At 42.5% G+C, this 72,089-nt stretch overlaps 2 protein-coding genes across 2 annotated transcripts in view; one reads left to right on the forward strand and one right to left on the reverse strand.

Moving 5' to 3' along the window:
• LOC146176737 (epoxide hydrolase 3-like) overlaps window positions 1-7,963 on the forward strand; it is a 14,953-nt gene extending 6,990 nt beyond the window's left edge. Inside the window, exons 4-6 of the mRNA XM_084581035.1 lie at window positions 1,283-1,451; window positions 2,139-2,275; window positions 7,550-7,963. Coding sequence (XP_084437161.1) covers window positions 1,283-1,451; window positions 2,139-2,275; window positions 7,550-7,881 — 638 coding nt within the window. The 3' untranslated portion in view covers window positions 7,882-7,963. The remainder of the gene's footprint in view (window positions 1-1,282; window positions 1,452-2,138; window positions 2,276-7,549) is intronic.
• Window positions 7,964-14,703: 6,740 nt separating this feature from the next.
• Window positions 14,704-44,388, reverse strand: LOC146176738 (epoxide hydrolase 4-like). The gene is made up of 6 exons (XM_084582940.1): window positions 43,804-44,388; window positions 41,474-41,598; window positions 34,429-34,541; window positions 29,183-29,351; window positions 24,911-25,047; window positions 14,704-15,453 (listed from the first exon to the last, which is right to left on the reverse strand). Exons 1-6 carry the CDS (start codon window positions 44,011-44,013, stop codon window positions 15,185-15,187), a joined length of 1,023 nt encoding a protein of 340 aa, XP_084439066.1. The 5' UTR covers window positions 44,014-44,388; the 3' UTR covers window positions 14,704-15,184.
• Window positions 44,389-72,089: the final 27,701 nt, after the last annotated feature.

Below are 72,089 nucleotides of genomic sequence, written 5' to 3' on the forward strand. Positions count from 1 at the left end.
CTAGCCCTCAATGAAGCTCTCACAACTTCGCAGAATTTATAGAAACGCAAAATGATTGACTTATAACTATTTCAAAGCAAACAAAAATATTTCTTTTTCATTCCTTCTCGCTCGTTGATACTGCTCAGGCTATATATTTTCGCACTCTGGTATGAAGCCACAATCGTCAAGCTCACGTGTGTTATTTTGTATTTATGATCACAAAGAAACATGACCTCTGCAACATGTTGCAGTGTTTGTATAGCAATGCGCGCCCATGTTCTCACCTTTGGTTTGTGATGGCAGCGATTTCGATAAAATGGGACACTGAGGAATAATAATTTACACTCATAGTGGCATTTGTTTACGGAAAGTATGGACGGGAAGGGGAAACTTGAGGATTTTGTATGGACATAATACAAGAATACCTCCAAAAAACTTTCCAGGTGATAAATTTATACCTTCACCGGAAGTCATTCAGAGCTGGCCTTAAGTCTCAAATATATCCTCCTGAATTAAACATTGCGCAATCCTAATTTGAATTGTGTTTCTGCTACCAAATAGAGGAATGAGTTGGAGAAATGGTAGCACTTTTGATGCATTGTATACGGTGTGTATATAGTTTTAGCATTTATCTTCAAAAATGTATGCTTTGAACATCCTGGCAGTTCCTACGCTCAAGCTACCACAACTTTATTTATTCACTTAACATCGTATTTTTTGTTTGAAAGTTTGAAAGATATGTCTAACTTTGCTACCAAGGTCCGAAAGCAATAATGGCTCCTTGTTCTTCGTTTATGGGCAATTGTCTCCAGCTTCAAGCAGTTAAAATATATTGCGCCAGGTGTATTGTGTGACACGAATCTGATCAATGTGAAGCACATTCGTGCAAAAAAACAAATATTCAGGCCTTTGACTAGACAAAACGCTAAGGATTATGACACCAACTCCAAAATAAGGAGGCGACATTTGTCTTCAGGGTCTCTTATTTATGAATAAATTCCTCTTTTCAGGAAATAAAAACTTTTAGAAGACTAACTGAACAATTTCATTTTATTGAACTCAAAATTGATGTTCGTTTCGAGTTTAAAGAAAATACAATCATAAAGGCAACCAGCGTCCTAGCACAATAGCACAAAGCACTTTTACCAGCAATCTGAGAAGTTTTCGATTGCTGGTTTGAAGCGGAGATGAAATATAATGCATAGCCAGCATACTCTCAGCTTCCGTAGAACTTTATTAGTTGCTTTAAGAACAAGTCATTTTCCGGGGTCATTTTTTAAATTCCTGACTCTACTTTCAGGAAATAAAAAAGTTAATATCGTGGCCCATGACTGGGGGGCCGTCATCGCGTGGTGGCTCGCCACAAAATACGAAAATTTGGTGGAGAGGATGGTCATCATAAACGGGCCTCATCCTTTGGCCATGAAGTACCAGCTGGAGCACAGCCTTAGCCAGATATGCCAATCGTGGTGAGCCAACCCTTAGACAGTTTTATTTAGATTCTCATTGGTCACAAATAATCATCAAGCGTTTGATTTTGTCTCCGCCATACAATTGCATCGAAATAATCGACCTCTCCTGGTAATCTGCGTGTTAGTTACATTTAGGTACACAGTATACTTGTTTGCTTCATCGTAATCACTTGAACCGGAATGATAAAATTCTGATTGACGTTCATATTTTTGGCCTATTGAGAAACAGCACTGCATGAGAATGAAATGATCACAGAGAGAACGAGCGCTTTTTCTGCAGTTTCTCTTGTCAACTCATTTATGCATGCTACAAAACATTTGACTAAACGTTAACATTACCTTTAATGAGACACCGCTTTTTCGTGTCACTGACGCCGACAAACTTCACCGAACATCTGAGTCACAACCGTTTTGCGGCTTCCTAGATGAAATTAACATAGGGTGAGGCTAAATCAAATGTCGACTTAACCTAACAACAAAGCTTGCGCTGAAACACTCAGACGACGTGACGAAATTTCCCAGGCGCCACTAATTGTCCCTTTTATGGCAAGAAGGAAATGTTACCGAAATACAACGGCCTAGTTTATCCGTATCGGCTTTGAATCCTCGAACTGCAGTTAGTTTTAGACGGGCGTTATAGCACTAATGTACGCTGTCTTGGCATTTAAACGGCTTGTTTTGCAGGTACTTTGTGGCATTCCAGTTGCCTTGGCTTCCTGAGACAGTCTTCAGCATGAACGACATGAAACTGTTCGACAAACTCCACGCTGCCTACAACGACGAGGAAAGGGAGGCCATCAAATACACATTCAGTAAGCCAGGTGAGGTTTAAGAGTCACGGTGGCATCGTGATCTTCTTATGTGACGCTTGAGCACAACAAGCTATCACTTTTGTAGCATCGTTCCTTAAAACAAAAAAGGCTCCTCACTTGTTTCACGGCTAAATCACTGTTGCACCCAGAGGAACCTAATTTACCAATTTTGTCGTGGCTATAAAGCAGGACACGTGTTTAGCTATCATTTATTCTTAATTTTACCCATCGTTAATTCGTTCTGTTTTGCGGAAATGTCTAAATTAGCGGTCAAAATAAATCCTCATGTTAGTCTTCATAATTTAGCCATGACAAACAAGTATTCCAAATTACTCGGCTTTACAAATAATTTAACTTCTCCCAGCAACATTGACCTCAACCACAGCATATTACAAAGTTAATTATATGTCCGTTGACTGATTGCACTTTTCTGCAAAATTATTTCCCGAGACCTATTTTTACTGAACAAAAAGCAATATCTTCATGTCCTTAATCCGATTCTCATAATGAATTAAAGCAAATCACATCTTCTAATATAACTATAATTAAATGCAATAAATCTCCAGTACTTAGTTTTTACGGGAGTCAGAAAAAGATATGAACCTATACCGCATAAATTGAACTTTGCTAGTGTAGCCCCAATTAAGGTTAAAATATCACAAACTTTCTCTCGCCACACGGCATATAGAAGCTGTGTTATTCACCCACAGGGACTGGACAATTATTTTTGTAAATACAGAAAAGCTTATTCCATAAATTCGAACTGTTAGGCTACCACTTCCGCTATAATTGGACCGGACTGCATAACATAGGGTAATTTTATATATCACAAGTGCCTTTCTGGAATACGATCACGTAAACGAAAACACTCATTGAATTTACCGATACAAGGGGATCCCATGACAACACAATACCGATAAACTCCATACAGAAAGTTCATGTCTCTTGAGCACGTGCATACCTTTATTTGCACAGTTATGGTTACTGCCGCGCCCTCAAAACGTATATTGATCATAATTTACGGATAACGAAAAATTTCTTATTTTAGTATGCAAGATATTTGGCTACATTAAAGCGTCAGAGGGAAGCATAGGCAAAAAACCAAAAGCTCGACTGAGGCTGTGGACCTTGCCAGGAAGTCGCAGTAGGAAAAAACTAGAGTGGTTACATTCTAGCCCAGCGTAAATTTTCCGTCGAGGAGCAAGGAGAGCTTTACAATGATCCCGCTTACTTGGAACCACTTGATAATAATTAGCCTAATAAATGATTTAGGAAGGTGTAATTATTGCCAGTCTGCATCCGGCCACGCGCTGCTGCCATGTGATCTCAGGGAACTATTGTCTTGTCTATCAGGCTTACCAAAGAATAAAGCTCAATTTGTTAATGAAGGTGTAATTGGGCACATTTATGTTCACACACGTTTGAACTTCATTTATAAACCTCTACCTCATGCATGTTTATATACTATTAGTAATATCTGAATGGCTTTGACCGTGAGCTAGGTCATCAGCCCTTGGATCGTTGCTCTGGCAGGCGTGTCAGGAAAAAGTTTGAAAAAACTGAAGTGCTCTTGATGAGATGGATCCAAAGGGAGTCGCCAGCTACTAACACAAAGGAAAGCATTGGGGTTTGGTTTTTTGAGATAGTATAATAATTATTAGCATACCCAGGCTTACTTGCTGTAATAAAAAGTGTAGATTAGGCACACGGAACCTGATATCTATCGTGCTTTATTAGCGCGATAGATGTCAGGTTTATCTCGCGTACCTCATAGCGCGAAACACGTTCTTTCGCGCCTTATAACACTGGCAACTCACTGACACTATTATGCATGCAAAATTTCGAGCAATCATTGCACACTGTGAAACAAATTTGCAGTATGTGCTATGACAATGCAGATGCCGGCACTTGTTGAGCCATCCAATAGACACAAGAGCAGGGGCTGTGTAACAAAAAAAAAGGCATTCTAATTATCTTGCAAAGTTATGAACTGCATACAACTCAATACCATTTGCGAGTGCGGCAGTATGCACACCTTTAAATTCACACGCAAATGCAGGTTACTGAACGCAGGAAATAAAAAAAACATGAGCAGAAAAAGTGAATGACAAATGACCGAATATTTATGTCTGTAGGTCATTTCAAATAAAACGCGAGCTGTTTGGGGCGAGGGGGAGGTGAAACACAAATCGAAGCGTCTCAAGTTCATAGCTGATTTTACAGCGTGATATGTTTCAACGTTAGCCGAAATACATTAAATAAGGCTTCGTGCGGTGTTTATAAGCAGGGTACACATTTTATAGAGGCGATTACTGCTTGGCGGTTTGCTTGATGTAGGTTTAATGGGTGTTTCGCCAAATACCAGCTGTTATTAATACACCTAATCAATTGAAAGCAGTTATATGTGACCATGAAACGATGCTTTAGTGATTAGGTGCAGAAAAATTTTTTGAAGCTCTGCAATACTGACATATTTGTAAAAATGATGGTTCTCCTGACTAAATGGCGGTACCTGTGTTGTGACAGAAAAACTGAGTTATGCATTTATCTTTTGATCTTACGTAGCAGAAAGAAACCCACCTTGAGATTTGTTTCAAACATTTAAAAAACGTTTTACTTGACAGTGCTAGGACTATATTCTGTCTTATATTACAACTTCACCTTTAATTAAAGAAATTATAAAGTATCGCGGAGTGCGATAACAAGTAGAAATTTAATGTGCTTGCTTTCAGCACGGGACTAAGCTGCTTTGGTCTTCATGGAGTCTATGTTTTAAGATGTGTTTCTGCTCAATATGTGTATAATTTATTGAATGTTCAGCAGGCTGTGTTTTCTAGCTTTTTTTTTTTTTGTCACACTAGCTGTATATTTAACCCCGCCATATGTGCAGCCAATCACGACTGTGTAGAGATTCTACAACGAGGGTACGAATATACTTGCCTGCGGTTCATCAGTACGGAAGTACTTGAAAAAAAAAAAAGAATTTTGATTTGCACGTCTGTAGCTCTGTTTTCTGAGTACCTATGAGCACGTCTAAGAACCTATCGCTCGAGCCTTCTGTTTGACATTTTCATGCTAAATATGGTGCTTAATGCCCTCAAACAGTTTTGAAAAAGCTATAATGTTCAGTTTGGTTTGGTCGCCTGTGAAGGGCATCGTGGCTGTGGGCGCTGAATCATTTGCCACCTGGGATATTTGGAAAACTCGCAGGTGATGCAGGCATTGCGAAATCAGGGGGTAGACGAGCCGTACGTGAAAGTGCTGGAAGATATATATAGCGGCTGCACAGCAACCATAGTTCTGCCTAAAGAAACAAAATTCCCATAAAGAAAGGTGTTAGGCAAGGAGACACAATCTCCCCAGTACTATTCACAGCTTGTTTAGAGGAAGTATTCAGAGACTTGGAATGGGAGCAGTTATAAGGGTAGATGCAGAATACCTTAGTAATCTGCGATTTGCTGATGACATTGCCTTGTTAAGCAACTCGGGGGATGAACTGCAAATAATGATTGATGACCTAGACAGGAAAAGTAGAAAGGTAGGCTTGAAAATCAATATGCAGAAGACTAAGGTAATGTTCAACAGCCTCGGGAAGGAACAGCAGTTTACATTAGGTAGCGAAATACTGGAAGTAGTAGGCGAATATGTCTACTTAAGACAGGTAGTAACCGCAGATCCGGACCATGAAAAGGAAATAGCAAGAAGAATACGATTGGGATGGAGCGCATTTGGCAAGCACTCGCAGATTATGACTAGCAGCTTACCGGTATCGCTCAAGAGGAAAGTACACAACAGTTGCATCTTGCCTGTACTCACCTATGGGTCTTAAACGTGGAGGCTAATCAAGAGAGTTCTACTTAAGTTGAGGACAACCCAGAGGGCTATGGAACGAAAAATGGTAGGGGTAACATTAAGAGATAGAAACTGTGCAGAGTGGGTCAGAGAAATAACTCAAGTTACCGACATTCTAGTAGAAATTAAGAAGAGGAAATGGACATGGGCAGGACATGTAGTGCGAAGAGCCGATAACCGATGGTCGCTGAGGGTAACAAACTGGATTCCAAGGGAAGGAAAGCGTAGCAGGGGGCGGCAGAAAGTTAGGTGGGCGGATGAGATTAAGAAGTTCGCAGGGGTCAAGTGGATGCAGCTAGCACAGAACAGGGTTAGGTGGAGAAATATGGGAGAGGCCTTCGCCCTGTAGTGGGTATAATCAGGCTGATGATGATGATGATGATATTTTGGTCCCCACGCTAAAAAATCGCCCACTACACGGCATCCTTTCACCTTTGGTATCTAACAAAACGCGGTTGGTGCAGCCTCGTTGAACCCGTGCTTTTCATCTAAGTGGATGAGCCCCTGTCCACTGAGCCACGGTGGGGGGTATTGTTTAATAACGTGCAGGTGATTTTGATACATTAGGTGAGAACTTTCTCTTCAAATTCTTATTAAAAATGCTCTGCGGTCCTTTGTTCTCAATCTTGACATTTACTTCGTAGGAAATCGCATGCCGCAAATGGCTATATGGCTCCAATCAAAATATCCTCATCATTCAGAGAGCTTAATATATTTAAACACAGCAACCAGTCGAACACATGTCAAAACATAAGCGCGTGCTGAACAAACTTAAACGTTCAATACATCACGCTTTACTTGGTTCCTGTCGAATTGCATGGTTAACTGACTTCTGGGGCAAACCATGTGCACTGTCTTTCGTGGTACGTTCTGCCCAATATCGCGCACTCTGTCCTACAGGGTTTGCAGAAAGCTTAATTTGAAGCTCATCCGACAATGCTCGGTAGCAGACAACCATTTCTGGCGATCGGCTTCATTTCAGAAAGCTGTTGTGGTTTATTTTTTTAAATTACTCCACTTGAGTCTTCTATACATTCACTCATTTACAGTGCGACTCGATTAATTTGTTCCCTCAAGGAGTCTCTTGTTAGATGTTCTGTATCACACTCCAATTAGTCCACGCGCAATATGGGGAACGTACAAAGAATTTATTGCATATATAGAACTCTGCTTATATATGTGGTGCAGAAAATTCACGTAGAGTCAATGTGAGGCAATGCCCCTATTAAGTAATAAAAAAAGATATGAAAAGAAATGAAGACCATGAGAAAAGATGTAGAAGTTATACGACGACCGTAAGCGTGCCATTTTCTTCCCAGATCTGGCAGCCTATTGACTCTATTACAAGCTAGTTAGTTGGAGCGTTTTCTAGTCATCGTAGTCATTGAATATGGCTCTCCAAATTTCTGTCGCCCTCTTTTTGCCTCGTAGGTGCTCTTACAGGTCCCATCAACTATTATCGGGCGTCGTTCCGGCTGCAGTCAGATGACCCTCCTCCGTACCGTCCACTAGCCATCCCCACTCTTTTGGTGTGGGGCTGCCACGATGTCGCTCTGACCAAGGACATCGCGGAGCTCTCGCGCCAGTACGCCAGTAGCAGCCGCGTCGAGTATGTCCCCGACGCTGGCCACTGGGTGCACCGTGAGCGTCCCAAGCTCGTCAACGATTACATCAGGAAGTTTCTGCATATAGACGAAGGAACTATTTCTCGCACTGGAACAGCCCTCTTTTCTAGCACATCATCACCGAAAGGCGGAAAGTAGTGGGCCATGCAACAATCATTCGGTCACAGTAGTGCAAATGTTGTGAGGAACGCACGTCAAAATCCAAAATAAAGTTGTCAACCTAACCATATCTAGCACATTAAAAGGCCAAAGAATGTAGCGGGGGGTGGCTAAAATATACTCATACATTAGCAGTGTAAGGGAAACGCAAACTGCACTATCGACATGGAGCAAACGTTTTCTCCGTACACCATGTACAGTCTTTGTCAAAAGTCTGTAGAGCCCGAGGGGTCTGCTTCTGAGCCCTTTCGTTACAGCTTATAACGCATTTCCAGAATTAGTAATCTCTTGATGGTAAGAACATGTTTTATCCTACACTCTTCAATGGGAAGGACCTCCAACTAATAATAAATCAGCGCCGTTGCACGGCTCAGAAGCAGACCCCCTGGACTCTACACTTTTGACAAAGGCTGTACTACCACGACGGAATGCCGACACAGCGTCACCGTGCCTTACCACATGCGGCGAAAAACGGGCGGCTAGTGCCAGGCGCGTCGGCGCCCGTGTAATAACAACGCATGAGCTGGTTCACTTCAACAGCGTACTGTTTACACATATCACACATGAAGAGCAACCCATAAAAGAGGCAATGCCTAAAATGATGTCCGACAGAGCATATATATGGAGGAAGCCATGAAGCCGATGGAAATAATTTAGAAAAGGCACAGAACAAATGCGGGCAGCTTTACGACTGAGATGCAAAAATGTGCAGTTGCCTTTTGAGGACATAGACGAAATTTGCAGTCCTAACGAGATGAAAAACGAACTACAGCCCCGGTGTACCGTAAAATCGCTGGATAGCTGAAATCCACAATGCAACTAAAGGCGGACAAAGCATATTGTATAACAATATATGACGATTAGGTAAAATGAATAAAAGAAGGAGGGAACGGCTTCAAAAAAACCAGGAAAAATGTTTTGAGGGAGACGATGCTGCAAACATTAGTAAAGTACAGCTGAGTCATTAAATGCGGAATCATTACGCTGCGAAAATTGCATAAGTATAGCTGAGCGACGAAGGGTAACCTCCACAAACGAGGGAGCAGCCACATATTGGAACAGGGTAAAACGTAGCACCGACTTGAACTACCAAATCCGAAAAAAAAAAAACATGGAAACAAATGAGCCTGAATGCATATTGGCTGGATGCACGAAATTCTTTTCTAGATGATTAATGAACTTGGATCAAGAAGAAAGCAAACGTTCTTAAAAGGATCGGAAACAGTCCGAGCGACAAGTAAATTTCTCAACAGCTGACAGCCCAGTAAGACGAATGCGATGTATGAAAAGGAAGCAGACAAAATGCACAAAGACTCCTACATGCCAATTTCTATCATATAAGCTGCGCACAAAATTCGGCATTAGATTTCGATAACATCTCCTATATCCAGGTTAGCGAATAAGGCGGAAAAATTAAAAATGCGGTCTTCGGTAAAATTGAGCGGCTGTCAATCAGCCAATTTATTAGGCCTGTGTCCTAAAGATATGACTGAAAATGGTCTTCTTTTGTCAACATGCTTTGTAGTTAGACGCTATCGCAGGAGCGTACAAACAGGCTGCAGCTTTTTTTCTGCGCACCGTGGTGGTAATGTCTATTTTGCTCCAACGCTCCAACGAAAAGATCGGAGTCATTTTTGTAAGCTGGATTATAAATTACTAGTACTGCATCCGGTTTATTGATGGTGTCCTTTCTTTTGTGAAGATGTCGTCCTCCGTAATTTACATTAAACGATGGGACTACGTTAAGACTCACCCGTTTGCCTGAGTTTGCAGGTGTAAATTTTGAAATTATTTTGTTAATAAAAACGGAAATGTTCGCCGCACAACAATAAATTCAAAGTTCAAAGCGTACTTTATTTCACTCAGAGAGAAAAAGGCCCCCGGGCAAAAAGCTACTTACAAAGTAGCTTGACTGGGCCCGGAGCCTTCTTCAGGGCAACATACAGCATACAGCATTCATAGGTGTTGACGGAACATAAAATAAATAAGAGACTTCCCATGGTAAATAAATACAAAAATATAAACATGTGAACAATTTTCACCAACAGAAAGAATTTGAAAATCGGAACAATGGAACAAGTAATAAAAAAAGAAGATACAGATACAGACAGGCAAATATCAAATATAAAAATCCAGAACACACTACCACTCAGCTCTCGCAGAATCCATGAGAACGAAAACAAACTACGCTTGTAGGCATATATTATTTCTGAGATAACACACACAGCAAACGGAGGCACGGCAGAAAAACAAATCACTAGATACTCAAGAGAAAAACCTATTATTATTTATGATATATTTCAGGAACTTCCTCAACAATATGTTCTTCTTGAGACTGGTATTTTCATGCCACTATTCATTTGCATTCAATGTAGCCGGTATTAGAAACTTCATCATTTGTTTCCCATAATTAGTGCGTAGCTGAGGTACTGTCCATTTGAATTTTTGGCGTGTATCTCTAGGTTGGTCTGTTTGTTTTAAGCATGCTAATTTGCGAAGGAAGTTACTCCGGTGCGAAGCCTTAGATTTCATAAGAAGCAAAACGTTATATTGCACTATTTTGTTCACTGTTGGAATATTATGTTGAACAAATAACGGTGGTGTATGTGCTAGGTAATCTGCAGATGAAATATTACGAATCGCTTTTTTTTTTGCATACGAAGAAGTTGGTTTATATGTGTACGGGCAGCGGTTCCCCAGACGAATTGGCAATAGTTGATTTGTGAGTGAAATAATGCATGGTATATCATTTTCTTGGTATTGTATCATAGCTAAATACAATATTTGCATAAAATAAGTATATTTAGGCTGATTTAGTCCATTAATTTGTCTGCAAACCATATTATTACCTTAAAATATATTAGCGCTTTTTTTAACAGAAATGCTGGAATGAAAATACTTGCGTTTGCAAAAATATCCCACATTTCTTCTTTAGCTTTAATTTAAAGATGTAGAAGTACTTCTTCCTTTCCTGACTGCAGGCACGCACTTCCACTCGCTAAAAGTTATTGTCTGCTTCATCTTGGTATGCCGAGCCTTCTGAGCGCGGTTATGAGTTCATATCTCAGCGGCTCTTGCCAACGTGCCCCTTCTATCTTGGCAATCATTTAGATGACATTTGCGACGAGTTTGTTTCTGATTAGCAATTTTATCTGCCTTCGCAGTCTGGCTGAATTAATCAATATGGGATTTATCATGTCTCTTCACAAGCGTTTGCCTGTTTACATTTACTAATGATTAGTTGAATGAATATTTGTCCTAACTGTATTCTTAAGAGCAGCGCAGACGGGAAGAGGACAACTTTGGCCAACTCGAAGAAGGAATGTTGTCGGAAGCATCGCTGTACAGGTTCGCCTCGTATAAGAATTTAGCTGTGATGCCACGACTGTTCCAGCTGACAAGAGTGGGGTGTTTATTTTCAATAGAACAGCAGCGGTGTTTTCTCGGGACAGTCAAGTATTCCACATTGGGCACCGACGATGTTTTCACTATACAAGTAGAGGTTATTTGCCTTTTGAATTTTCAGTATCCCGGGTGGAAACCAAACGTCGTGGAGCCATGCTGTCTTGCATTTCTGAAAATACTTGACAAACTCAAGTCGGCCAGAGAGCATGCTCGGAAAAAGCAGTCTCAAACCTCCTTAACAAAATGGCGCATCAATAAATTCAAAGCGTATTGGACGTTTTCCAATATCCGGCACCTTTACATCTCAGTGATGTCATGCGCTCACAGTTCGATTGCAGAAATTAATATTATTTTAAAGAACTTACATCATCTAAAGAAAACTGAGCTCATCGAAAACCGCCAAATAGAAAGCCAACAAGAAAAAAAACAGTAAAAAATGCAACCTCTCACAATACAGTTATGCACGCTTTACAGTGCATAACCCGTCACAAAGCCCGCTAAATTTAGCGAGAAAACCGTTAACATGGCAACGGTGCTGGGAGTTCCCTAGCAAGCGAGTTTCCTTCTTTAGAGGTCCTAAGTATATTGTGTGATTCTACCGGTTAGAAAATGCTATCAAATGCGCTTATTCAGGGACTGCGTAAAACAAGCTCTGCACAGATTAGAGCCCCTCATTGGCACCGTTATCAGTAGTCTTGACGCGCAGTAGCAATGTTCGTGTTCGTCGTTGCTGTGTGCGAGTTCGCTGTTCTCTGGAAATTGCTCTGGAATCTTTTAGCCACTCCGTCACACATGGCTTGTAGGTCGAACTTGCGCCAGTTTAGAATTTGCCGGAAGACGCAGAGCTTGCGTAGATATGCGAATCCAACACGTGTGCTGAACCATCTTGAACGTCCACGACAGCATGTGGGACAATCGTGTTTTCGTTCAACACATTTGGTGTATCCGAGTGCTAGATCCCAGTAAAATGTTAGAAAATGTCACGAAGGCAAACGCGGCTGTCTGACCGGGCAAGACTACATCTTTCGAAAGATAAGTTGTCACAAGGCTTGGGCGAATCTTCAACTAAGGCTGAGAGCATGTGTCGTCGCAAAGAAATTTTATAGGCTCAAATTTAGAGCTTTGCGCAAACCGGCACAAAAAAGTCAATGACAAAAATGATGTCATGCGTGGTGCGAGGTAACCCTACAAGTTCATTCATGAAGCTTATGCTACACAAATCAACAGTTACCGAGTAAAGGCAAACGCCGAAACAGTGGTGGCTTGGTACCAGGCAAACATGACTTTCTGTCGAAGGCGATTCGGACTCAAATTACAACCAGACACTCGGCACCAGTGTCTTCCAAATCAACTGATCTAACACTGTTCGATACAAAAATACTCTCTTTGAGCATGATGATAAGAAGAGTCACTATTATATGTTTGTGTACGGGCGAAGTTTACCACCCGCCGACCTTACCTGAATCGTTTGCACCGTCTAGTTTCCAACGAGTGGAGGACAGAGGCGGCATTGAGGGGTTGGCGACTGTCCTGGCTGCATTGAGGGTGGAGTGATGGCTCGGAGACGGTAATGAGCTGATAATGAGCTAGGTCGATACGGGAAAAAAAGAATTGGTGAAGAGGCGTAGGCAGCCGCTAATTTTGCCTGATTATGAATTTGAAATGGGGTCGTGCGGAAGAACGCGTACCCAAGACGCTAATATCAAGACATGTATCCGCCACCGCCGCAACTGAACAGACAGGTGCCTCAAGGTTAGCGGAGGAATAGACCGGAGGAGTTTGCGGCGGACATGTGTGAGCGTGGTTTACGCTTCGTAAGAATACTGCTCGAATTGATGTTGAGGTTCGTAAAACACGGAAGAGGGGACCCATCATGACCGCCCTGGCCGTGTGCCGCTTGGTTTTGGTGCGTTGAGTCCGGGGAGTTGGGTGTTAAATACGTGGCTGAAGCAACATGCACCGGTGATGGGTATGAACGGGGATGACCCCTTGAAGCTGGGAGGTCAACTCTCCACCCATTACCCGCTAACCCCTGAAGGTCGACGCAGGCGGCATTTGTGACGTGAGATAGCTAGCCAAACAGGGGGAAGTTCGCCGTAACTTTAGGGCCTAAAACGCGCGGCGTTGGTGCATCATGTCAGCTGAAGAGGCAGTTATGTCTTTCGTGAGGAGAAAGCTGTGGACGTCTTTGGCGATTTCTTTCAAGGTGGGACCTACCTAGTCTCCTTCAGCCATATTTCTATTTGAAAAGCAGGCAATGGCTGAGCACTTTATCAATGCACTTCGGCGACATCCCACCTGGGACCTGATCTCTTGGCGCAGTGGGCTCATCGGCTCTGTTCGTGATTAAATTATCACCGAAGCACTGGATTTCGTCCACAAACCGGATCGAAGTGGTAATCGGGTCCTCGTGATTCTCAAACCGCAGCAGGGAGGTACCGGAAAGAAAGAAAGTAACATTACCGAGTTGAGCAGTCGGGCGCCAACGATTGTACTTGGTGATTCGTTGGTAGTGCGTCGTTATGAAATTCTTGTGGAAAAGTGCATGGTTCCAGCTGGGGTGGCGAAGACCTGTGTTGTTCAGGAGATTAGGTATGATCCTCCTCAGATGTAATGGAGCTGGTTTCCGACGGGAGAGGTGGAAAAGCAGCAAAGCGGCGGCTGCAAATGCGACTGACTGCAAGCTACACAGCACCTCTGGCAATTATAGTTAATAATGGGATATGGTTATTCACATGTGAGTATTGGGAAGAAGCAGAGCAGGCAAAGAGCTGAACGTCATCCGTGTTTCAACAGCTTCCTCCAGATAGTGATTATGTCATCATTCGTAATGACATACCCACGGCAGTGGATGCTCTTCAACCCGGTCGCATCTTCTTCTTTTGTAGCTAAAGCTACACTGCTGAAGCTTTTCAAGCCGTCGTCTCGCGCTGTAGAAAACTTAGAAGAAAAATAGGAAGAAAAAGAAGAAGGAGAGAAAGAGAAAGAAGAGGAAGAAAAAGAAGTATCAGAAAAGGAAGAAAGAGAGGAAGAAGTAAATGAAGAAAACAGAGAGGGAGTAAATGAAGAAGGCTACTGTTACACGCTGCAAAAACGATAGAAGACAGATAAGTCGGTAGTTGCTAGAGGAGAACGACAACAGCGAGTTGTTAGGACAGAAAGTTCGTTCGAACGTTGTGACAACGGCACATTAAATCCAGGTGTCCGAACAAAAATTCGTTGCAACGCTCATAGTTTCGCTCTGTCACTAGGTTCAAGATATGCTTAAACCCCCCAGTTTTATTCCCGGGTTTTGTTTGTAGGGTTTGGTGTCTCAATTGGCTTCTTCTTTGGAGCGAGCCGTTGCGGGCCCAGTACAAACGAAACAAAACATCGTAAAATAGTCCTTGACAGCAGTAGGCCATGACAAGTCGAGTCCTTTATTACCCCGTTGGTAGACGTGAGCAGTAAACCAAATCACACCTGAGATGTTTTACATTCTTAAAGCTAGATTGCCAAAATTGTTTAGCTTGTAATTTCTTCTTTACAATAGCTTCGTGATTGTGTAACAAGAGAAGTTTTAATAACGTGCCGCAGTTTGGTCCGAAATGAACTATGTGCTGCAGACAAAAACGTGGACAGAGCTTCGCCCTCAGGGTTACGTTGTATTACCCAGGGTGTGTTTGAAAAAGAGGCCGTGCTTTAGTGTGTCTAGGGAATTGGGCTTGTTGCGGCGTAGCCTCCAACAAAAATTTATCATCCAAGAAAGCGGCAGAATTCGGGATATGTTAATAAATTATATATTTTCCATTTATTTTGAAAATAATCAAAATTTGCTCGACCAACTCTTAATCAAGCATGCATGACGTTCTGGAATTGGTGAAACAGGTGAATCTAGTTATTGTTGCTCGAGCAAGAAATGCTTAATCTGCTCGTTCACAACCCGAGGCCTTTCACGATGCACCCAGTGTCCAGCGTCAGCCACGTATGCAACGCGTCCGCCTTTGGCGTAATCCAGGCTAAGCGCCGCAAGAGTTTCAGTCAGTGCGAAGTCCCGGCGGCCCCAAACCACCAGGGCAGGTACGTTCAGTCGGCGCAGCTTAGTGCTGCCCCTCGACCTCTTCTGGAAAGAGGCACGGTAGTAGTTGACTGGACCGGTCAGAGCACCTGCGTGAGAATTACAAAGCCGGAACAAGATCAGCTTTGAGCTTCGAAGGTAGAGTTACCTCCCAGTTTTGCTGAGAAACGGACGCAATGGTTCTATCCAGAGCACATATTATATGTCTGCTTCGAAAAAAATAATTAGGGGTCTCATAGTATAACAGTATATTAAGACTTCCCGTTGATAAAACAGGTAATATGCGTGGCCAGTAACCTTAGTAATGAAATAAACATTTCGCTTTGAACCTGGTGCATTGGTACATGAGGAACTGCTAAATTATCGAACACTGAAACAGTCAATCGGTCTGCAAATTATTATCGTTTACCTCTATCAAAGTATCGTACAAAAAGAGTGAAAACGGTACTCTCATTTTACTTTTTGTAACCGGACACTTAGAAGCTTATGCATTTTTTCTGTTTCTCTTGGCATTCACAACTGAAATATCTAAACAATGTATCGCGGCATCTTCCCTACGTTGAAGAGAAGACCTTGCTTTTATTCACCATAGAAAACAGCACACTAGTCGGAGAGTGTGCGCACACAGCTCAGAATGTAAATACGCTCCTTCAACCTTTCGTCAAAAGAAATATATGAACGATCTGTGCGCTCCCTTTATCGCGTGCTGTACTTTTTGTAAACAACGAAAAAATGTCCGACCAAAGAGACACCTAGCCTTTGGTTTCCTTTTGGAATTGGTCATAATTTTTTTTGTGTGTACATGCATGGAGCTCTCTAAAGCGTCAATGGTGGGCGTCTTTGAAGCCCATATAGATGCACTATTAACTAAAACGAAGAGTTGTTAACATTGTTGCCTCCAAAGATGACCAATCCCTACATGTAGACAGCCTCAACTTAAGCACATTGCACAGCTGTCGTTCCGACCGGGCAGAGATCCTTTCTTGAAAACTGAGTTCTTAGCCGTCGTTTGAATTTCGCTGACATGCTACTTTGTGTAGGAAGGGGAATTGGGGAGGAAAAGGTTGAAAAGCTTCGTGAGGAGATTAAAATAAATTCAGAAGGAGATGAAATGCGGCCATTAAGTGCGTTCTAAAATGCATCGTCTGATCAAGTGCATTTTTCACGAAACTTCAGTGAACAATCTTCTGTGCTTCGGAATATCTTCAGTCTGTGTTTCGGGAATTTACGACTGTCCCCGTCCTCTCCACCCAAATAGAGAAACAGACAGAACAATGAACGCCCACCCCACTGAAATGACGTTTACTCTGTGCAGTCTAAATCCTCTATTTTGATTGCTTTCCGCCACGGCCAAGCCGCGAGTTTGAAGTCATTTCCTCAGAGGCGGAGAGGACACTACCGATGCCGTGGCCTGTTTTGATGCGTACCACATCACCTCCGAAGAAAGGTCACCTCCACGTCTTTAACAAAAAAAAGCATACAAATCGCCAACGTCCTCTTTTCATCCTGGGTGTCCTCCTAACTCTCTTTTTCTGCCACGTCATGTGACATTCGTGCATAGTACACTGCATCGGCACGTGGGCAACCATTTCTATACTTTTTCCTCTGTTTACACAGTGCTTTACTTGTATACGAGACCTCTTTCTCTCTCTCATCCTCTTGTAAGCACGAAAAATATGAACCTTCCGCGCATAAAGATCTTTCTTTTCTTACAACTACTAATTTCCTCTTCTATCACCACCACCCACGGAAGAAGCCGAGGGGAGACTGTGCACATGAGAAGATCCTTGTGCACGGCCGCCCACCGTCTGAAGAACGAAGCGACCGGTAATACCGCAGGATCTTGCCGCCTTCCGCGGAAGACGCCGTGGAATGCCATTACCCGAAGTATGCGGCGCGCATGGAAGTTTTGGGCGGGCATTCTCGGAGCGCGCAAATATTTAATGCCGAAGCCGTACTGCACTTCACCAGTCGGTGAGTCAGATGCCCTTCTTCGTAGCCTTCTCCTTCAACGGGAAACTTTGCTCATTATTTGTAGCTAGCCGGACATTTGCAAGGCAATAACTAGCATTCCAGTGTACACTCTGTTGCTGTCGTCTCTTTTTCTCTCAGCTTATCGCGAGTGAAGAAGCTGCATCCGCAGAGTAGAAGCGGGACGGAAGGCCGCTCGCTTCTACCTCCACAAACTCTCGCTTCTTCGGGCATGACACTACGCTGGGGGAACCGATGTCATCGCTAAAACCAATCGCAACACTGTGAAGTCTTAGACTGTACAAATAAACGCAACGAAACACGTCCTTATTTTTACTCTTCGTGTGCTTGACAAGAAAGGCGTAAATATCAAGGTAGAAATCTATTAGAGCGCGTGCCTTCATTTTGGTAGCGTGTCAACATTGTTAACTTTGAAGTTTGACTTATTTAGGTCTAGGCTGGTTTTAAAATTCCGTCTTCCAAGACAGGAATTACTAGATGTTTTCAGCTTTTATGAAGCCAGCGAGACATGCTTTCTTAACATTTATCTTCCGATGGGGACTGAGGAGAGCGGCTTTATCATCATCAGGATCATCAGGAAGGGTTAGCTGTACAGAAATGAAAAGTATTTTTACTAAATTAAGTTCATTAACTAGCTTATGTTCATAGCCATGCTTACTAGCCTTGATCTCGCGTTTAATTTAGTTACTCCAGTCTTTCGTGAGTGACACTGCTCGCTGCCTTTCTGTAGACGTACTTTTCACTTCCGTTTAGTAGGTCGCAGTGTCATCCTCAGTCTGCATGTTTCAGAAGATGTGTGGCACCCTCTAGGGACTAACTCAAAATTTCTCTGCTACTGGTTGAAAACTTCGTCTTGAGACATGGCTGCCTGCGAAGCGGCAATGTGTGTGCTAGACAGCAACAGCCTTCTGTCGCGTCCGCCCGTCTCGGATATGAATTGCGTATGGCCTCCGCGACTGGCTCCGGCTGCGCAGATCATGGAGACCAAGAATTACTCGTGCGCAGGCCATGGAGAAAGGAAAAACTAGGAGGGAGCGCGCGGCAATATCCGTGAAGCCTAGCCGTAAAACATAAAAGGGAGCGAGTAGGCTCCTATGTATTAGACCACGTGATAGCGTGCGGTGATACCTACTACCGCACGCATGCGCGAATCGGCGCCGCGCGGGTAGCGCGGGGTCCACCGCGCGCACAGCACCCAGCAGCCCACACAGCAAACAGCCGCGCGCCCGCGCAATGGCAGGCACGCGCACTAAAACGCACCGACATCAAAGCATAGGGTATAACAAGGAGAGCGAAAAAACGGGGGAGGAAGCGGCTTCATCTGCACTTGGCTTGCGAAGGTTGGCGGCATGACGTCGTGCTCCCTCTTAGTTTTTCTTTCCTTCATGCGCGCAGCTGAGCCTTCGATCAGGGGGAGGTCGCGCATGTGCAGATCAGCCTTGTGAAGAAAGTGGTTTCCTCAGCCTGCATATTTTTGCCTCATATCCGAGTGACAGTAAGACACAGCAGTTGCACCCTCATTAGGGATAATGGTAAGCTTCCAATCATCATCTGATTAGTTTGGTTTGGTTTGTGAGGTTTATCGTCCCAAAGCAACTCAGTCTGTGACAGACGCCGTAGTGGAGGACTCTGAAAATTTTGACCAACTTGGATTCTTTAACATGCGCTGACATCGCACTGCCTTCTCGTGGCGGAGGGGCTTACGAAACTAGATGAAGTCGTGAGCTCTGCTGTGTAGGGCCACCCAAGATAGACAGGTCACGGCAGAGAGTTCTGACAAAATGTGATTCACTGAAGAAGGTAATGGCAACCCACTCCAGTATTTCCTGCCACGAAAACCCTAAGGCCAGTCACAATACCATTAATAATATGGCGCGGGAAGAAGAGCCCCCCAGGTTGGAAGGCGTCCCACATGTTACTGGGGATGAACAAAGGGCGATTCCTAGTAGCTCCAGGACGAATGAAGCGGCTGGGCTAAAGCCAAAAGGACGCTCAGTTGTGAATGTGTCGGGAAGCAACCGGAAAGTCCGATGTTACAAGGAGGTACATCACATAGCAACATGGAATGTAAGATCTATGATGCAAGGTAAACTGGATGTCGTCAAGCGAGAAATGGACAGATTGAACACGCATATCTTGAATATCAGCGAGCTCAAGTGGACCAGAATGGGAGAATTTAACTCCGGCGACCATTATGTATTTTACTGTGGGCACGAATCCAAGAGAAGGAATGGGGTCGCTCTCATAGTAAACAGAAGAATGGGCAAAGCAGTGCTAGGGTACAACCCCAAAAACGACCGAATGATTTCACTTCGGATCCAAGGTCACCCTTTCAACATAGCAGTTATCCAAGTCTATGCACCGACCACTACTGCCGAAGAAGCGGATGTTGGCAGATTTTATGCGGACCTACAATGCCTTTTAGACCGCACCCCATCATCAGACGTCGTGTTTCTCATAGGGGACTGGAATGCTAAGGTCGGGAGTGAAGAAATGTCCAGAATTATAGGCAAGTTCTGTCTTGGTGAGCCAAATGAAGCTGGGCAGAGGCTAGTAGAGTTTTGTCAAGAAAACAACCTGACCATAGCGAATAATCATTTTCAACAGCAAAAGAGGCGCCTGTACACGAGGACTTCACCGGCCTGTCTGTACAGGAATCAGATCGATTATATTCTTTGCCGGCAGAGATGGAGAAGCGCTATACAAACAGTAAAAACAAGGCCTGGGGCCGATTGTGGCACTGATCATCAGCTTCTTGTTGCCAAAATTAGGCTTCGATTGAGGAAAACGCAGAAAACTAGAAGGCCTTTCAGGTATGATCTGGATCAAATTCCATTAGAATATGCTGTGGAAGTGAGGAATCGATTTCAAGAATTAGATCTAGAAGACAGAGAGCCCGAAGAGATGTGGACTGATGTTCGTGATATAATACAAGAAGTTGCTACTAAGGTAGTTCCAAAGCAAAAGAAATGCAAGAAAGCAAACTGGTTATCTGAAGAGGCTTTGCAAATAGCTGAGGAAAGGAGGATGGCAAAAGTTATGGGGGAAAGAGAAAGATACAAGATGCTCAATGCGGATTTTCAGAAAATAGCAAGTGTAGATAAGAATGCCTTTCTGAACATACAGTGCCAAGCAGTTGAGGACAACAGCCAATTAAGGAACACAAGAGCTCTGTATAAGACAATCAAAGATATCAAAGGAAGCTTCTGTGCTAAGCTGGGCGTGATAAAGGACAAACAAGGCAAGGACCTCACTGAAGCCTCAGAGATAAAGAAGAGGAGGCAGGAATACACAGAAGAAATGCACAAGAAGGACCCGAATGTGCAAACTCAATATAAGTCGGTTGTGATTACTGATCTCGAGCCGGGCATCCTGAAGAGTGAAGTTGATTGGGCCTTAGCCAGCCTTGCTAAGACCAAAGCTAGCGGAATTGATGGCATTCCAGCTGAGTTGCTTCAAAACCTCAACCATGACGCTGTTAACATTCTGCATACATTATGTCAGAAGATTTGGACAACCCTGCAGTGGCCACAGGATTGGAAGAGGTCAGTTTACATCCCCATTCCAAAGAAAGGCAGTGCCAAAGATTGTTCCAACTACCACACGATCGCGCTTATTTCGCATGCTAGCAAGGTGATGTTGAAAATCCTCCAAGGTAGGCTGCATCAGTGTGTGGATCGGGAGCTTCCGGACGTGCAAGCTGGGTTTCGCAAGGGCAGAGGAACTAGAGACCAAATCGCCAACCTTCGCTGGATCATGGAAAAAGCAAGAGAGTTCCAGAAACCCATCTACTTCTGCTTTATTGATTATGCGAAAGCGTTTGACTGCGTAGATCACAGCGGATTGTGGCAGGCTCTCCAAGAGATGGGAGCTCCAATTCACCTCATCTGTCTCCTCAGGAACCTGTATGAAGGGCAAGAGGCCACAGTCAGAACAGGGCACGGTCTTACTGATTGGTTTCCGATTGAGAAAGGAATGAGGCAAGGCTGCATACTGTCGCCCTGCCTATTTAACCTATATGCAGAGTGCATCATGAGGAAGGCCGGTCTGGACGAGTCTTCAGCTGGAGTGAAGATTGCTGGAAAACGTATCAACAACCTTAGATATGCGGATGATACCACTTTAATGGCAGAAAGTGAAGTGGAACTCAAGAGACTTCTGATGCGCGTACAAGAAGAGCGTGAGAAGTTTGGGCTTAAACTGAACATTAAAAAGACAAAGATCATGGTGTCTTGCCCTATCAAGTCCTGGAGCATCAAGGGACAAGAAGTGGAAGCTATGACAGATTTTCTCTTCTTGGGCTCCAAGATTACCTCGGAAGGAAACTGCAGCCATGAAATTAGGAGACGCCTGCTTCTGGGAAAGAGAGCAATGGTTAGCCTTGACCGCCTAGTAAAGAGCAGAGACATTAGTCGGCCAACCAAGATCCGTATAACTCGTGCTATGGTCTTTCCAGTTGTGATGTATGGATGCGATAGTTGGACTGTGAAAAAGGCTGACCGCCGAAGAATAGACGCGTTTGAATTGTGGTGCTGGCGAAGACTCTTGAGAGTTCCTTGGACTGCCAGAAGATCAAATCAGTCGATATTGTCGACCAGAAACCCTGACTGATCATTGGAGGGCCAAATTCTAAAGTTAAAGCTCACCTACTTTGGTCATCTGATGAGAAGAGAGGAGTTGCTGGAGAAAGATTTGATGTTGGGAAAGGTTGAGGGTTGCCGGAGAAGGGGTAGACAGCGAACTCGATGGTTAGATGGCATCCTCGAGGCACTGCAGATGAAGTTATCGGATGTTAGGAAGATCGTGAGAGACCGGAAAGCGTGGCGTGACATGGTCCATAGGGTCATGAAGAGTCGGACACGACTGAGCGACTGAACTGAACTGACATCGCACCGCACACGGCCGCCTTGCTTTTCGCCTCCATCGAAAAGCGGCTGCCGCGGCCGGGATTTGATCCCGCGTCCTTGGGAACAGTAGCCGAGCGCCGTAACCTCTGCGTCACCTCGGCGGGGTGATCATATGAGAGTACTTGCCAAATGTGCTCCCTCCGCATCTGATTATTAAAATTATTTCCATTTAGTTATCGGTATTTGCGGGTGCTATACTTTCAAAGTAGACGTATTCGCTTGTCAATTCTGGCGCCTCGCTACTTAACCTAAACTGTTGCTTCTTTCCGAAGTTGTCAATAGTTCCTTTATTATTCTGCTTATGGTGTTTTAGAACTGCCCGGTCAAAAAAAAAAGAGACAGAACCCTGTTAGGTGTGCCGGAAAATATTTTGTAGTTTTGGAGTACGGAATCCCTGTATTTTTTATTTCATTTTGTTATGTTGTTCCGTTATCATTGTGCACTTTTTTCGCCAGTTGCTTCATCATTAGTTTCCTGTAGTTACTATTGGAGAGTGCCAGATGTTACTATACACTTTCGTTTAGCCATTGTAGCTGCACGACCAGAAATTGCAGAAATATGTTGCTTAGAGAGAATTTTTCTCTAACCTGGATACCTTTCTGATTTGCCTGTCTTGATTATTAATCTCCTTTGCAAATTGTCTTTCAAGTTTTTTGTCAGAGTGTCACACAAACGGCAGATTACTGAGGTATTCTCGATTTTACCCTTATCCTTAACTCTTCCGAATCAAGTAAACTGGATATTTCATCTAAGCGTAGGCTAGAGCTGCATAACAATGTAAAGATCGCGACTCCTGGCCGAAGAGCCCTTTTCAAGTATCAGAAGTGAGCCAACTGCCACTCACATAAAGGAATGCATAGATATTTTTATAAATATGAATTATTATTTAAACGTGTAAATAATTCCCCAGAAAGGAAACGAAAAGCAACCGCATGCCGCCGGTGTGATTCGCACTCACGACTTCCAAATGCCACATCCGGTGCTCTACCACTAAGCTATGACAACGGCTGTTTCATCTCCCACTTTCATGGATATATACGTTGCATGTAGCCTATCCTTAAGAGTGTTCGCCAGCACCACCCTCCACCGTAGGGTGGCCGTGCAATGTCATGTTTTACCACAGGTGATACGTAGAATATGATCTAATGGAGATCATGGTAGCTTTCTGATAACCGTCCCACTGTTCTTACGGCATAAAGGCCACCATTTCAAAAGTGCTCGTTAGGCTAATTATCAAATTCATGTAAAATGGAGAGACGTTTGTATGTGATACATGAGAAAGGATTTAACAGCCACTGACACAAAGGAAAGCGTAGCAGATACTATGTTTTGCGGTAGAATCTCGTTGACACGATTGCTTACGATTCTTACCCGAATTTAAACATATTGTCCGAAGTCCTTATTATCCAAAGCAGATTCTAAAAGGTCGTAAAAGAAACATAATTTGCATAATGCTACTTTTATTACCACGCTTTGAAAACCGGTAATTTTGCGCTTGGAGCTTTGTTTCTGAGTGTCCAGAAGCGAGCTTTTCTGCAAGTTGCAATAATCAGCCGCAGTTTCCTCGCTTAGCTCCGCATCCGTGATAAACCAGCTAAAAGAGGATTATTTTCTATTTTTTTAAGTTTGCTAAGAGCATCACCCAGTAAGAGATCACATCTAAAGGTAAACACGCTGCGATGGTTTCGGCGCCTCGCATTTAAGCGGGCTACCAAGGTCAGCATTGAAGATGGCGAAAGCGTGCGTTCTTCGCCAAGGAACTTGCTATGAATATTAAAAAGATGAAATTCTCATCGACCATTCACCTGTCTCCTAGATAATACAGCTGGTCTCCGTGCTCATCTCAAATGCAGAACCATGCAGTGCAGCTTGTTTAAAGAAAATGATGCATGCGGCTTGCATTCTACGCTCTCCAGGACGCCTTAATCCTTTTTTTTTTTTTTGCGGGCCTAAACTATTCCTGCTGTTTGATGTACCAGATAAAAGCTCTTGCTAATGAAATGGTACATCCATGGTTGCATTTCTGTACTTATGAATTGCATTCTCGTTGACTAAATGTCGAAAATAATTTCATGACAACGTTGTGTTTTGTTATGTTACATAGGTACGGATGGTGGCCAGCTTTAATACCTGCCGAGGCGCCTTTGGGGAAAATACGCGAAGAGGAGGTAACCAAAAAACGAACGGGCTCAACGTCTACAATATGACGAATTCTCGCTCACGTGACTCTATTATATAAAAGGAATAGCACATAATAATGAAAACTACGCTGAATTGACTCAAGAAACATTGCAGTGATTTACAAACAGCATTATTAAAAGCTGTTTTAAAAAGGTTTCGTATCCGTAAGAGAAGTCGTTTACGTCATGGAGCGCCACTTGTGGTTCACTGTGTAGGGATGGTAAACAGAAGCTTTACTCTAAGAAATTCGATGGGGAATTTTCCAAAGGATCATTGAATGCAGGAAGCTTCTGATCGGGTGCTGAAACTAAACGCAAGTCGTGTGTCGGCTGTGGCCCCTTAAAGAGTACTCACCTGCGTATGCTGACAACGCTGTTCACATTATGTAAATCAAAAGTTATGGCGCAACGCAAATTCCCTTAGCGAATTGAAGAAAGCATACATGCAGCTTAGGCTTACTGCGTACCTGGCTTCCCGAAGACGTATTTCAAGGCCTCTCGTTCCTCCTCGTCATAGGATGCGTGCACCCTGTCGAAGGCCTGCAGATCGTTGGCTCTAAAGAAGGCCTCCGGCAGCCAAGGTAACTGAAAGGCTACGAAGTACCTGCGCATGGGTGAGAAGATTCGAAAAAAATTGCAGCGACGGCTCTTGAGCGCTAGATCTCACATACCGAGTAGGGTTGGGGAGTAGAGCAGATCGGGAGGAAGGAGCAGCATTAGCAATTTCAGTGGCAGTAGCAGTAAAGTCAATATCACAGACAGTTTTCTTAGTAACTGCACTATTATTTGGAGCAGAACAGCAGCACTATTAGTACCAGTAGGGCGGATAGTAATAGTAAAAGGGGCAGTAGTAGTGGAAGTTTAACTACCAGCAGTGGTAGTGGTAGTGGTGACAATAGTATTAGTACTGTAGTAGTAGACGGGCGTATTTTGGAATGCAAACCACTGGGCGGGTAGAATCTTGTGAAGAAAATGCTTGAACACCAAAAAAACACGTAAGCGAAGTCTGGTTATTGTCGCTATCACCAAGAGTATGGTTTACATGCAAAAGATATGACAACAGGATTTATTCGTGATTGAATGATGACCTGCCATCCAATCAGAGGTTAGCGAACGAGTGGATGTAGCATGGTTAGGCGAAAGCGTTTGGTGCGTGGCAAGAATGTGGTTACCACTGGAACCCCACGAACGCAACACCACTTGGATTGTATAGCAGCTAAAATGAGATAATGGCCGACTTGTGAAACACCAGTTTACTACAGTCATTTTCATCATCATCATGCTAACGATACCCAGTTACAAAACAAAAGGCCAATGTCGTATCTTTCCAATTACCACGGTCTTATACTAGGTTCCGCCTCCTCGTACCAAGATTTCTAATCCCGTTCACCCACCTGTCATTTCAGCCATCTCTTGCTAAGCTTGCATAGTCTCAGCATCCATTGTATCATCTCTAGTGGACATCCTCTATATAGGGCCGTTTTTGAAGTTCCTATTGTGAGATCAAACAAATAAACTTGGCCAGGAGATTATACTTTGTCTGTTTATTCTGCACTTAAGACCATGCACTTCTGCACTGATGGACGAACTGGCGCAGACCAGGGCTTTATATAGACCTCTGCATTGTTTGTGTTCTGTAAGCGCGTTCACATAAAAAAACGACGTCCTGTTCGTCCTGGAAGTGTTCTCGCGTTGTGCGTTCTTCGTGGGACGAAAGAGGCAGAAGTTAGTTTATGCTTGGTCGAGGAATATGTAGCAAGATGCAAATACATACATGCAAATACAGAAAGATAATCACTGTTAATGCTTGCAATTTACCATTAGAAGCTGCCTTGATTCTGTTGATGCCCTAAAGGCGTTCTGCAGTGCTACGTAGAACACATTTTTTGTATTCAGCTAAAGGTAGGTAGAGATACGTTCATTCTGATGCCTTTAGTCTGCACCTTTTTTATAGGTATACGGTATAGATAATACGAAGTTTTTGAACGCTCCTCATATTGCCTTCGAATTACGTGCAATGACCGTTCCAATTTCTTTCCAATTTTAAAAGACAGTCTTATTTGAACGCCTTCTCACCCCGACTCTCATCGCGCAATGTCGCTTCACGTTAAATGTCGCTTAATGTCACTTCACTATCACCGTCTTTTTACAACTTGTTGCATTGTACTAAATTTATGCCGAAATGTTTTTTTTTTTTTAGTTTTCTTGTTTCTGTGCCACAGGTATGTACTGTTAACATGCGGATTTATGCATGTTTTGTCTTGAGTGAGGCAGGAACACTGCCATTCACAATCTAATAATATTTTTTTTAATACTCCCTAAATCATTCTTATAACTATTTCACCTTCGGTGTCGTGATCTCGGTCACCGTGTGCCTTGAGATACCCTTATGATTTGCAGCGCCTCGCCACTGATCGTAAACTACCATAACTGCTGCACCGTAAGACAGTATTCATTTTAGTTGGATTCATTTGCTATTCTTACTGTAGGACTGTTGAGTGCGAAAACTAGTTATGAGTCCCCCCGCCCCCCCTCCCTTTGAGAAGTTTGGACAGAATATCATCGACGGATTTAAAAAACTCCAGTGCATACGTACACAACTACACCTCGCGAAGCCCGTAAGGCATAGAGTCCAGCTTCCGGCAAACTTTATTCCTCTGGTTTTATAATTTTCATTTACTATATAATGTAATCAGCATGCACATGCAGGGGTACTGATTGGAGCTCTCACTTTGGGGCACTACTTGATGATAGACGGCTCCCCATATCCATGCTTATCTGAAACCCTTGATACTTTATTTCCATACCGTTATTTTATAGGATACTTTAGGGAGAAACTCCTTCTGGGCACATTGAAAACAAATTTGTAGAGTGCATTGTTCAGGCACATGAAGTGATATGACATCCGTTATTATCATGTTATTAGCCTACGCGTTTAGTCTCTGGTACATTATTACTAAGTTACAAAACTAGCGCTCAGTCCTATCATCTTAGTTTTCAGACCATAGGTTACCGAAGAAAGCGAGCCGATTTCATACTTCTCTTTCTTTATAGATGGAAAAGCTTATTTTCCAAGTCACACTGGCAATGTAGGTTTTAAATCGGCCAGAAAGGTAAAGGTGCACTTTACCTCTTCAAGATGCTGAGATTTGTTTTTCTGAAAAGCTCAAACGCCCACAACTCGTCAACTGCGGCGACTAATGCACGTCACCTCTTTATTCCCCTTAGCGTGGTATCTCGGAGGGTAGAGTGCTCGACTACTGTGCCCAAGGACGCGGGATCAAATCACTGCAACAGGGGCCGCTTTCGATGGAGGCGAAAAGCAAGGTGCCCGTTTGCTGTGCGATGTCAGTACACATTTAGAAACCCCAGGTGATCTAAATTTTCGGAACGCTCTCCTACGGCATCTTTCATCCCCTTAGTCGCCTTTCGGGGTCAAGCCCAGTAAATAAGCCTAGACGAAGCTTCTTTTGCTAATTAAGCACCAATTACTGCGAGATGAACAATTGCAAAACATTTTTTCATTTTTTGTTTCATTGATTATTTTCATTCGGCCATTAACGTCTTGTTACGATTACGAACTGAATCTCGCAACTTGCATTTATCATGTTCTAAAAACTATCCTGCGTGTTCACTGTACCTATGAAGGAAACGGGGAAAAGTAGAAGGATGTCTGCATACATTTGACTAAAATGCGCAAAGAACAAACTTTACTTAATATATTCTAAATATTCATTTCCTTCTCGAGCAAAATGTTTCGCTGCAGTCAGCCATTGTCACTTTCTTGGTTATGTTGTGTTGTCCAATGGGACTTCAGAAAGCGTTCTCCCCCGACCCCAAGCTTCATCTTCGCCGCCGAGAGGCTTGTGGTCGTTTCTGGGGTAGAGGGAGTGTTTCAGCAGCTATTTTTGATTAACACGTTGAGAAAATATTTGCAGTGCAGTTCATGAAATAGTGCCACTTTTAAAATTTATTATTATGACCTCCCTGTTACTCGGGGAAAGATAGAAAACCTCAACTCGTAATCAACTTTCTACACTGTTTCGTCGCGAAACGTTGTTTTTTTTCTGCATAAATAGATTTAAAACATGGCCATCGCTTTATTTATTATACTAAAAGCCCCATCATTTGAAAAAAAGGGAGTTATGAATTGCTCAAAATCGTTGCTGATGTGTCGAGTGTGTGCATCCATACGAAAGCCATTGCTTTCTAGTAGCACATTTTTATTGAAATGACTTTCGGAATACCATTTAGTATCTGATGCAGTGTCTATGGTTGCGTATTTAGTTAAATTCGCTGTATTAGTCCACACTTCAGCAATTTTTTATGGATAAATATTTTTAATGCCTCATAAATATTGTGACAATCGCTTCAGAACACACAAATATGATAGAATGAGTAACGTTTTCACCAAATTAGCTATTAAACCGAGGGATAAGGATCTTGAGGTGTAAATATAATCAGCAGCTTGGATTCAGGAAAGAAATGCTCTTTGTTCTCGATTTTATGGTGCTTTTCATGTTTTCTAATCAGAGAGATAGCGGTATTAAACGCGTGTTTATAAGGCCGGCGTTTGTAAACATGCGTAGAATACACGCACACTTGTTCTTGTATCATTCCGCTCAGTGCTGTCTTTCCTCTAATTGTGGCCGTGCAACAAGCATGCAGGAAATTTACCGTAATATCCAAGTCAATTGCAGGGACTTATTGCCAGCTCCTAAGATCGTAAGCTTACTCACCATGACTTCATGATCTGGTCAAGGCTGTACTGAAGCTGATGCTGCATGGCTAATGGGTGGGGTCCGTTGATCACCACAAGCTTGTCCACCATTTCCTCATGCTTACTAGCGAAAGTCCAGGCCACCACAGCGCCCCAGTCGTGGCCGATAACCGTGATCTTATCCCGCCCTGCGAAGGATTAAAACTGCATTTATGAGATAGGCCAATACCACGTTGTTTCCAACAGAACCGGTGCGGGCTCATTATAGGAGTGCTAAATTTACCAAGGACACACAATGGGTGAATTTAGCCGTATTGTCAACTTTTGGAAAGATTAATTTCTAAGCGAGCATTCTTTCGCCCCGGTCTGGGGAAATTAAGCTAATAATGCACACTATTGTCAATAAAATTACATATATAAAAGATATACCAGTTTATGACGCCCCTTCACTGATGCGATGTGCGATCTCCTTCAGTTCATATTCCCCGAAGCAAGAGATATGTATACAGGGTCTCCTATCTTTACTTGTTGGGATCGACAAAGAGTCTGCCCACCAATAAGCCATTAAGCGATGTTTGAAGAAATTGTTGTATCTATATGATATCAGGTAACATATATTTTCTAGTTGATATCGGTTCCAAGCTCTTTGTTTAACTGATATTTTAATGTAATCTATTACTTCAAGTGGCCATTATCGGACAACGTGCCAATATTTTCCGCCATTTGATAGCGCATTCTAAAATAATATTCAAGTAACTTTTTGTCTGAAGGCGGTGGCGTCAGATTTGGCGCACCCAATGGCCGAGTGACAACGACGTGAAGAATTGTGAGGTAGAGGAACCTGGTGTGTAGGTACGTACTGTTTCTTTTCCTTATTGGGTTCTCTGTTTGCATTTTTTTCATATACAGCTTATGTAACGTTGTGGCAAAATCGAGTTTACTTTCACGTTATTTATTATACGACAACTGCAAAGAGTTGACACAGACCGCCCTTTTTGCCCCACAAGTATTGTCTACGAACGAAAGAGAGAAGGGAAAGGAACACACCAAAACTGAAAATGAGGCCAATGATCCTCGGAACAGTTAAGCGATTTTCGCGATGGTCGCAGTTGTGTGGAAACGTAAGCGCCATAGCACAAATGGAATGTAACGTCCTTCTAAGTGTTATTATGATGCCAGCTTGGGAACTCAATATATAATTTCTCCCTCGGACTTGTCAATGTAATCGTCGGGTTTTTCCTAAGAGTCCACAAGTTATTCGACAGAATTTGTTGAGGACAGAGAATTACGTGTTGAAAGCATGAAACCTTATAACCCTATTGGTGGAGTGTAAATGGAATTATCTGCAATTTGTCAGGTTGCATAAGATTTTAAGAGAAAGCTTAGGCTACGGTTTAGGAACAGACGTGGTAGCGCATTTAATCCCGCCTCTTCATTTCACAAATTATTGGTATTGAGAGAAAGGCGTTCATTTTACCACAGTGTTAAACGTCTTTAACGAGTTTCGGAACGGAAGGCCCAGCGTCTGTCTCACTACTCGGTGGATATCTACATTTACAATGAAAGGCATAGAACTGAAGATGCATTGGTCCGCTGTTCAAGTTTCTCTCTAAAACTAGCCTCCATATTGCCTACCAGATGGATGCCAAATGAGAAGCGATATGATATGACAGTATACCCTCAACGCTTCGAAAAGAACGCTTGTGTCAGAACTTTGATGTGAAATCACGCGTATACTTTGTCAGGCCTATTTTTCTGGCTTCTGGGTTACGACGGCGGTAACGGCAACGCCTTTTCTATCGAACGATCGAGCTTCATACGCTTAGTGTCTATGTACACTGCATTGGAGTGCCCATTGAATATTAAAACTTACAGCAGGTGGTCCTTCCCACTCGTGACAGGCTGAAGTAAATACACTATAATATGGTTAGTGGTAGTCTTCAATATGGCTCAATTTTCTTAAAGTTTCCGATCGTCCCATCATGGATACCAATCTCTACACGGTAAGCCTTTACTTTAAATTTTTTCGATTGTTTTCATAAAACCGCGTGATTTTCGTGCTTGTGAATATTGCAAAACATACGCCAGCCCAAGCATTAATGCAGAAAATTGGACTTATGTGGCACCTGGACTTCCCAGAAAGCGCTTTAATACTTGTACTGCGCGCCTGAACAATGGTACCTTCAAAAGATTGAGTTCCAGGCCCACGTTTGGTTAATAATACTCGTCGGCTATACTTCGCATCATACGTGATGTGCAATATAATGTCATGTGAGGCAATAAGAATAGCCCACACGGCACCAATGTTGTCTGCAGAACACATCCTGCCGTTATAGGACCACTTAGACGAAAAACGGCTGAATTCTATAGCTGCCGCAGGCATAGACTTCCTGTATACTATTGTAATTGCAAGAACATCTATTCTACCGGCGCAGCCGGTCACAGCTGAGCTGTGTTCACGAGCAGTTTTCTGCAAATTCAGCAAGCGAAGGATATGCTCGCTCTGCATTAAAAGCGGCAGAACTACCCTTTTAACTGGTAAGAAAATGTTTTGAAATAGTTTGAAAATGGAATTCGCTGCGCTGCTGCAGTCCGGATTGTATATAAACATTGACGTTCCCCACAGCGGCAGACATTTAGTGAGGTAGATTACAGGTGCACTCGACTTAGCCCATTAGCGAACGGACGCACATCTGGCTTTGGCAGAGCACACGCTTCTAAGGGCATTCAAGTGGCGTCGGAAGAAACTACGGAAGGGTGCATAAAAATATCTCTGTAGGCTGTTTTTGACAGTGACAACCGACACGGCAAATTTCAACTCAAGGGCTGGCTAGGACATTCGATTGTTCCCGAAACAATTTCTATTAAACGGCTAGAGCTATACAGGAGCGCGATCAGCGAAATGCACCGTTACCCTGAAATTTAGGTTGCGTGTCGAGTCGCGTACTTTTTGAGAAACGCTGCGGTGCCCAGTCTAGGGGATTCATTGATGAATCGATGCCAATACAATCTCTGTCAACATTTCCAGTGCGCCTAAGTGCGGAATAGAAGCCTCAGCAAAACTGTCACAGTAAAGTTGAGCACTTTATCGCTCCACCGGAATGTGTGCGCGTTTTTCGATTGCGCATCATCTCATCAATTGCTCATTTTTCATCATAAGAAATGTCATTCGCTTTTGTTTCAGCACGACAAGCCGTTCTAATTTCTACCATCCCCTGATTGAACCTGCATCATTCGATACTTTATGTGAATTTCCTGTCTTACGTATGCTATGAACTCTACTATCATCTCTATTATTTATCGCTCTCATTCAGCTAGAAGATAGTCGTGTGTGTTGCACAATGGTTGCTGACGTATACATGTGCGTTATGAAAACCACTCCACATCATGTGAACAGCAGCGCGTTTTTCATTCCAATGCAGTTTAATGAACCTTCATTTACGCTTGCGGTAAATTCAACCTATTAGGCAGTAAACGCTAGATATGTTCTCCCTCCTTTAGCATTTTATATAACAGCAACTGGTTATACGGAAACCCTGCACTGCTCTATACAAATACGCTTTTTGTAAAAGCAAGGCTAGAACAGGTAGAGCTACAGTAGTGTTGCGCACAATTGTTAAATAATAGCGAACTTGAAATGCAAAAGAACAGGCGGTTTAAAAAAATAAAACAAAAATTATAGTATTTATAGACCAGCGCTATGGTACTGAAAACCAATGCACTACGAATTTTCTTGAATTTGTATTTTTCATACGCATTCCAATTGAAATAAAAACAATTTTCTTTATGCATGCTTGCTCGTTTTTTCTCCTAAACCGTTTCATAATCGCCGACACGGGCTAGGCAGGTTGAATACTTCTCTGCTACTGTATGTAATTGGCATAAAAATACTCTTCTTACAACCTGGAGGGCAGTGCGTTTTATTCTTTTGTCGTCAAAGAGTAAGCGCTACAGGCTCTAAGGCAAGAACCTGGGCAGCACCGCGGTGGCCTCTAGGTAGGGTTCTTGTGTTGAAGCCCACAAGAGGGAAGATGAAGTGCTTCGTTCGTCTCTTTATTGTTCCTTGTAACATATCGCATATCACAAGTGAAAGGACGCTTGGAACGATGTACCAGGAAGAGACGGAAAACAGAAGGTTCAGATTTTACTACTCAACACGCTCTCAAAGCGTAACCTCTCTAATGTTTCATGGATACGTGGAAATATGAGCTGAATGTGCGGGTATATAAATGCTTGACTCCGTAACCTGGTAGTTTTGAACCGCGAGATCTGCCAACACACTCTTTCTGTACAGCGGACATTAATGCTGTCGCCGGTGGTGGAATAGCACTTTTTCATTCATGTTGTCGGTGCCGCACTATTGCACAGCTTCTTTCGAAATTCTGGACCACACGAGCCTTTCCTCTTTGAGTCTTTGTGTTCCTGTCCTTTTAAGTTTCTCAATTACATACTTCGTTTACAAAGCTGTGGAACTTCGCCTCGACTGAAAATTAGGACGTTCGATAAAATGATATTAAACATTGACAGTATCTTACACCTGGCTCTGCTCACGCCAATGACGGAGCTTTTAACGGCGTGGCAATAGAGTGGCCCGAGTTCAGGTTGTTTATTAGGCTAACCTCTGCCCGCAATTAAACTGCATTGAAATGCGATGATTATAACCATTGTCAGAGAAAGAGCGCTATAGAAGACGACAGACCAGGAAGAGGAAGACACACACAAAAGTGAGGATTATAACCATTGTCAGAGAAAGAGCGCTATAGCAGACGACAGACCAGGAAGATGAGGACACGCACAAAAGCGAGGATTATAACCATTGTCAGAGAAAGAGCGCTATAGCAGAGGACAGACCAGGAAGAGGAGGACACACACAACAGCCGGCTAGGAACTCGAAAAGATGACTATCGCCACTGCGCCCGACCGCAAGTTTTCGGGGATAAGACATGGGAGGCATCCACTGCAATATCTAACTTTGAAGCAGACATATAACAAGCTACAATAGTGCAGATGAATCTGGTCACCTGTCACGTCATAACAAGGTAAAAAAACCGTATGCCGATAGCTTCGAGCATGCACATAATTGATTTCCTTACGCAGCCCAGTACAAGAGCGATTCCCTCTTTGAAATGCTACACACCAGCAGTTATCTGCACTGAACATAGCGCGCTCTGGAATCGCCATAATATCGTTCGAAATAGAGCCATGATCCGCCATTTAAGTTCATTTGAACTAGCAGCATTGGTCTTGTAAATGTTCATATCTCACCAAGGGACTTGATTAGTCCATGAATGTCCTCGACGAGTTTTGCGACACGGTAGTCCTCGACGCGACTGGGCTTCGAGGACTGCCCATATCCTCGTAGGTCGGGAACCACAAGCCTGCAAGTTGGGAGAAGTCCCTTAGGTAACTCGAGGCGAAACATAAAGAAGTAAACTGAGCTCTGCTTGAATACCGAAAGCTGCATATTGTTTTGAACTTCTCCATGTCTGCACTTCCATCACATTGACATTTTCACTTTGGTACTTGTCCTCAGGAGTCGCTGGGGAAATATTTGATGTTGGGAAAGGTTGAGGGTCACCGGAGAAGGGGTAGGCAGCGAACGCGATGGTTAGATGGTATCCTCGAGGCGCTGCAGATGAAGTTATGGGATGTTAGGAAGATAGTGAGAGACCGGAAAGCGTGGCGTGACATGGTCCATAGGGTCACGAAGAGTCGGACACGACTGAACGACTGAACTGAACTGAACTGTCCTCAGTCTAGTTACATTCCTCTTCCAAACTAGAGAATGCTTGTCTTCGTTCAGGCGTTGAAGATCAAGAGAGCGAGTCAAGTGCTCATTAATTTTTGCCGGGTTTGTTTTTCAATTTAAATAGATTTTTCTCCTCCTCCACTTTAAAGCTGTGAAATGAATATAATTATGTTGACCCTGACCTACAACGACTTGCCTTACTGAAATCAATGCATCTTCACTCTGACTGGCAGCTGTAAGTTTAGCACACAATTTCCATAAAAAGATTTACCCTGGTAATTCGTGCTGTTCCCTTTCGGCAACACAGTGCGATTGCATTGCACGTATCAACCGGCCCACTTTCTACGTAATGAAATGCCTACTCACATGATTATCCACTCTTTTTAGTCGTATTATATAATACTGAATGCTGTACAGTCTTAGTTAAAACTTTATAGCCCAGGGCATCTGCTTCCAAGGCGTGTAGGGAGGTTCCTTAATAATTCATGGAAGTGCTTCCCGTTTGAGAGGGTAGAACATAAAGCCTTCTTACCTTTAGGACATTGTAAACACTGGAAACGCATAGCGATATATGTGATGCAGTTGGCAAGTAAGCATTCATCCCCCCCTTCCCTGTCCAGCTATAAAATGTGTGACAAATACGGCATATTTTTCAAACTATATAAAGGCCTTTATCCCCGAATTTCAGTGTATAATGCGCACAAAAAATAATTAGGACCAGTTCGAATAGCAAAAAAGGACTCTTAAGATGTAAAGCAAATCCGAGGAACTGAAATGTTCAGTTTGCAAATATAAGTACTAGGTAAATATTTATTACATCCGTCTTTTTGCACGTGTTCACAGTTTTCCGCCACCAAAACGACTCAATTACTCTTGGCGAGATTTGCTTTAATATTTCATCGTAATTCAATACAGAGTTATGGTTTACCAAGATACTTTGTTGGGCGAGTTGGTACTTATTCATTATTGATATAAACAGCGCGAACACGAAAACAAGGGACAAGAAACACGAAAGCCACAGTACATGCGCTGACTCACAACTAAGCCTAAGCCGTTTACTGCAAGGCCCAGAAAAACAAACATGAAGAAAACGAAACAGTCACGTGAAAAACCCCTGGGTTCACCTGCTGCATAAAAATTACTTTAAAAAATCACTTAAAAAAGACACTTCTTTCCTTGAAAGAGCAAGAGACGTCTTGCTGATACACTTATTGTCCGTTGAAATAAAATACGCTTCCACTATCTCTCTCGTTATCTTCTCTTTGTGGCGATATAAAATCTTAACACTGTCAAACTTAGGAGTGCATTTCTTCTTCTCCTTCTTCATTATTTCGCATGACTGGCAATGGGATACTAGAAACGTTTTGTCCTTTCCAATTTCCAAGTTGTTACAGTGTTCCTGTAGTCTCTTATTTATACACCGTCCGGTTTGTCCTATATAACTGGCTCCACAAGAGAGTGGAAGCCTATACACAACACCTGTCTTGCATCCAACATAGGGGTTTCTATGTTTCACCCCACATTCTTGCTTCTTCTCTTCTCTTTCCCTTTGAACAGCCGGGCAGATCCTCTTCATCTTGAGCGGGGCGGTCAGTGCGACGTCCACATTATACCTCTTGCCTACATTTTTGAGGCCATGCGAAATCCTGTGCACATACGGTACCACGGCAACCTTCCTCTTCCTCTCACCCATGCTAGGCAGGGATTTCAGTCTGTGCGTTCTTTTAAGGTTCTTCAGTACCCGGCAACTGGCCTCAATAATAACTGACTCGCGATAACCGGCCTTTGCAATTCTCTTCACTTGTCTTTCAAAACTCTTGGCCATGCCGTGGTAACAAGATTTCGTCAACGCACTTAACAAGCAAGTGTTTATCATCCCATTCTTCACTAACTTGGAATGTCCTGAATTGGAGCCTAGCAACGGCTTCATCGATCTCGGGTTGTATTCCCAACAAACATGATCATCACCGAATTGAATCAAAATATCTAAATACTGTAACTGATCGTCCACTGGTTTCTCAACAGTAAATTCCAGGCCGGATCCACACTCAGTAAAAATATCCATAATGTCCTTCATTCTTTGATTGAATCCCTCACGGCCGATTAATACTAAAAAGTCGTCCACATACCTGAAGGTGGAATAATGCAAGCCCTCCAAGTTATCGTTCAGGTGTCTGTCCACGTACATTAAAAAGATGTCACTCAAGACCGGTGCAACACTCGATCCAATGCACACTCCAGCCTTCTGTGTATATAGCTTGTTCTTCCATCCTATGAAGGTGGATTCCAGGTAGAACCTCAAAAGTTCAAGGAAACTTTCAACACAAACACCTGAGGCGTCAATGAAGTCACATTCATTATTGTCTTCTGTAATGCACATTTGTACTCGCTTAAGGAGGCAGTCATGGGGAAGGCTATAATATAAATCCTTGACATCCATGCTGAAGCCGACACAATTTCTTGGGTTGTGTTCTTTGAGGAACACGACAAGGGCTTTCGTGTTTCTTGTCCCTTGTTTTCGTGTTCGCGCTGTTTATATCAATAATGAATAAGTACCAACTCGCCCAACAAAGTATCTTGGTAAGCCATATTTCTTGTGCAACGGGCTCTTCGTGTGTCCTACAGAACCTTTCGTTTAATGACCCTGAGGTGTTAGCGCCTGCCATCGCAGTTTGTATCTGCCAAGCAAGAAAGGCCTCTTGGTACCTCAAGCTCGGCACAGTGCCTCCGGAGTTCCTGAAGACCTTTGGGTTCCTGAGGCCGTCTACTGGTCATTGCAGGAGACTCTGCCGTATAATGGTGTCTGAGATGTGGAGGCAAGCCCGCCATTTCAAGGATTGTCTACGACTCGTGTGTGAGTGCATGTATAGCAAGCAGCGTGCGTTTCGCAAGTACACAGAGTGGTGTGCCCTGAGTGAAAGATTGACGGAATTCCTTTGGAAGGTGGTTCTACCTCTGCTTCCACGGAAGAAGAAGATGAACAAAGATCAGCAAGGCAAGGTATTGAATTTCGCTGATGAAGATATACCTCTAGGTATTGATAAGATGTTGAGGCTGGGTCCTAAACATGCTTTTGAACCTAGAGTTGATGAGGCTGAACAGGTGACCATGTCACGCTGTATTGCAAATAGAGTTGAAGATTCTGAAAGGTCGCGGTGCATCCATGAGTGCATGGAAGTGCTAGAGCACACAAAAGAAGGATTAAAGGGGAAACGGTGCCCTATTAACTATATTGCTAAATGGATGGCCTCAAGAGACCTCAGAGTTATACTATCAGATAAAGAAGGGTATTTTACTATTTTTTCTGAGAATCAGTTTCAAGAAAAAGCCGAGGCTGCTGTTGAGAAGAATTTCAAAAGGTTTCCTATGGAAGCGACCAAGATAAAAGAGAGGGCTATGGCTCTTCTAGATGATCTGGGGCTTGAACGAATACGTGAACAGGTGAAGAAATGCAAGCAACTACTTTTGGAAGTATTCTTTTCGGCAAAAACCCACAAACCAGATGTTCCATTCAGAGCCATCGTATCTGAGAAGAGCACGTGGCAGCACCAGGTGTCCAAATATTTGCAGAAGCACCTTTCCTCGTTGACTTTATCAGACCCTCTAAGGCTACCTAACTCTGAAGCCCTTGTCGTGTTCCTCAAAGAACACAACCCAAGAAATTGTGTCGGCTTCAGCATGGATGTCAAGGATTTATATTATAGCCTTCCCCATGACTGCCTCCTTAAGCGAGTACAAATGTGCATTACAGAAGACAATAATGAATGTGACTTCATTGACGCCTCAGGTGTTAGTGTTGAAAGTTTCCTTGAACTTTTGAGGTTCTACCTGGAATCCACCTTCATAGGATGGAAGAACAAGCTATATACACAGAAGGCTGGAGTGTGCATTGGATCGAGTGTTGCACCGGTCTTGAGTGACATCTTTTTAATGTACGTGGACAGACACCTGAAGGATAACTTGGAGGGCTTGCATTATTCCACCTTCAGGTATGTGGACGACTTTTTAGTATTAACAGGCCGTGAGGGATTCAATCAAAGAATGAAGGACATTATGGATATTTTTACTGAGTGTGGATCCGGCCTGGAATTTACTGTTGAGAAACCAGTGGACGATCAGTTACAGTATTTAGATATTTTGATTCAATTCGGTGATGATCATGTTTGTTGGGAATACAACCCGAGATCGATGAAGCCGTTGCTAGGCTCCAATTCAGGACATTCCAAGTTAGTGAAGAATTGGATGATAAACACTTGCTTGTTAAGTGCGTTGACGAAATCTTGTTACCACGGCATGGCCAAGAGTTTTGAAAGACAAGTGAAGAGAATTGCAAAGGCCGGTTATCGCGAGTCAGTTATTATTGAGGCCAGTTGCCGGGTACTGAAGAACCTTAAAAGAACGCACAGACTGAAATCCCTGCCTAGCATGGGTGAGAGGAAGAGGAAGGTTGCCGTGGTACCGTATGTGCACAGGATTTCGCATGGCCTCAAAAATGTAGGCAAGAGGTATAATGTGGACGTCGCACTGACCGCCCCGCTCAAGATGAAGAGGATCTGCCCGGCTGTTCAAAGGGAAAGAGAAGAGAAGAAGCAAGAATGTGGGGTGAAACATAGAAACCCCTATGTTGGATGCAAGACAGGTGTTGTGTATAGGCTTCCACTCTCTTGTGGAGCCAGTTATATAGGACAAACCGGACGGTGTATAAATAAGAGACTACAGGAACACTGTAACAACTTGGAAATTGGAAAGGACAAAACGTTTCTAGTATCCCATTGCCAGTCATGCGAAATAATGAAGAAGGAGAAGAAGAAATGCACTCCTAAGTTTGACAGTGTTAAGATTTTATATCGCCACAAAGAGAAGATAACGAGAGAGATAGTGGAAGCGTATTTTATTTCAACGGACAATAAGTGTATCAGCAAGACGTCTCTTGCTCTTTCAAGGAAAGAAGTGTCTTTTTTAAGTGATTTTTTAAAGTAATTTTTATGCAGCAGGTGAACCCAGGGGTTTTTCACGTGACTGTTTCGTTTTCTTCATGTTTGTTTTTCTGGGCCTTGCAGTAAACGGCTTAGGCTTAGTTGTGAGTCAGCGCATGTACTGTGGCTTTCGTGTTTCTTGTCCCTTGTTTTCGTGTTCGCGCTGTTTATATCAATAATGAAGAGTTATGGTTGCAGTGAAAAGAATGCCGTAATTATCTCTTTCCATAAATACGACGTTCCTTTTTCAACATTCACCTGAAACCTTTATCCCGCATACAACGTATTCGCGCAATCGGCCAAATTTAGAGGGCAGAAATAACTTGTTTGTCGTGTGAATGACCTGGGTATATAAATAGAGGTCACTTCAAATTTAGTTTGCAGTATTCGTTTAGAAAGGTAAATCAATAAATATAGGCCACTACTTAGCAGTCGGTGGATTCGAAACTTTATGCTATCGCTCTATGTCTATGCCGCGGCATTTTTGTAGAATTTTGTTTTCATGTTTTAGGCATTCATTTCTTTCCTAATTTACTTTGTCAGCGCCACGGCGAAATTGTATCTTTTTCATCCAAATCTTACTGCAGAAAAAATTCTAACCCAGCCCCTCTGTTACGGACTTTATGGGAGACATTATCTCAAAAGATCTTATCGGCGCTCTGGGAGTGTCTTCTGTTTTCTATACTGAACCAAAAATTTTAAATTACAACCACTGCGCAGGCAATTCAAAAAACAACCATAATACCCCCTCGCCATATTAGAGAGTCCTTATCTAGTGCGTTCCGAAGCAGCAGCTCCCTTGACGAGGCAGCGCAAAACGAGGTGTAATTTTAGTCACGGTACTCCTCGCATAAAAGTTCCAGGCGGTTCAAGCATTTGCGTCGTAGAGCTACCACCCTTAAAATTTTCTTTTCACCGCTTATTCCAGCTTGCATATACATACGCACCTAGGCTTCTTTTTTTTTTTTTTTTTTTGTATTGAGCTCTACTTTAGCCATGCCGACCTGAAAAAGCTTGACAGCTTGAACAATAGACGAAATGTTTCTGGAAGCCATTTATTTTTACCTTATGACTTTCTGCAGCTCTAACCTGCCCTTTAATACGAACGAAGGTGTCAGATTGGGTTTGTTTTCACGCTGGCCGAGAATAATATGTAAGCGGTGCGCAGCTAATTTCTTGAATATAGCCGGCCCCCACTGTGCAGTACTCAATGCTGCTTTTGTGCTGAGAACATTTTCTTTACTTGTGCTGACCAAATGTACTATATTTATTTCACCCAGTACATTGAGTCCTGTTATGCATTGTGCTACATTGTGCGTAATTTATTCAAAAAATAATCTATATGTCGACATATGAAGAGTCCAGAAAACTATTTTTAAAATTTCACTCATTTGCACTGCGTGGGCGCAACACCGGAATTCCCAGTAGCACAGGAAGCATAACAGGTAGTAATCAGTGCCTACTGCTTTTCTATTTAACAGTAAAGTAACCCCTGCTCGCAGCCGCAACTTAGGAAAGCAGTAGTTCTCAAAAGGAAAAAGGATCATTACATAGACCTCGGAACTCGAATAACAGTAGGTGTTACCAGAAGTCATTCTTGAGTCCGAGTATCTGATGCTTCCATGAGAACCAGCAGTCCGGAAAACCATGCAACAGAAGGACAAGGGGCTTGTCTCGCTTGCCCACAGACACGTAGTGCAACGTCACGTCCTGGCGATGTTAAAAAAATGAAATTTTTGCACTCCTGTGAAAAATATGGCGTATACATTTGTGCAACAACATTTTAAAAATACACACGTTATTACAAGTTTTTTGCGTTACAATTTTAACTCATTTCACCTTATTTTTACCATTTCATTGTTCAATCTTCCATTCTTGCTCTCTCAGGAATTCGTACTGTTCCAGTTCCTACGGCACACTCTTACGATAAAATTCTTGCGAAAAAGAAAGATAATTTGTGCAACAAACTTCGACACATGTAATATTTGTGTAACAAATAGAAAAGGAGCTCTCTTCATCCAGCACTTTCTTACAAGCAGACTGGTGGCTGCAAACGTTACGCGCGTCGTCTCACAAATGAAAACATCAATGAAGGTTATTAGCGCGGAGAATAAAAACAAACAGATATCCGCTGCCGCACCGCTATACTTCCAAACAAAAGCAAACGAAGAGTTAGAACGTGCAAAACTCGAAAGCAGCGAAAGCACTCAGTAGTATCTAGCTTTTTGTTTTGTCCACAATGCTTCTTCGCTAAAAGAAAGAATATGAAGACCTCTGCCAGCGATATCATTTTATTTTAGTGTCCAATATATTGTGAGACACACCGTGCGAAACAATTCCAGGATTTCCACCCAGTTAAACCGAGGGCAATATTGGCAAACAGAATGGAAACAGAATGACAAACTTGGTGTTTTCTACAAATTTTATTCACCGTCCCTTTTTACTAGAAGTTGTAGAAAAAGTTTATGCTTCGGCGCGGTTTCTGACAGTTCATTTTGATTCAGTACTGTATTCTCTGAAGCAAGCCATTATAGAGGGAGTTGAGGATGACTCTCTTTTGTATTTTCGTAACTAGGTCATGATGTGCTGAAGCAATTGAGCAAAATGCAGATTTCTTCTTCTTCAAAAAAAAATGTTTACTTTAAATTACGCGCTGAAGCTCTCCCTGTGATCAAAGTTAAGGTAGAAGAATATTTTTGTATCTTCTGTCAACTGCCGTCTCTGTGATGCGCCTGAAACATTTCAATAATATTTGCTTACTTGCAAAGACGCAGTCCTCTTTTGGGACGTTCTACATAGAGCTCTAAAAAACATTTTGAACTAAATTTTTATAGTCCGTGATATCTTGTATTTAGTCAACCTGATTACGAAGCATATGGTATACGATTCTCTGCAACGATCTCCATAGATTTACGGAGACGCGCATATTGGGTCGCAACGCTAAACTTGTATCATCAAGAGTTTAACTTAGCCGAGTGATTCTCCAATTTAAGGACATTTGTGAAAAGAAGGACTTTCAATAAGACTGGATTCCGCTGTTGACACGGTGTATCCTGTATTCTGTAAAGATAGTGTTAGAACGAGAGGAAGAAGTCGGTTTACACGGTATGAAGGTGCACTGAGCAAGGGTAAAGAGGCTTCGCCTCAGTTCGTAGGTCGAGCCCACCTTTCTACAAGTGTACTTGTCTTCGTCTGGGCGTAAACATTTATACCCTTATACCAAGACGAAGACAAATCCACTTGTCGAAACGTTGTCTCAACCTGCGAACTGAAGCGTACCCCCTTTACCCTTGTTCAGTGCTGCTTCATACTGTGAAGATAGAGCAACTCTGCAAATGTTGAGAGCTTTAGAGTTCTTATCTATACCCGTTTTGTACACAACCACATGTATTAAACGCAATTCATAAAACACAAGTATGTCGATACGTACGACGTTTTGTACACGCGTCGCAAACGAAATTCATGGGTTAGAACCTCTTTTGCTGCGGTGGCGCTTTTTTTTTTTTCACCACAGCTCGCTAGGTATAAGGCGGACACGCCAGAAAACACCATTACTTATGAAATTAGGCAGTCACAAGACCGTTGACGAATAATGTCTTGCTAGGGGCCATGACGGCTGGATGAAAGCTTTTTATAAACTAATATTAAATGCACTCTCGAATAGGTCACCTATATAACCGAGAAAAAAACGTGTCATGGAAATAAAGAGGTTATTAGAGAGAGAGCTATTAACAATATTTTATTCTACTTTTTTGCAGTGAATGGCCACTCATTAAAATCAAAGAACAGATGGATGGAGATGGTGCTTTTTACACATACAAGAACTTTGAGGATGCCAGGTAAGTGACGGATCCTTTGTAAGTGGCGCACAACGTTCGCAAAATAATTTCAAAAACGCCCTGAAAGCGGACTCACCTCAAGGGTAACAAACTCGTGACTGCCCAGAGCAGGATCCCGTAGACACTCAGGTTCTTCATTGCGCTCCTTTGGTGTCAGGACGTCACTTCCGTTCATTATAATTTGAAAGCCGAGGCTCAGGAAAAGAAGCACGGAGCGAATGGCTCCAATGGAGAGAAAAAGGAAGGCGCTGATGATGCGACGCAAGGTTCCACCCGAAGCCATCATTGTCCACGGTCTGTCACGAGCACTGCAGGTTCTCGTGCGGCCTCCAGTAGAAGCTGCGAACCAAAGTGATGCAACAGTGCAGCAACTACGCAGTTAGCATATTCAGAGAGAAGCACGGTATTGACTTTGCGCTCTGCAACCTATTAATGATTTCGCGCATATGCTTTCAATATTGTCTTGCTTAAGCACAAGACAACTTCGGCGGCGTTCTTTCTTCTTCGGATGCGACAAGCAGGCTACGGCCTTCCTCGCACAAGCTTATCTTCTCCACCAAACATGGGGCAACCAAATTCACTTGTAAGCTTCGAAGTACACCGCATTAAAGTCAGCAGAAGCACTGACCCGCACAAACAGGTAATATGGCCTAATTTCCGCTACCTTATGAGCCGGAGCCACTGGACTGAAGGGCGCCGTAACATTGATGCCTTGATTACGCAGCGCAACTAGGATATAAAGAAGATAAGATTAGAAGACAGCCTAGGGCGTAGGGTGCCCGTGTACTATACAGGCAGTCACACAGCGTGCAACGGCGGCGTTTCAGAGACGGGCGTTGCTGAGTCCTCCTCGACATGTTGAAGTGCACAGATTGGTTTGCTTTCTAGATAAATGGAGATAAGCGAACGTTTTTGCGTTTACGGCCCTTCCCAAAAGAGGCGACTCATATATATATATATATATATCGAAATTCGCCTGTAAGCTCCTGCACACCTTTTCTATCTAATATATCTGGCAGATGGACGTAGGCGATAAACTGTGGCCTTTATGTGTACTTATCAGCTGTCCATCTTCGGCAGACTGTCTGGGATCTTTCCAGAAGAGCTCTGCAAAAGAGCTCGGAGGTTAGACCGAGTGTATCGCCGGCATTGAGATGTGAAAAATAAGCGTTAAGTGCATGAAAAAAATACCCTCTTGTATGCATACGGCATTCAACCTCCGTTAGCTTGGGTAACTATGTGGTACATTACATGTAGTTTTCTTATCTATAACAGAACATGCATATCCTAAAGTTAAAGTAAGAAAATGTCTCATTTCTCTGCTTCATGACATTGCCTTTCGATTTTATGCCAATTTAAATGCGGCCGCGTGTAAAACTACCTAAGTAAAAAATAAAGGAAGCATCAAATGAACACCGCCCATTACGGTAATAATTTCTCTGTATTGACAAACTCATTTTATGCCTGCTGCATGGTACTATCTTTTTTTTTTTCGAGGAAGAGATATGTATTGCCATGAAACTCCCCGAATTTCCCTGCCAAAAAAAAAAAAAAAAAAAAAAAAAAGGAGCGACGATGCCCTGCAGCAGCCATAAAATGAGTTGTCTCTAAAAGAGAAGAGATAGTGGTATCCTCCGTGCGAAGCTATCAAGCTATTTCTAGGTTTTGCGCAGCCATTTTTTACGCATTCTGTGCTGAAATAATCACATAAATAAAAATTCCAACCCTTCACTGAAAAGGATATGATCACTATTTGGAAGTATGTGAATCCATGTCCTTAGCTTTAGAATCGAAGCCAAAAAACAGAAACAAATTACCGACAAATCTAATTTACACGCAAAATTGGCCATCATTGTCGCGAAAACAAGGTTTCGCTTTATCGCTTTCCCCGAACACAAAAGCTCAGTTTTACTGAAGTTATCATCCTTATCAATAAACGCGCCAGCAAAAACACGCCACTAATTGCGCTACCAAACATCATTAAACGCACTAACAAAAAGAAACTTATAAATATCCTGGGATCAGTTTTGTTTATGTATAAAATTTGAATGTAAAGGGCACAGATGTCTTTTCTAAACGTATCAGTGTTCCTAAAGGGGCACTAATCAGTAATCACTAACCTATTTCTCAGAAAAGAATTCCTGGGTACCCTGATTTGCGCACGTCAACCTGAACAAAACTTTTTAAGCGCTTTTCTAATAGTCGATTAAACCTTTCACACTAACCAGCACCCCAGTGGATTAAGGCAGCTGTCGCTACTCATACGTAGCGTCGCTCCAGAGCTATAGCACATACAAACAGCATGAAAATTAAGTAACAGGCGAAAACGTACAGAAAAGCCTTTCCCCTCGCATATAGCTGTCCCTGTCAAAGAAGTGGAGGCAGGCTCGCCAACTGCTTTCGAAGAATCCATCAAGAATATATTTCTTAGAATATCACAAAACACTAAAGAAAACAGTGATTCAAAATTTAGGTCCCTATTCACGTCAACACAAGAAATCATAGATGTGAAAAGGACGAAGACCTCAATCTAGTACAGAACATTCGCACACATCTCAAAATCTAATATCTCTGCACCCCAATTCTTGGCCGATCCCCCTGTGTGGGTATGTGTATCACATTAGAGGAGAACAACAACAACAAAAATTCGCACACACTCTGCTCGCACTCTGCCGCGGATGCATAGGGCAGCCAAGTAATGTGTGCAAAGGGTTCCTCATTCGGTATGTGCTCACGACTTTTAAACGTGAGTATTGTTTACGTCCCTAAAGAGACCTGGAGCGTCACACTTTTCACTGCAGAACATTTCTTGCTGTGTCGGGAATCACCCATATATAAAGGAGGCTTTCCTGTGTGATTGTAAAATGCTAACAAGACTCTGGTGTATAATCAGAATAGTGAACTATCAGTGGCCTGTTATGAACGACTGTGTAAATGGCATGGCAATTTTCCATGCCACGAATGTGTACCTTAACTGCGGATCATATTTAAAAATGACTTTTTGCAGATCGGAGACGTACTCACGAAGGCACGGGAGCACACGATAAGTACATGGACCTAGAGAGGGAACAAGCCAGGAACCTTTTCTGCGCTCCTTTTTCTTCTTGAATATTCGCCAAGACTACCCAGCAAGCACGTATTAGCCTAGACGTATAGACCCTTTAGAGCGAGACATGGGTTCTGCCATATTTGATCATGCGATCGCAAGGTCTTCGGGCCTTCTAGTTTGACGGCTTCCGGCGCGCTGGTCCTCGGCTGCATTGTGCGGCACACCCCCTATCGTTGGGAACAACTAGCATTTAGACAGCCAAAAAACTTCATTTGAATGACCATAGTATGTGTAGGCGCTAAAGAATGTTTAATTTAACCACGCAGTTCCTTTATTGCGTCCTCCTAACTGTCTGCATTGGCTAGAACGTTTCGACGAACCCGTCAGCCATCGACTCGCTTTCTTTTATCAATTCCCTCTCCAGCGCTCTTTGTAGAAAACAGGATTTTATGTAAAGCTGAATAGATTACAAAGTGATTATCCCATCAAACATTTTTTTTTTTTTTCATTTTCTTGCGCAAAGGGCGAACGCATGCTCAGACCGTGCTGGCTGAGACGATTATGAATATTCCCCACTTAACATTGAGCACAATATTTACTGCTCAATATGGGCGCCCGCGTAATCCTCGATAATTGATAAGGTATAATATTACCTCCCGTAAATGTCCTGGATTTAAAGGGCTATTACGCTGCTTGAAGGCCGCATCAGGCACTCACCGGCCGGCGCTCACCTGCACTCTGTCGAAAGGGACAGGAAACTGCACCGGAATTCAGAACCCACCGTAGGCAGCCCAAGCAAGCGGGGATATAAAAAATGCTATCATAGTAAATCTAATCATTAGCCGGGGCATTATTTTCATAAAAGCAGCAGTTATTACACATATCGCTGCAGTGCTTGTCTAATTAAAGCTTGGTTTGTGGGGTTTAACGGCCCAAAGCGGCTCAGACTATTAGCCGAGGATTGCGGAAATTCCAACTTCCTGGGGTCTTTTTTGATATCGCACAGCACGGGGGCGCCTCGGTTTTCGGCTCCATCATACATCAGCCGCCGAGGCCGGGTTATAATCCCGCATATCCCTGGGAACAGTACCTAATTAAAGTAAGCAGATCCACTGACATGCCCACACTGACTTTCTTTCTCTGCACAATCTATTTTTATAAATGCGTAGGCATTAATAGCCACATCAAGGTATTTCTTAACGCCCTGCGAAAATAAGGCGGGAGCAGTGCAAAGACGCAATATACAACTCCTCAGAAAACTTCAGGGTCGTTCTCGCATTCCCAAGGCTACTGCCGGGGCTAAAATGAGCTGGTACATGAGGTATAGCCTTTTTGTACAATTCACAGGCGCTTTCTTCTCCTAGAAAGGAACATGAACTCGTGATACACATCCTAGAAAAACGGTGGCCTAGGCCATGATGTGCACCTTATGTAGAAAGCATCATCTGTTCTTCCGCCAATAAATAAGAGGGTCATTGGCTCTACTTTCTCGCAGAATGCTTCGATAATACAGATGACACTTGCATCAAAGCAGCGGTGTTTAAATGCCAGCCGGCATTCTTACACAAGATGCACAGCAGCAGTCCGCACTGCGCACCGATGCGTTTCGAAGGCCAGCATTTACGGCCGTCCTAATGGCGCCACCTGTTAGGGAGAGTGCAACTACTCTTTTTGAACGGCCTGTACGGGTTTAAAGGGTTCGACCTCTCATGCGCACTGGGGGCTCCTGTATTAGTGTGCTTCAACAGGAGGTCTCTGAGAAAGCTGTGCCCGTCTAAGCTATGCTAAATATCTATTATTTCAGCGTCGCTACGATTCAGCAGAATAGCAGTTGACTGCGCAAGGCTAATCCTACGAGTATCTTACAACAACCTTAACAACAGCTTGGTAAAATAAACAGATATCTTGGAGTTTGGCATGCAACAAATGGCAAGGCATAGTGTAAAACAACGCCTAGAATCGATGCATTGGTTGCGTCGCGAGCAGTGAGTATCCGTCTGTTGCAAAAAAAGAAAAAAGAGCGCACCTGCGTTGCTCTGTGACAGCAATAAAGCAATTGCAATCCCTGCTCATTTCAGGAACACCTGTTATAAATGCGAGCTCTGATAGACCATTTTTTATTGATGTGTATATTTCCGTCACTGCTGCCCCACTTCAGTCTTCGCAAAACAAGCGTACTACAATGCATCTGCGTTTTTGTTATTACTTTTTGTCTTATTTGTCAATAAAAAAGACGAATCTTGTTTCATTATACTACAGTGATTGTGTTCCGGCCTAGTGCTGCATTGAAAGGCCAGGTAGAGCTTTTTAAGGTGCATATGGTTCATGAAGTTGAAAAAAGCCGAAAAAGGTACCGAAAAGTGGCATGCATGTGGCTGAGCCACCACGTCAATCCCCTGAATCTTCCTAAATTCTACTAGACAAAACTCATAAAGACATCAGAGCTTAAAAGCACATTATATAGCGTGAGCGTTGTCCGGGGCCAGGGTTATAATCTTTGGCATCATTATTAGAATGTGTGATAGCGCCGTGCACTGATGGTATGACGTGACGAGCAAGCATGACATAGCCGAATTGGCAGGCGCTGAACTCAGGCATTGCCTTTGAGATGGGTGTGTAAGATTGCAATCCAGCCTTACAGGGCCTTTCGACCGTGAGTTAAGAACATTGCGTCGAGGCCACGCAAGACCTTTTGTACGGCTGGCTTAAGGAGGGCACAGATACCTATGCCGGGTTGTATTTCGCATAGGGTATCTTATCGTACTGATAAGTACGTTAAAGATAACAGGGGCACAAATGCAAGACTGCTGACTGATCCAGTTGCAAAGTGAATGGACACGAACGAGAATTCGCGGGAAGCAGGACCAAATAACAACGCCAAGCAATATTCTTAAAAACGCCGTGCATGTCTTCCCCTAAATTTAGCATTTGCCGTTAATTGTCAAAAATTTTCATTTCGTGCATGTATTTTGCAGCTGGACGAAACGGCGTTAATAAATCGACTGGGAGGCCCTTATATTTACTGGATGTCTTTCTGGAACACGTCTTATTTGATTGGGAAGTGTGGGGTTTGTACAGTAAGATACCATCAAGTTTCTGATTCTGAAATCCAACTCCGGCTATGCAAGATGCCGTGGAAAAGGGGTCCAGAAATTTCGACAGCCTGGGGTTATTTACCTTGCACTGAAGTCGCACGATGCGGAGGAAAAGTTTTTTTAGCCCTTACGAAAATACGGCCACCGCGGCGAAGATGAGCCCGCAACGTGGTAGTCAGCATTTACGCACCGTAGCCCCTGAGCCAGCTCTTCATGACGATGCTATTTTTGGCTATTTTAGGATAAATATGCTGTTTTTGCAGAGAGATGGCGAGGACCAGCTGTTAAGGCGGGAATTGGGTTTCACATACCGCCTCGCATACAAAAGCTTCTTTGCTAAACCCTTTGTGCTGCCGGGTAAGATATAATTTTTCAAACAGTGCAACAGTTACCTATGGTCTGCTGTTTCCCTGTTGAAATGCTCAAAAACATTTAACCACAACCCTTGTACTGACCGCTATTAAATCGAATCACTAAATCTGTCTTGTGCTTTAATGCCTACCTCTGCAGGAAAAGCGTAACTAAACTCAGTAATATTTAACTGCGCAAAACAAAAATGCCTAGAGTAGTTCTCAGTCTGCCTTTATACCCACCGTCTAAGCTTCTTCGAAACGAATCTTCTGTGCTGTGTGCCAGGGAAACCGAACTTACGCATAGGGCCATCGTATGCTAAAGCTAACTTAGAGCAAAACTAAAAATTATTTGCGAATTGCCAGCTAGGGCGGAACATTTTGAGATAGTTTATTTTCTGTGGTTTACTTTGGTGAATGGCATGGTAGGCATTTTTACTTACACAGCACAAACTTCGAGAGGTAAAATTACGCTCCAATAAATCTGGCGCATCTGAGAACGCAAAATTGTTACTTTTTGTCCCGCGTACCTAGGAGACTGCTAATTCTGCTTGGGAACTTCCGTTGTTTATTTAGGCGGAGAAAATCCAGGGCAGCTTTTCTGAGGCCTTCGCGGCTTGCAGAATCAGAAACGTCGCTCGCGAGAGTCGTTCCTTCTGTCTCGCCTTTTCTTCTTCTTCGATCGGACGATCAACCGAGAACAGGAAGCCTTACATCCGGTGTACCTGGCCGTGTGCATGTTCCGGCATAAAGCAATCGGATGGCAACGTTCGTATGGTAGACGCTCAAAGGAAAATTAAGAACCGTGTCGCTGAGCTACACTCGGTATGTCATGTTTCAAACGACTTCTTTCAGTTTGCCTTATTTAAACAACACTATAAAGGAGCATTTATTACAAACTTTCCTAACAACTGTATTTTCTTGGCTTAAAATAGCGGGTGCTGAAAGCACCCCTTTTAATAGGAGTTCTGGAATAATAAAGATACTATCATTTCTGAGACTTAACAAACAGCAACAAATACTTAACAATAAAGATACTATCAATTCTGAGACTTAACAAACAGCAACAAACACTTAACAACTTAATAAACAGCACTATAAGGGAACATTTATTACAAACTTTCCTTACAACTGCATTTTCGTGGCCTGAAATACCGGATGCTGAAAGCACCCCTTTTAATAGGAGTTGTGGAATAATAAAGATATCATTTCTGGGACTTTAAAAATAAGCAACAAATAAATAATATAAAAAAACTAGCGGCATATGCTTTCGTTCGATTTTCGTGGGTATATCGAAAACTATCACATTCTAGAAGAAAAAAACATAAAAACAAAATATGCAGCATTAGTTATTGTGCTGGAATGGCCTACTGCAATTCTAATCATGTTTTTGTAACGCCTCGCAAAGCTGAGTAATAACTGCGTCACGAACATCGATTACGCGCTCTTCCGCAGCGTAGGCCTTTAAACCAAGCACATTTACATTTCGCTAACTAAAAAATATCAGCCTAGTTACGGAGTGCTCTTGCCATTCCTAATTTGAATATAAAAGGTCGTGCCTCTGTGGGAGTAAAATTGTTAACCGTCTGCTCTCGATCGCAGCGGTTCATTAGCAATTAGATTCCTAACTTGTCATGTATTGTGTAGACACCTGGGATTATCCCTATTTTCAACACATTGAATAAAAAAAAGTTCTTTTCTCTAAATTTACTCTAGTTCACTGAGTTGCTCAGCAGTGAGTCCAGCGAAACTTCACACAGCCTACAGACCTATTTGGCATTCTGCTGTCGAAAAAGAAAAATGAACATAAAATATTAAAGGCTTTATTTAAAGCTACCGCATTTTCGACTTTAATAAGAAGTACAAAAGATTTTCCACATTATTTTTATATTAATCCTGCGACTTTCATTTATTTATACAACTATAAGGGAGTGGAGTGAATTTCCTTCGCCTTGTTACACAGTAAGCGTTTGCATTCAAGTGTGTATCTTCGACCTAAACCTTTTCCCGACTTTCGAAGCTCTGGCTCTACTTATGAGTATTTTTTTTTCATATCTCACTACATTTTTCTACAGAGCCAAAGCATATATAACAGTAGTTTACCCATAATCATCATTATCATCAGCCGAACTATATCTACTGCAGAGCGAAGGCCTCTCCCATATTCCTCCAATTCAACCAGTCCTTAATATGATTTATTATTAATATGCATAATATGTGACCTAACAATAAAACCTAGCGGTGAAACCGAAGAATAAATTCTTCATTGCACAATTTACTATGAACGGCTCTTGCATTGGTAAGCAGGTAATCACAAGTGATATATATTGTCTTTCAGAAATTAAAACCGTTCCCAAGAATTACTAGAATAACTCTACCTCTATGAGTGGCCCCCCGTGGTTTGAATAAACACCACCGAATCCAAAATCATCTATCTCCCTCTAGGTCTGATGTGCGGCTGAACACACGAGTAGCCACCGCGATGCTGCAGCAGGTGTTCTTCATCCCTAAAAATAAACCTGGGGCTGCCGTAAGCTTTATTGCAAACACAAAAAAAAAAAAGAAAGCATTAACGTGGATCGGCTTAAAAACGTAACTTAAAACGCAACATATACTCACTGTGCGGTGACTCCGCTCTGCTCCGACCAAGCCAAGAGAGACAACCGGGTCGGCCGTCGATGTGTCCGCGTTTCTGAACGCAGCGCTCGCACGTGGGTCAAAAATTACCCCAGTGTCGGGTTTGTTTTTGTTTCGCGCCCCCTGACGCAGTTGACGGGATGGAGACAACTGAGGGCTGTCGGGTGCGCATTCTGGCGCAGAGTCAAGTAAGGCGCACACGAGCGGATAGGCTTCGGGCAGCAACTTGAATCGGCGCACGCATCGGTGGCCATTCATCGCCTATCATCACAATACACGGCGGAACCGGTTCCCGGCGGTGTATCCGAGTCCGTTTTCTCGCTCACGCTCAAGTCGAGGGCCCACGCTGTTATCGGTAGCAGGAAATGGAAACGGAGAGGGACCAAAACACGATCATTAGCAGGAAGGCTTTTTCGCTGAATTCAATAAGCTCACCGCTGACGGGGAAGAGTATGACTGTCGCCCGGTGAGGTTTGGGCAACTAAGTGCTCATTGGCGCTTTGTGATCTTCCCTAGGCAATGAGCAGTTGTGGTCAACGAACCAACCAATAGCCAGTTATTTGAACGTAATGTTCCTTGGTAGTTTTATAGATCCGATATTCACACGCCTTTAAGAACTCTATCGTATTTTAGCTTTCTCGAATTCTCCCCTTGTTCATTCTCTACATTTCTTCTGTTTCTTCTACTCACCTAATATTATTACACGGCGCTCTGATGTTCACCTCCATTCCTCTTTCCAATAAAGTATGCAAGTTTAGGTAAACTTTAAGCTTTATTAAATTTAATGAATTGGTTTGTTTAAACTCCGTAAACAGAGAATTGCTCTTTCACATACACGACGGTACATACTTCAGTGTGATAAAAAAAAAGTTATCAAAAATGAACAACGCACCAGCGAAACAAAGAAAATGCTTTGAAGTTCTTTTTATTTTAAAATTTTACCACTAAAAAATATTTCTAAAATATTGTTCATATTCTAACCAAATGATTTTTACATTCTTGAATTTTTGTAGTCTGTGCAGATCCCTAACAGAATTTTGCTGTCGAAATATGTCTAATGACGAACAAAACTATCAGTCTATACAATTTTTTGTGTTTATTTCTTTTTTGTTCACTGATATTCCACGAAACTGCCTATAGGCTGCTGTCGAAAACTACGGTGTCACAAGCGATCAGTGTTAGAACAGAAAGAGAACGTTGGAAAAAAAAAAAGAAGATAGCAGACTAGAAATGAGATTTTCGCAAACTTATCTAGACGCTGACGACTGATTAAAAAATTAGGTTTTGTCTTCAAGTACCAGTAAGCTATATTAGCCATACTTAAAAAATGCGCTCAAATTGACTGGTCTCGTTATTTTATTTATAATATACTACAGTCATCTCCAGTCATCTACTGCAGTCATTTCAGTCATCTGCCCGCGTGCTAAAATGGGAACCTGTTTCCGCGCAGCTGATCATCTTTTCAGCAGCCTTAAAACACACAGCGCCGGAAAAGATCCGGCCCAGTATCCTTCCAATTAATCAGGCTATGCGCCAGCTGCATACATTTCATCCCGGCAATATTCCTGATCTCATCCCCCTAAACTAAATTTCTGCCACCCCCTGCTACACTTGCCCTGTCTTGGAAGCAAGTTCGTTACCTCTGGCGGCCATCGGCAACTTCGTATTCGCGTTATCGTTTTGCTATTTGCACGTTTTTTTTAACCATAGAAGTAACCTTGGTACCCTCTCTGCAGTCGGATTGTAGAGCATGGCGGATATGCGTATATTCCAGATCTTAATTTTTTTCTGTTCTAAGAGATAATATAATGTATCGAGATTAAAGGGCGTCAGAACCAATGGTGAGTCCTGTCTTTAGCTAAAAATATAAAAACTCAAAAATACTCATTTGCTATGCTGTTAATTTGCTTTCGTGCACTTTAATGTTATATAATGGATCCGTCTGATTTTTTTCATCTTCCAGAACAAGCGCCGTTAAAGCATTTCATGACGTAGAGAAGTTAATGCGATTTGGGCGATACCACACGTCCTGCACCAATCTTCATCCTCATCAGTCGGACTATACCCACTGCGGGGCGAAGGCCTCTCCCACTTTCCTCCAATTAACCCGGTCCTGGGCCAGCTGCATCCACTTGACCCCTGCGAACTTCTGAACCTCCTCCGCCCACCTAACGTTCTGCCGTCCCAGCTACGCTTTCCTTCCCTTGGAATCCAATTTGTCACCCTGAGCGACCATCAGTTGTCCTCTCTTCACACTACATGCCCTACATATTCCCATTTATTATTCTTTATTTCCACTAGAATTCCATTAACTCGAGTTATTTCTCTTGCCCACTCTGCGCTTTCTATCTCTCAATGCTACACCAACCATATTTCATTCCGTAGCACCAATCGCACATTTTGTAATTGCGCTATATCAGAGAGCGAAATCATCCAGCTTTCACATGTCTACGATGTGCTCGATATTTGGAGCAGCAAGGCCAACTGAATTTTAAAAAATAGGACTCGCTTTGAGGCTTTGAGCATGCTCTCAAAAATGTTGCACCTTCGCTTTTTACACAATTGCAAACACAGGGGGTAAATGGTTTGCCCAGTCGTCAACAGAATAATCTTGAAGCCGCTAATTGAGTAGCCGCGAAAGTCATCAATTGCCTGACTACTATACCAACAGCTTTTCTTTCGAAGGCTACGCCAAGGTGAACACGATATACCAACTTGTAATAACGTCAAACGAGGCCGGTAATCGAAAGAGCAGCCTTTACTGCTCAACACAAGAACAAGCTGCTTCCCCTTTAGCATACCTCATGCTGCCACAACCACCGTCGGTATTCAGTCCGCACAATATTTTACTGAGCGACCGCGAAACAATCGCTATTCGTTGCCTAACGTTACATCATACTTAGTTCTGCTTCCGCAACCGAACTTTGAGACAGTTCTCACACTGCTTTATAATTGAGTGACGGGACGCCAGGAACCATGGCTGCGCAATAGCAAGAACAATTGACTGCCCTTGCAAGCCTGCCCATAATATTTATTATAGAAACAAAGTTAACTAATTGAAACACAAGAGGGTAAATTTGGCAGTATCGATTAAGCGTAACGTCCTGTCGGATCGCACGCGACATTTGAGAGCAGACATTCACTGCCTTACGGGATGAGAGGAGAAATATTGTAGGAAATCTGAATGAAATATTCCGCGATAAAATTTTCCCATTTACCCTCACTGAACTTCTTGCAGTCATGGAATCTCAACTTACACTATGGAAACAAGATAACAGTTTTATGCAGTGAAACCGAAATAGCGGAAAAATAATGATTTACTATAAAATGAAAAGTATAAAACTTCGTAGTAAACGCCTTCTAACAAAATGATACTTGCATGACCTAAAAAATTGTTCAACGCTGAATAAATCTCTAAGCTATTCTTGATTTGGTTTTGTTTAAATGGTTCGTGCCGCTGAAGTGTTTGAGAAGCCCCCTTGAGAAGTGGTTACTAAAACAAAAGTGTAAACCAAATATCAAAAAAATGGCTAAGCAACTTCGGGGCAGCTTAAAACCTGATCGATGCTGAGGCACTAACTGTAGTCATTACTTGTGAACTAAGCCAGTCCTCCACCTCACCTCGCACCTTTGTCAATGGGCTTCATTTTGAGATGAAATTTGACGCATTCTAATCGCAATTTCTCTCTTCAAACAAGGGAGGAGTATAGTCCTACTTAAAGTTACAAAAAACTGAATGTTATCTATGTTTTCACTGCAGCCTCTAGTTGCAATAGGTTGTTCGCCTTCACATTTGGAGCTTGTGGGGTTATATGTAATCCTTAGATTTTATAGCCGCAATAAATACTGCCTGCCTAAGTTAGATTTTATTGCTGCTTAGTTTTGCTTCTACTGCCGCAATAAAAACTATCTGTCAAAGGGACGCTGTTCTTCTTCAAAAAGGCATACCAACTCGCCAAGCATGAGTTCTAACAAAAAACTTGAAATAATTTTTAAGAATGCCGTAAATTGGTCCTGCTTTATCACGTTTGATGCTGAGGGCGAAGGATTTATTCACACATCTACGGAGCTTCGGGGGCAAATTATATCAGCGGGCGCTTTTCTGTTATAAAGAAAGTAGAATGAGCAGGGACACCGTTGCCGCGCGGAATTTTGTTCGTTGTTACTCTTAAACAAGCCAAGGGTATCCGGATACAGATGTAATCTTAGGCCACTGAAATTCATGCGCACGATTTGAATTGAGAAACCCAGGCACTCTCACAAGCTTTCAGCACGCAGAAGTGTGGATAAAGAGCACGATAAAAATTAAAAAGAAGGCGAAGCACGTCTTAAAATTGTATGAATAAATTTTGTCGTGAAACTGTGTGTACGGTTGCCAGACGGGTGTTGTACCACGGAAGGTCCTTTGCTTCATTTCACCATGATTTGCAGCATATGGAAGGCAAGGGGGCACAAGTTTTTTTACCGCATTAATACAACGGGGTCGATGAGATAATAGAAATGCATCCAATTGTACATGCCGTTTTCATTTCGCCTAGTTTTTTTTTTTCCTTTCGCAGCGCTGCAGTCATGTTGAGAAATGTAGTGCAGCTTTTGTAGTTCATGGAGCGTAAATTTGAAATCAGTTTCATGTCCACCATGGCGTTACGTTTTCGTCAATAGTTCCCTACTTGAATGCTGTACTACTACCATGAATTTCATAGCAGTGAAATCTACGCAACGACGTTAGTAGTTGTGATAGTGGGCCAGTACAAGCACCATGCCAGATCACAATTGGCAGTAAATATAGTTGATTGCCGAGGTATCTGCATCTACTTTATTATCACGTTAATTCTTTTCAATACTAGAACACGTGCGCCTAGCTCTTGCTTGCAGACCACAGCAAGTGTTTGGATAATTTCAGCCTATATTAAGTTCGACCGCTTCTCAATTCAACAGCATTAGAGGCCCTGTTTTTTACAAAAAGCACCTTTGGGTTCAATGTTCTGTCCGAAAAATCGCAGTAGTGATAAGTGGTATGGTAGGATATTGATATGTAAACGGGTTCTGTTCGCTCACGAGAGACCATGACATGATCATGTTGTCAACACTGGCCAACGCAGGTTTGTCTCTCAGATTACAAGCTTAGAGAGGACTTGAACAGTATAATTGAAGCTCGGATCCCGAGTCAGCCACGGTTTTATTAGAAGACACATGCATGTGTACACGGCATGGTTAAAGTGTGGCTTACATATACGCCTGACGAACACCCATACAATGTAGTAAGTCAATTGCAGCGTATACTAATGAATGAGAGCGAGGTAACCGAGGCTTAAATTACACGATTATTAAGCAAGCGAGTAGAAAAATGCTTGCAAGCGAACAATGTTATGAAATGGAGCAGCAGACTGATACCATAACGCTGTCGTGTCACATTAATAATGGTGGAGCTTAAATGTCAGCCAATTTATGGGAAATCATCAATAAAGTGGCGTAATGAAAAATCAACCGTCATTGGAAATGAAGCAAGCACTAAAGAACACAAAGTTTTCTTCAGCGTCATTACCCAAGGTAGGGCAAAACTAGACTTTTCGATAAAAGTTGATTAAGAATTCAAGCAACCTGCCCTAAGAAAATTTATTTAAATTGAAGGAAATGAATTCAATGGGGACTTCGTGTCGTGAGAAATGCTTTTAGTTATGAACTGTGTTCATGTCGTTCCAAAAGGTATATGTGTTAGTAGTTTTCAATGCCATTTTCTCAAAACAAACGTTTTGGATGTTTATGTACATTTTTTGTCCCGCAGGCGGGCAGTGTAAGCGGCAAAACTTTTTTCTATTGGCCCGATCGATGAATTTTACACTAACATGATTATCATAGATACCGTGAGTAAGTTTTTACTTTTCTGATGAAAATCCTGCATGTGTGCCACAACTTTGCACTGCCTAGAAAGGGGAAAACGTGGCAAATGTATTTTAGCTGAAACGAAATATTTTTTTTTTCTCAATAAAATAGCCACATCTACTCTACACGATATTTCTGGATTCTGCATACAGTACATATTCAATAAGAGGTGCATAAGAGTACAGCAATATTCTTACGTGGCGACAAGCGAGAAGACGGCATAGCATGGCGAAAGAGTGAACGATGACTCAAAATGCCTGCCCTAGCACGAGGGCTTCTCTTGTGCCACTGCCGTTCTTATCCTTCGCAACAATATGTCTATACTTGGGGCGAAAGCAAAATTTGGAAGAGGGTTCGAACATTGAAACAAATTGCGTTAACTGGGTTAGCTTTGAAAGAAGCCACGGTATTGTTTTTATTACGAATATTCTAAAAACAATTTCTGAAAGTCATTATCAATCTCAGCCACAGACTTAAAGCAGAGTAAGCCCCTTGTAAGAAATACCTACTTGGCCCGCCTTTTCATGCCATAGATACCCCAGTGATACCATAATGTGCTCATCTATTGAGTGGAGGACTGCAGGACCTGCGCTGAAGAAATGGAAAAGCATGAGCGTTGCGGTTGTGTTGCTGCGACATTATACGCACCATTGTTCTCATTTTTTATTTATTATTTGTTATTGTTTTTCAGTTTTGTACTTGTACTTCTACTTACTTTCTTGTCTTTGCTTTGTTGATGTTGTTATTTTTTTAGGAACTCCAGCGTAGATTATGCTTGACAAAGTGAATTCTGGCGCCATTTGCTGATGTCGGCGTAGAGTGATGGTTAGTGCGCTCGGCAGAGACGAGGAATGATTCAGCGTAAGTCCTAGCATCAACATCATTTTTTTCTTCTTAAGTGTCAGTTCATAATGACACCCTGTGACGACACCATCTGTTGATGCCAACCATGAGACATGAAATGCTTTCGCATTTAAAGCATGTGCTCGAAGTATCCGGGGTGTTAAATATTTTAACTGTTGTTACCTTACTTAACACAGTTTGCTTTTCACTGGGGTGAATTATGGAATGTGAATTATTGTGTATTTCTTTTGAAGTTCTATTTTAGCTACGTTCTCACTATTTTCAGGAATGACTTGTGTGGGTAGGTGCATTTTATTGCCTCAACAAAATATCAAATGTACCTGCAGGAGGCATGATTTTTACGTTATAATATAAATCTGTGTGACAGCTCAAATCGTGCGATAACAACATACCTAAGCATGCATAGCATAGATATTTTTCGATGACGTCATTTCCTACTTGTGGAAAAAAGGCCGCCGACGCACTCCGGCTATAAATGTAAGAAAGAAGTTTGGCTCCGCTGTATTGCTTCTCGCAAAACCTAAGTTACACAAAGCTGTAAAATGTGCGCGGTTATTTCACGTGCCCATACTTAATAACGTTCACTGCACATCCAGAACCGTTGATAAAAGACTGCACGTTATATGGCAAATACCTGTGCACAGAGCAAAATACTTTGTTTATTTGCTTAAACAGTAACTCAGTTTTTATGTGCAGCTGAAACCCAGTGTGCACTGTAGTTAACCATATTAGATTAAAATTTTTCGACGTGTAACTACTTCCGTTGAATATTCTAGTCTCGCCAAAAGAGTGAATATTAGGGAGAGATAGGAGGCAGGTTAGTTTATTTATGAAGTGCTAGTGTTTCGTTAGACAAACATATGCTACTTGAATGCGATTTGTTTTTAATACTGCAAGATTTCTTGGGGGGGTTAGAAAGTTAAGTTTGCCAATGTCTGTGTCATGGAACTGTAAACTACGAATTCAGTCCTAATATTTGACGACACTCCCTCATTGAAGAGCACGCTCTTTATTTTATAAAAACGATATATATTTCCACGCTTACATGCTATCGAAGTAGCTTAGCAGGTATCAATCGATAACTTCAAAATTCGGTTACAACAATCGCCATAGCTCAAAGTCAAGACGCCTTCCTGTGCGCAGTAGCCACTGCAACAATTTTTACTGTTACGATACTTCTATCGTCTTTCGCTTTTTGAAGAGGCTGGGAAACACACACTTTTAAATAAATAAGAAAAGAGAGAAAGAAAGAAGCAAAGGAAGAAAGCATAAAGGCAGCAAATAAGCAAAAAACAAAGAGGGAAAGAAAGAAAGGAGTAAATAGAGAAAGCAAGGAAGATAAAGAAAGAAAGAAAAAGAAATAAAAAGAAGAGGAGGCAGCAACCCGTATAATAAAAAATTGCGGTGGTTCCAGTAATTTGCTCATATAAAGTTCAATGACATGTACTATACCATGTTCCTGGCAACAAATTGCTGCCAGGAGATTTCATTAACGATGACAATACACAGTAGGTTCGCTCGCAGTTCCGCAGGCAAAGACCTTTTTTCTGACTGCTCAGCATCAATTATCTTACAGAGTCGACGAGTCCTTTGACTGTGTTGGCCGGGTCACCACCCGCGTTAAGCCAGTGACACAATCGGACTCTAGCCAGACGCGCCATTAGGGAGGCGCTTCGGGCCTCCTGCTTAATGATCAAACTTCGCGAAATCCCGGCGACTGGCTTATTTCTCAGGATCGATGGTGTCAGCAACGGTTCAGACTGTACTATAGTACACTCCTCACCGCACTCCTCGTCGAGAAACAGGCTCCTTATCCCCTTCCAATTTACGGCCTGTCTTCAAGGCACGTGTAGCTGTTGTTGCAGTACAGAGCTTGTCTCCAGGTTGGACATGGGAGTTGTGCCGTTCCGTGAACCTCAAAGTAGATGCGGAGTTAGTGTCATTATTGTTCTTGTTCGCGTCGTGTCATATTATCGTAGCCGAAAAGACGTAGAGTGTTCTTTGTTTGCGAAGTGTGAGCCTCTAAGCCCACATTATAAAGTGATGGTAGTCTTTCTACTCCCATGCTAACGTCGGTGCATAAGAAGAGACAGCAGTGCGGCTGTACTCCCTGCCGCTACCTCTTCAGATTCAGCGAATGAGTAATTAAATATTAAAGCTCAATTAGCGCGTGTAGACGCTTGGACATGGGGAACCTGTGCGTTTTCCCCGCACTGGCCTTTCTTTTTTTTTTTTCAACATCGGCTTCTTGTGGGAAAAATGGGCGTTCAAGGTTCGATGCTAATGCTATACTGAAACGTAGCCTTATATCGATATTTTAGTTTCTTTCTGTGCAACAGTTGCAATTTTCAAACCATGTTCGTTGCCTTGCAGTAAAGAATAAGGGAGCTATTTTATTCGGGGGCTGCACTGGTGGGGCTACTGCAAACTAGTCGCAGCTTTATTAAATATTTAGGACAAATATAGAATGTGGAGACTTGTAATGAAAGTGTAGTTTCTCGTTACCATCCTGCCAACTTCGGTAATCAAGCTGTGTGGCATCTGAAGAAACACTGTATTGAAGAACAATTTGACCTAGAGCGTTGTAGCTTTATTTTGTATCCTTGCAGCTTTGCTTGTGTGCGGGTTAAAAGTAATTGATCTTTCATTCTCCATATGTTATCCCGCAGTGGCTGTCAGGAGCTTGTCTTGAATACCAAGTGATGTAACACCCCTGTCACAGAGCTGTAATAGTGCGAAAATAAAACTAAAAAGGCTAAGACATTTTTCCTCTCATATACCTTTAAGGTCTTAAAGTGCACATGAATAGAAGTTACAGAAAACTGTTGCAGTTATAACAACCGCGAATTGTTACCCAGGAAGCGTATCACGTCAAGCTGATATTTATGTCTCATCCTTCTACCCATTTTTATGGCTGGACGACTGTACATGTGTTTTGTTTATAATCGTAAAAAAACTGTCTTGCATTTCATATACGCTTCCTGCTCTGCATTCCGGACAGGCATCCCAAGCCTTCTCGGCATGGGTCAAAGAAGCAGAAATAGCATGAATATGCAATTGTCATTCTTCTCCGGTGACAGGGAAAAGCCACTTTCATATTCGTCTACTGAAATTTCTGTAGGTGTACATCCCCTATAATTATCTTATGACCAACAGAATCATGGACATGGTCACACATGTGAGTATAAAGGTCATGTAATGAACGTGTGGATGCACACAAAAAATATATAAAGCCTCCTTGAGCAGTAATTAATACCGCTATTAGTAGAGGACGCCTGCCTGTTGATTCCTGTCTTGCCCGCGCTTGGCCAATGGACGACTGTTCTTATTGAAGCAGACTAGCCGTCATTACCGGCTCTCGCAATTTTCAAAGGACTTGCTCATTGCCTCAGCCAGTTTTTGGTCATATACAGCTGACACAAGCGGTGTCCGAAACGAAACATGGACAAAATCACTACTGTCACATGCTGCGCAGTGCTGAACCAGGAATGGAACGTTTTTGAGATATAACTCTTGCTTTTTAGATTTCTGCAAAGATTGGATGAGGGAGCAGAGCAGAAAATATTTGTCTTAATGACAACTTGAAAAAGATGCAAGTTCCATGGTCCAATGACATGCAGTTATTACGTAAACAATACCACTTGGCCATTCAATGAGCGGTAATTGTTCGGCTGCAACTATTGCCACTAACATTTGGAATCCATCTCCATGCAAACAGTATTTATAACCGAAACGTCCTCTTCAAATAATTGTGCAGCATATTCGTGGCCTCTTGATTTCAGGCGGTCTTAGTACGCTTTTGATCACGTTGCCTACTTGACAAGCAGTAGGTAGGGCCTGTTTCCGTTTTTGGTTTGCGAAGAATGCTACATTTGGGCGACATCATAATGGCTTCGCGTATCGTCGCTACCAGACGGTGCCTTCCTTCCAACTGGATAAGAGGTGAGGTCTAACTAGCCACTTTCTCTGCGTTGCGTGCCTTTGTATTCCCCGCTTATTATATTCTTGATAAGCACCGTGTTGGTCTTCCCTCCTTGCGTTTTCTACTTCACTCGCTGCAGCATGCGCCCGCCTTTGTTCTATCTTACAGGCCCAATGTTATTGCTGCCGTCTCACCTTTGCTTGCCGCTATGCGTTGCCGTAGGTGCCCTCGATTTCTAAAAACAATGGAACTTTCAAACTTTCCCAGCCTTTTTTTTTGCTGCGCAAAAGTTACGAGGTCAACCATGTTTTCGATACAGGAGCGGATACGGCGAAACTCAGGCATAGGATCTGGATAAATTTGGTATCGCTCCAGGTACCATTCGAAGCGTGTTAGTAACATTCTTTCCATCACTTTGCCACATGCAGCTGGCCAGTACAATTGGACGGTATGAGGCAAGGTCGTGTGGTGATTTCTCTGGCTTCAGAAATGGAAGCAGAAGACTGGTCTTCCATTCTTTAGGAACTGTGCCATCACACCATGATTACTGTAATTATCCAAAATGTATCGCTGTGGCTCCTGGCCAAGGTCAAATAGTGCGGATTATGTCCCGCCATCGGGCACTGGCGATGATAACATTTTATAACATGCCAGCGCAGCATCGGATTCCTTCATGGAGACTGAAATACAGCGTCGTGGATGAGTCCTGTGCGACTGCTACTCTTGCGCAGAAACCATCGGCTACTTCCACCTCACTGCGTCTCTGGTAGAGCGTGAGAGATTCGAGCTGTAGACGCTGTTGAGGCCACGTGCGAAGGCTACGAATGGCGTTCAAAACGCACGACAAAGGCTTGCGTGGACCTAGCTTTTTACAAATTGACCGCCAGCATCGTGTCTCTAGTGCTTGAGGTGCGATTTCGGTGTCTTAACGATGCAACTCTAACTTATCACAATTCTAAGCCTTCGCATTACGTAAAAGACCACTGACAGAAATCTCCACCTCAACCAAGTCAGAGGAAAGTGCCGGCGCGCATGGCCTACGAGCGACATGTCTGACTCGGGATCAAAAGTCCCAGTAGGCTTAGTTCTCGCCGCATATTCAAGGTTATTTGCACCCCAATTTATTAGCTTATATATCTGCTTTTCTTCATGATATTTACTTGATGTTGCAAACCTGAAAAATCTTTTCCGATGTTTAATTCAATCTTGAAATTTCCAACCATATGCGTGATTACATGAAAATTCTACTAATGCGGAATTTTATTACGGTCACAAGGCTCTCCGCTGACCAGGAGTCTCAACGCTTTCGTTTGCTTTAAAACAACGATTGCGAATTAAGTCAAGCGAGCCAAAAAAAACCGTAATTGCCGCAGTCAACAACTTAAACTCAATTGACGTCAATTACGCGATAGCGTATTCGGCTTCTTCGATCAGAAATGTTTCGCCTTGGCCGAATACCAAGGTTAAGGAACGCGCGTCTTAAAATCGCCGTTGAATATACGTACGGTATTTAGTATGAAAATCGGGACGCAACTGTTGTTTTGAGCAGCATTCAGAGTGGTGCTATACAATTTCTCTTCGCATTTGTCATCCAACTGTTGGATAAATGTTGGATTTGTCTACTGAGATATGAGAATCGTACAACGCTTTCTCCACAGCCCCACTTCAACAAGGAAAATGGGAACCACCTGAAGCTAGTGGCGTTAAAAATTATGCGGTACATAGTGCCATGTTTAAGGCGAAAAGTTTGCGGAATGAAAAAGCTGCACCATAAGTGCTATCGCGTGTACTCGTAAGGAGAATCTTAAGCGTCGTATTATTTTTAATCCAAATTTTGTCTTTTAGTGGTCATCAATGAAGGTACCATTTGCTATCATATCGACATCAACTGTCAGAGAGCAACCACTGGTTTTATCTCATTGAGATTGGAAACGCCAGGCAGCCTCCTTCTTCTCTATGTCCATTTCGGTGCATCGCTCGAAAACAATAATGGGAATGGCAAAAACGAGCATGTTTAAGTAATCCACCTGTCGCCTTTTGACGCCTTCAGCAAAAGTTAGACAATGTGTTGCTATAACCGACTCGTTCGCCCTACGGTACTCTAGATCTTCAGTGTCCAGATTGAAATCAATTTCTTGGAATGAGTAGTCGAACGTGCGAATATCTTGACTATCGAGGCAAGGCAAAGGCCGAACCATTAAAGCCTATAACCCAAAAGACGAATACAACACCCGAGGCTTTCACACTTTACAAGTGTGTGTGAGGGTAACAAGCAAATGACGTGTATTATTCCAAACAAATTGAGCATGGCCTATAAAATGGTAGGAGCTTATAAGCATGGAATAGGAAACTAGGGGTAGGCGAAAATTCGATGCGTGACCTAAATTAGGAGGGCAATAACGTTATAGCTATTAATATTAAAGATCAAATTGCTGGTTTCCTCCTGCAGGTATCTATGCAGCAATGAAAATAATGTGAGAGGCAAAGCAATTGGGCTTAGCGATAGGAAGAATGGAGGAACAAAGAAAGTCCTAGAAGTATTGTAGAGTGTTAGGATAGGTAAAGCCATAGTCCTTCAAAGCATTGAAGGACTATGGTAAAGCTGATCAGGAAACTGCGTAATTGTAGAAGGACGGTGAGGCGATCACAACAAGAAAAACTGGCCACAGTGGACGCTGCCTGCCTACCTCGGACATGCGGAGAACTTGCAAAAACGCTACGATAAACTTAATCCTTAGGAAGGTGATGTGGAGTACAGACAAATTACATAACGATGAGCTTATTTCTGTTGCTGCAGGGTGTTTGCAAAGGTTATAACTCATAGACTTTCGGCAACCTTTGTAGTGAGTAAAACAAATAAATTCACAAGGCTCCAATTAAAGCTGCTCGCCAATAGACCTTATTATCGGTACCGATCAGGAGATCAAAAAATGCTTAGAATGTAACGAACGGCATATATGCAGCAGTGAATTAATATATGATATGTTTAAACACTTTCGTACACATGTATTATCTTCTAAACATAAGCTGATTTTCTGTTATTTTTGAATATATTTAGTTGCATTAGTGCTATTCTTTTTCGCAGTAGTTCTTTCGGGAGTAATTTCTTATTTCGCATTGATATTTTCATATTCATCCTTTTATCGGCATGCCTTGCCCGCTTGTTCTAAATTAATGGTAACTTGCTGGCATTTTTAAGCAGTGTGTCCTACTGGTTCTTGTATTCTTGCACTTTTTTTTATAAGAAAAGAGCTCGACGTAGAGCTAGTGCGATTGCTGATATGGCGATTAACCGCGGCCACAAGTCAAGAAAAAATGCCATCGTATTTCAATACTTTCAGAAAAATGGAGTCGGAATATTTTTAACATTTAGCAGTATAAAGACTAGGAGGCATTAAATTTCTGAAATCTTACTGGGGCAGGCCAGGTTGAGAATGTAATTTGCCGAAAAAAAAATAAGAAAATTGTTCTCATTACCTAAGAAATGTCGCGGCTCTGCTATTGAAATTAACTAAGATGTCAGTTTACTGTGCTGCTCAAAAGAGCCCCTGTGTACTGTGTAACATCAAGTGCCTTGTACTGAGATACAAGAATAAAGCCCAGCTCAACTCCTCCACATGTGACCTTCGAAAATATTGGGCATGATTATGTAAGCAAATAAACATTTTCTAAGGATATGTGACATATGGAACACAGCGACATTGCAACACGCATCACCGTTCTTGCGTGTCGAAAGTATGAAGTTTCTAGCATGCTTTTCGCAACACGCACTTTTTATTAACTCCGCAATTAATTCGGCGCGTGTAACCTCAGACGTGTGGACGTTAGGCATGGGACTCATTCTTCGTTAGTATTAGCTTACTTCATTCACCAAATTCAAGGTGTAATAACCAGCACAGTTTATCAGGAAATTGCTATTAAGTTCTGGTTGTAATGGTGTGCATAAGCCTGGTCTTTGTATATTACATTAAAAAGAATGGCGGTCAAAATCACTCTTTATGCTTGTGAGAAAATGAGGCGTAAGAAGAGGGTTGCTCTTACAAAGTGTCCAATTCAGCGTGCTGAAAATATTTAAAATAGAGAGTTTTGCACTAATTTAGGGTGTTGTCAGAAGATCAAAAAGGCAGTTATGAGCAGAAGAGAATTTTGACCAGCTTCTGTAAGAGTCTGGAAAGATTGATGCGTATACGGAGAGCGTCCTGGACTCCATGCTTTGCTCCGTCACGCAGTGCTTGGGAAAATGCAAAATGCTTGTTGGCGAAATAATGGTTGCGGCGTACTGATGTGGCAACATATCTTTTTTTGTTAGGTTAGTAGCAGTAGTATAGTAAAAATATCAATTTTTAAAAAGGATTGTGGAACTATGGGTTAGGTTGGTCAGGTCCTCCATCCGGGACTCGGTTGGCTGAACCAGCTGCCCAGCACCCGCCATCAAGGTCTCTGTACTTCGAAATAGGTTCCATACTTACCGAATAACATCCAAAATATCACTGATTCTTTGACGTGGTGGAAAGAGGAGTTCATTTGCTGTAGGGGCAGACCTTTATTTCATCGTGACTCTCTCTTCCCTTTCTGTTCATAACCGAGTTTGGTGCGGTAGAAACCAGAAGTCGAAAAACGGCATATACTATTTCTGGTTGTATATATATATATATATATATATATATATATATATATATATATATATATATATATATATATATATATATATATATATATATATATATATATATATATATCTGTCAAAGAATACAAGGAGGCATTTGGTTCATTTGAAACTTTGGCAGTCATGCAGGCATCGCACAATTTGGGTGTAATAGTCATGCGTGAAAATACTGGATGATGCTTATATCGTCTACCAAACCGCTATTGTCTTTCGTAAAGAAATAAATAAAATCCAAATACGGTAGACATAAAGCCGGGAGACGCAGTTTCCCTATGCTATTCCCTGCGTGCTAAAACAAAAAGTCGAAACAGATGGATAGGAAACAGTTGCCCTGGTAAGAGACTGAAAGGATAAATTTTAAACCATGATTAAGGATCTAGACCACCAAATCATAACAGCAGACTAGTAATAGTAATTGCAGGAAACATTTATTATCCAGATAAGAAAAGTAATGCACAAAAGAGTTCGAAACTCCGGGTATTTAAAGATGGGCAGCGAGTTTCCACAAGTGCTAAGTTATTACCTCTACTTAGGGCAGTCATTCATTTTAGGTGTCGACCACGAGACAGCAATGACTATCAAAATAAGAAGCCGGTGAAACACATTTTTCAAATATTCTCAGATCAATAATTAGCACTTTGCTAACACCCTACAAGAAGAAAGCGCACAACAGCTTTATTTTACTGGCGCTCAACTAAAAAGCACAAATATGAAAGCCTCCAAAATCTTTCTAGCCAAGGACAAAGTATCAAGCTGTGTATAGGCAAATTGATCAGCATAACAATAGGAGACAAGTTTAGAGCGCAATGGTCAAGACACTAAGCGACGTCAGCGGCGCTCTTGAGGAAGTCGAAAAGCGGAAAATAAAAGTGGGCGGGTTACATACGCAGAAGGCAAGGAATCCTCTTGTCGTTCAGTTTAACGTAATGGATACAGAAAAGCCGTGCATCGCAGGATGCGGCAGAATATTAGCAATATTAGCTAGCGAACGTCGTTAAGACGACTGCAGGGGCAACAGGCTCATAACTAATGCACAGGACTGGACCAACAGGAGAAATATAGCAGAAGCCTTTTACCTCCTAGAGACATAGTCAAGCTGATGTTTGGGGTTAGGTTGTGTATGCGCTTCACTTCTCGGCAACATCCGAAAAACCATATAAGAAATATTCTACGCATTTCGAAATGAACAAAGCTTGTTTGAGTTCAATATCATTCAATGGCGAAGTACGACTCTTAAGTGCTCTTGCTTCCAGAAAAAAAAAAAAAGACGGCTAAAAATTCAAATAAGATTTTTCATCCTGACGCTGGCGCAGAGCCATTTGTATTTAAACTACCCGCTCATAGCATTTGCAGTAATCAGCTTACAAATAATGCGTTCTTGCGCTTACAGAGAAACATGATAGGCGGTTGTTAAGATAATAAACCAGAAGTATTTATCAGTTTCGAAACAAAAGAAAAGAATGGAATACCGACAGAGCTATCGGTAGTTTGGTGGAAAATGATTCCACTTTGTTCTTATGTCATTTAAATGACGTCGTTCACATAGGAATAAATTAGGAAGAATAAAGCTTTCTAATAAGAGACTTATTGAAATGGAGGAACAAAGAACTTTAAGTGTGGGCACATAACCCGGCTTTACAGGCCGGGTAAAGAAACGCAAAAGGAAAAACAAAGAACTAAGGCAAGGAGCTTCCATCAGATAAAGAAAATAATGAATATATTCCCCTTTTTTCATACATTGAGAGCTCAAAGTATCATCTTTTCGCCATGCTACGTGGAGTGCATAAGGCAATTATTAAGGGAAATTGCCCAAGGTGGAGTAGATCTGCAATAATGGAGTAATTACTCATTGACATCCACAAGCGCAGCCTTACGGTTACAAAGGAAGCCTATACAGCTTTCTCCGAATCTTTGTAGTTAAACAAAAATTTGTCCTGAAAGGCGGTGGTCCCAGGTTCTATTCCCGAATCATGACGAATTTTTTATTTAAATACGAAGATTCTGAGAAAAGCTGTATAGCTTTCCTTTGTAGGCGTATGGCTGCACTTGGGTGTATGTCAATGAGTAATTACTCCGTTATTACGACATAAGGTAAACAAAGTATTGGAACTTTCAGAGGGTAAGATTTTTGACACTCCCCTGTTTAGCTAATAGGATTTCTACAAATATTAGGCGAGCCTCACTGCATGGCTTAAACGAAAACACCCTGGCCTCTAAATTTCTTATGAAGGCTGTCCTTGCGATTGATTTCATTATTCTCAACGCGGTTAACAACCGTATATTATGCAAACACACCACTGCGCATGTTACAAACGAGTGACTTGTGTAAAGAAAAGAGCGTGCAAACGATAAAATAGGGCGAATCTTCAAACAACCATGTAATATGATAAGCTTCTATTGGATCTCGAGTAACGTCCATTCCACTGTAGGAGCACCTACGCACATCTCGCCAAAAGCGGGAGTTTTCCTATGGCTTTCCCTCTTTCCTCTGTGGGCGGCGTCTAAGGCACCACTATGCAATTGGAAGCGCGAAATTTCATAGAACTGCATCTATTTCGTTTCATAATTTCCTTCATTTACCTTCTCATTTACATTTTCTTTATCTTATCCCACTGGAGAGAAGAGTCTTAGTGGCAGACTCCATGGAGTATAAATAGCTTCGAGAAAGAGATGAAGAAGAAAATTACGGGACGGTGCGGCCTGAAGAGACATTCACAAGCAAGAAACAAACACCGCATATGAATAACACTTATTACTACGAGTAGAGCCGCCAAGGAGAAATGACCGCTGCTGAATGCGCCGTTTTTTCTTTTAGTTTCTCTTACTGATCTGACGAAGCTGCGGCTGCTCGCATTCCTCTTCTCTTGTCCCTGTCAACAGCATCCCAATAGCCCAGGCTCCCTGAACTACGTACTGCTTGCAATCTCACCCTCCTCTAAACCACGCTAAGTGTCCAGCAGTTTTCTTTCTCAACTTGTTACGCCCTCTCTCTCTTCTTCATAATGTTTTCACGTCGTCGGTAACGCCTACCCTGCCCTTCCCTGTTTCACCCCCTCACTTATTCGCCTTTCCCTCAGGCCTCAATTCCCGACTTCCCTTGAGATCTCACGCTTTCTCTCTTGCTCATCTCTGGCCCCGTCACTCGCCCGAGGCTCCGCACTCAGTCAGTGTTGGCCTCGGGACACGGCAGCGCGCCACACTTGCTCTGCGTTTTTAGTAGTGCTGAAAGTTTGAAGGTGCTGGTTTGGGCACATTTTCATAGTGATCGTTTTAGATAGTCTTCCGTTTTTGAAATTTTATTATGTGAACGTAGTGTATGGTCGAATGTGCGTCAGTTCAACTTTTTCTGACGCGTTTTGTGCCGCTCCCCGCTCACCTCACAACACACACAAGTGGAACCGGATGGCCAAGGTGACGAAACTTTCACTGGACGCTGAATAGTCTACTGGAGCTCAAAAAAGATCTTCGCTGGAACTCGTGCAGTCACAGTTCTTCGGAGACTCAGCGGTGACCGAGAATCGTTACTACCTGGTGAGAGTACGAAAACATTGCGCGATTGCCGGACTTGAGGATCACTTTCCGACAGCGAGATTGTGCAGCTGGTATTCTCGATGCTCGCGCAAAAGCTTCAAATGCAAGCAGAGCCAAAGGAATACAAGAAAACGTTTATTTTCGTCACCGTTGACCACTTCATATGAAGTTCAGTTCCGTGGAAGAGTGCTTGAAGGTACTGGATCCTGATATCTGCTTTGCACATTTGAAGAAAAGGTGTGCCCCCCCCCCCCCCCCCCCCCATCCTTTGCCACATTCTGTTACACAAAAAGCCTAACAGTAAGGCTGGAAACGAACTATTAACGCCTGTCTACCTCTTGTCTTTAACATTTGTTCTGACAGCC

The sequence above is a fragment of the Amblyomma maculatum genome, chromosome 10 (genome assembly GCF_055883805.1).
Source record: "Amblyomma maculatum isolate TAMU_Amacu chromosome 10, ASM5588380v1, whole genome shotgun sequence".
NCBI classification, from domain to species: Eukaryota; Metazoa; Arthropoda; class Arachnida; order Ixodida; family Ixodidae; genus Amblyomma; species Amblyomma maculatum.

What these genes read in the sequence shown, in the direction of transcription:
- LOC146176738 (XM_084582940.1), bottom strand. Translation starts at nt 44,013, where the DNA reads ATGATGGCTTCGGGTGGAACCTTGCGTCGCATCATCAGCGCCTTCCTT. An exon ending in GACCAGATCATGAAGTCATG is followed by an intron (nt 25,048 to 29,182) that starts GTGAGTAAGCTT and finishes ACCCATGCGCAG; the next exon opens with GTACTTCGTAGCCTTTCAGT. An exon ending in ATACGTCTTCGGGAAGCCAG is followed by an intron (nt 15,454 to 24,910) that starts GTACGCAGTAAG and finishes ATTCTCACGCAG; the next exon opens with GTGCTCTGACCGGTCCAGTC.